The sequence below is a fragment of the Rhinoderma darwinii genome, unplaced genomic scaffold (genome assembly GCF_050947455.1).
Source record: "Rhinoderma darwinii isolate aRhiDar2 unplaced genomic scaffold, aRhiDar2.hap1 Scaffold_240, whole genome shotgun sequence".
In the NCBI taxonomy this organism is placed as follows: Eukaryota; Metazoa; Chordata; class Amphibia; order Anura; family Rhinodermatidae; genus Rhinoderma; species Rhinoderma darwinii.
The window spans coordinates 1-56,639 of NW_027462700.1; the positions used below are offsets into that span (position 1 = coordinate 1).

General features: G+C 41.9%; 1 protein-coding gene across 1 annotated transcript; it reads left to right on the forward strand.

The window, feature by feature from the left end:
* Positions 1-7,082: 7,082 nt before the first annotated feature.
* On the forward strand, positions 7,083-53,750 carry LOC142702663 (LIM homeobox transcription factor 1-alpha-like). The gene is made up of 9 exons (XM_075848193.1): positions 7,083-7,209; positions 10,148-10,235; positions 16,615-16,795; positions 34,467-34,699; positions 37,779-37,930; positions 38,222-38,299; positions 41,299-41,416; positions 42,912-43,064; positions 53,599-53,750. The coding sequence occupies exons 2-9, from the start codon at positions 10,178-10,180 to the stop codon at positions 53,748-53,750; spliced, it is 1,125 nt and encodes a 374-aa protein (XP_075704308.1). The 5' UTR covers positions 7,083-7,209; positions 10,148-10,177.
* The last annotated feature ends 2,889 nt before the right edge of the window (positions 53,751-56,639 follow it).

Consider the following 56,639-nt stretch of genomic DNA (forward strand, 5'->3'; position numbering starts at 1 on the left):
TGTTAGATACACACGGGGAGACTGCATAAAGTAGGAGACCAAATGAACAGGTGGCCATGGTTCTCTCCATTAAAGTCTATGGAAGTTGCACAAACAGTCAAGTTCACTTGGAGCCAAGCCAAGCAGCATGTCTGGGGGTTCTCTGATGAAAACTATAACAAAATAACCTTACAGTTAGGGGGACTGAGAGTGTTCCAGAGGGTGATCTCCCCAACATTCCGGATCATACCCAAAATTAAAAAGGAATGTGAATAATCGACAGACCCGTTAAGACAGCAGAACTGCTCAAGGTCACCAACCTTTAATGGCTATTGTCATAAACCATATTGATAATCATTAATAAGAAAAATAGGATATTACATTTTAATATAATACATTAACCTTTTTTTATTCTGCTAAACAATCAGAAACTTAGCCCAAGAGACATTAAGAATAATGCAATTCTAAGTTTATACATACAGTAGAAAGATGATAGATAGATGATAGATAGATAGATAGATAGATAGATAGATAGATAGATAGATAGATAGATAGATAGATAGATAGATAGATAGATAGATAGATAGATAGATAGATAGACTTCAAAAAATAGGCAGCAGGGTACTTTTATTGCCCCATGTGCAACGTTTCAGCTCTGTCCTCTAGAGCCTTTCTCAAGCTAGAGGACAGAGCTGAAACGTTGCACATGGGGCAATAAAAGTACCCACTTTTTTTCACTAAACTACAGAGTGCTGCTTATTTTTTGAAGTCTGTATAGGTGGAATCTTGGTCTGGTTTCTAGGGCTTGTGTCACGGACACTGGGTTTGTGGACCCACTAGGCCGCTCCGCCGTAGCGGGGAGGCAGCTGACCAAGTCACAGTCTATGTGAAAGTAAGATAGAAGACAGTAATGCTTATGTACCTGAAATAGTCCGGACGGTGACTGTGGCTTCAGCACGGATGGAGGCAGGTGCGGAATGTGGCGAGAGACGTGGCGGGCAGTATCCGATGAGCAGATGGCACTTGACGTGGCAGATGGTACTTGACGTGGCAGATGGCACTTGACGTGGCAGAAGACACTTGACGTGGCAGAAGACACTTGACGTGGCAGATGACACTTGACGTGGCAGATGACACTTGACGTGGCAGATGGCACTTGACGTGGCAGATGGCACTTGATGTGGCAGATGACACTTGACGTGGCAGATGGCACCTGAACACGGGTAGGCACAGGAACAAAGCGGAATACAGGAACGGTAACAGGGCACGGGTAACAGCTGGAACGGGAGACACTAAGGGACCATTTGCGAGACAGACAGGGAAAAACTAACAACGCTCAGGCAAGGATCAGAAGGGCTTGGGCATTCTTATAGAGCAGGGAATCACGTGGGTTAATGATCATAGTTTTCATGTGCGCGCGCTGGCCCTTTAAGAGCGGGCGCGAGCGTGCGCGCGCACCCTACGGGACCCGGACGGATGGACGGAGCGTAAGTGAGCGCTGGCATCTCCTAGGAGGGAGACGGAGGCCAGCGCTCACAGATCCATGGCTGCGGGCGTCGGGAGGTGAGTGAACCCGATGGCCCGCGGCCATGGGCGCTACAGTATCCCCCCTCTTACACCCCCTCCTCTTGGGGCCAGAGTGAGAGAGGAACTTTTTAATAAGAGCAGGAGCACTGAGGTTCTCTTCTGGCTCCCAGGGATTCTGAGGGTAGGGGGCAGCCGCAGCTTATAGGAAACAGGGTTAATTTGTTGCAGGATCTCGAAGGGACCAAGGAACCTGGGAGCAAACTTGTATGAAGGCACCCTCAAGCGAATGTTTCGAGAGGACAGCCAGACTTTAGTCCCAGGAAGATACTGAGGCGGTTCTCTTCTTTTGGTATCTGCCTTACGCTTCATGCGATCTACCGCCTGCAAAATAGAGGACCGGGTCTGTTGATGAAGTCGACACTGGAAGAGGAACTCTGGGATGTTGACTGTACACGATGTGAAACGGAGTGGAGGTGGTGGACTCACTTGTGTGGTTATTATATGAAAACTCTGCCCATGGTAGAAGCTGTACCCAGTTATCGTGCTGTGAAGAGATGAAGTGGCGGAGGTAATTTTCCATGATCTGGTTGATCCTCTCAACTTTCCCATTGGACTGGGGGTGATAGGCAGAGGAAAAGTCCAAACTCACATCCAGGAGTTTACAGAGGGCTCTCCAGAACTTGGAGGTAAACTGAACCCCCCGATCGGACACAATGTGAAGAGGCAATCCATGCAAGCGGAAGATGTGCTGAATGAAGAAGCTTGCCAGTCGAGGAGCAGATGGTAGGCCGGTTAGCGGGATAAAATGTGCCATCTTAGAGAACCGGTCCACCACCACCCAGATGGTGTTGCATCCTGCTGAGAGAGGAAGGTCCGTGACGAAGTCCATAGCGATGTGCTGCCAGGGGGCACTGGGTACAGGCAGGGGTTGAAGCAGGCCGGCAGGCTTGCTGTGAGCCACCTTGTTAGAGGCACACACCGTGCAAGCAGAGACAAAGTCCAGAACATCTTTAGGTAGCGTGGGCCACCAGAAGTGACGAGCGACCAGGTCTTGGGTTTTACGGACACCAGCGTGCCCAGCCAGTTTAGAACTGTGTCCCCAGCGGAGAATTCTTTTTCTGTCAGCCAACCGAACAAAAGTTCTCCCTGGAGGGATATCTCTAAGCTGCAGAGGATTGGCGGTGACAACGCAGTATGGGTCTATGATCATCTGAAGGGACTCCACCGTGTCTTCTGTTTCGAATGATCTGGACAGGGCATCGGCCCTCACGTTCTTGTCCGCGGGACGGTAGTGGAGCAGAAATTGGAAACGGGTGAAGAACAGTGACCACCAGGCTTGACGAGGATTCAGTCTTTGAGCGGACTGAAGGTAAGTGAGATTCTTGTGGTCGGTGAAGATCAGGATGGGGTGAGCAGCGCCCTCCAGAAGATATCTCCACTCCTCCAGGGCCAATTTGATAGCCAGTAGCTCCCGATCTCCAATGGAATAATTGCGCTCAGCAGAGGAAAACAGTCTTGAGTAGTAGCCACACACTACTGCCTTTCCTTTGGAGCTCCTCTGGAACAGAAGTGCGCCTGCACCAACAGAGGAAGCGTCCACTTCCAGTAAGAACTGCCGAGATATGTCAGGGTGATGGAGGATCGAAGCTGAAGTGAAGGCTTTCTTGAGGCTAATGAATGCGGACTCTGCCTCCGGAGTCCACACCTTGGCGTTCACACCCTTCTTGGTAAGGGTAGAGATGGGAGCCGTCAGAGAAGAAAAGTTCGGAATAAACTGCCGGTAGAAATTGGCGAAACCCAGGAACCGCTGTATGGCCCTTAGGCCTTGAGGACGTGGCCATTCCAGGACAGACTTTAACTTCTCAGGGTCCATCTTAAGGCCTTGATCCGAGATGACATAGCCGAGGAAGGGCAGAGACCTCTTTTCAAATGTGCATTTCTCTAATTTGGCATACAAGCGATTCTCTCTTAGTCGCAGAAGAACTTGACGAACGTGCCTCCGATGGGTCATCAGATCTGGGGAGAAGATTAGAATATCATCGAGATAAACTACAACACACGTATAGAGGAGATCTCGGAAGATATCATTAACGAACTCCTGAAATACTGCTGGAGCGTTACACAGTCCGAAGGGCATCACTCGGTATTCGTAGTGCCCATCGCGGGTGTTAAATGCCGGCTTCCATTCATCACCCCGGCGAATCCGTATTAGATTATAGGCCCCCCGCAGATCTAGCTTAGAAAAAATTTTGCCTCCTCGTATGCGATCAAACAGCTCGGAAATGAGTGGCAACGGGTATTTGTTCTTGACCGTGATCTGATTGAGACCACGGTAGTCAATGCAGGGTCGGAGAGATCCATCTTTCTTTTTAACGAAGAAGAATCCTGCCCTGGCCGGGGAGGAAGATTTTCGAATAAAACCCCTCTCCAAGTTCTCCTTGATATAGGCTGACATTGATAACGTCTCTGGCAAGGAGAGAGGATATACTCGTCCACGGGGAAGAGAAGCATTGGGAACCAGTTCAATGGGACAGTCATAACTCCGATGTGGAGGCAACGTCTCAGCCTCTCGTTTGCAGAAGACATCCGCAAAACTGGCATACTGAGAAGGTAGATCGGAGAGTGACTGAGGCAGAGGGGGCACAACAGGACGGACCTGTGACAGGCAATGGCTATGGCATCTGGAGCCCCATTGAAGAACCTCTCCAGAACTCCAGTCGAGTGTCGGGGCGTGTAGACGGAGCCATGGCAGACCCAGCAGGATAGGATTGATAGCCTTGGGTAGTACCAGGAAGGAGATCTGTTCTGAGTGAAGAGCTCCGACCCGTAATGTCACCGGCTCAGTGATGAGCATGATTGGATCAGGCAGCGGTAGACCATTCACAGAGGCAACTGCCAGGGGTCTCTCCAGACGGACTGTGGGTAGTTGAAACCGATCCACTAGATCCTGGTGGATAAAATTAGCAGCTGCTCCAGAGTCAAGATAGGCGGAGGAAGGATGCGATGCCTGTCCGGTGACGATGGCCACAGGTATCGATAATTTTGAAGAGGTTTTAACGTTTGGAGACGTTCCACCTAGAGTTGCCTCTCCGACCAACCCTAGGTACTGGAGTTTCCCGGTTTCTGTGGGCATTGACGCACAAAATGACCCTTGAGGCCGCAATACATGCAAAGTCCAGAGGAGCGTCTGCGCTGCTTCTCCTGTTCAGATAACCGGACTCTGTCTACCTGCATGGGTTCCTCAGGTAGCGCACTAGGAGTGGACAATTGTGGTCTCTGGGCAGGGGGTGCTGGTCTGTGGGCCCGGCTCTCCTGACGAACCTCTTGAGAGCGCTCCCGGATTCTCATATCAACCCGAGTGGCTAACAGGATGAGGGCATCCAAGGTAGAAGGAAAGTCGCGGGCTGCCAGTTCGTCCTTGATGTGAGAGGACAGTCCCTGCCAGAAGGTCGCCACCAGTGCCTCATTGTTCCATGTCAGCTCGGCTGCTAGGGTACGGAAGGAGATCGCATACTCCCCTACTGTGGAGCCTTCTTGCTTGAGGGTCAACAGAGTGGCTGCGGCAGAGGATGTTCGACCCGGCTCCTCGAACACGGCACGAAAGGACTGCAGGAACAAGGCTAGGTCAGCGGATACAGGTCCTTGTTGCTCCAAGATTGGGTTCGCCCATGCGAGGGCCTTGCCAGCGAGGAGGGAGATAATGAATGCTACTTTAGCCTCCTCGGAGGGGAAGAGATGAGGCCGTAGCCTAAAATGCACTGTGCATTGATTAAGAAATCCTCTGCATGCTCTGGGATCACCGTCGTAGCGAGGAGGAAGAGGCAGAGGAACTGAGGATCCGGAACAAACAGGGGGAGCAACAGGCAGTGGCACGGCAACAGCTTCTGGAGGAAGAACCGGGGGTGAAACAGCGAGTAGATCCAGGCGGACCAGAATAGAATTCACCGCCTCAAGGAGTTGATCCTGACGAGTGCGTAGGTCATGCATCTCTGTCTGAATCTTCTGTACTGGGGTCTTGGGCTGGCCAGCGGTTTCCATGGCCTGAGCGTACTGTCACGGACACTGGGTTTGTGGACCCACTAGGCCGCTCCGCCGTAGCAGGGAGGCAGCTGATGTTATGCTTATGTAATGTAATGCTTATGTACCTGAAATAGTCCGGACGGTGACTGTGGCTTCAGCACGGATGGAGGCAGGTGCGGAAAGTGGCGCCAGACGTGGCGGGCAGTATCCGATGAGCAGATGGCACTTGACGTGGCAGAAGACACTTGACGTGGCAGATGGTACTTGATGTGGCAGATGGCACTTGACGTGGCAGAAGACACTTGACGTGGCAGAAGACACTTGACGTGGCAGATGGAACGGGAGACACTAAGGGACCATTTGCGAGACAGACAGGGAAAAACTAACAACGCTCAGGCAAGGATCAGAAGGGCTGGGGCATTCTTATAGAGCAGGGAATCACGTGGATTAATGATCATAGTTTTCATGCGCGCACGCTCGCGCCCGCTCTTAAAGGGCCAGCGCGCGCACATGAAAACTATGATCACCCTATGGCACCCAGCCGGACGGAGCGGAAGTGAGCGCTGGCATCTCCTAGGAGGGAGACGGAGGCCAGCGCTCACAGATCGATGGCTGCGGGCGTCGGGAGGTGAGTGAACCCGACGGCCCGCGGCCATGGGCGCTACAGCTTGCACCCATGCTGTACCGGTGCTGGGTAGGATAGATAGACAGACAGACAGATAGACAGACAGACAGACAGACAGACAGACAGATAGATAGATAGATAGATAGATAGATAGATAGATAGATAGATAGATAGATAGATAGATAGATAGACAGACAGACAGACAGAGACAGAGAGAGAGAGAGAGAGAGAGAGAGAGAGAGAGAGAGAGAGAGAGAGATAGATAGATAGATAGATAGATAGATAGATAGATAGATAGATAGATAGATAGATAGATAGATAGATATGAGATAGATAGATAGATAGATAGATAGATAGATAGATAGATAGATAGATAGATAGATAGATAGATAGATAGATAGATAGATAGATAGATAGATATAGATAGATAGATATGAGATAGATAGATAGATAGATAGATAGATAGATAGATAGATAGATAGATAGATAGATAGATAGATAGATAGATAGATAGATAGATAGATAGATAGATAGATAGATAGATAGGTAGATAGGTAGATAGGTAGATAAGTAGATAGATAGATAGATAGATAGATAGATAGATAGATAGATAGATAGATAGATAGATAGGTAGATAGATAGATAGATAGATAGATAGATAGATAGATAGATAGATAGATAGATAGATAGATAGATAGATAGATAGATAGATAGATAGATAGATAGATAGATAGCTCTTATGGAATGCTAATAAAATACGATTAAGTAATTCCAATAAATGACCATTGATCCCTTAGATGAACCTTCTATAGCCTAGATGGCAAAGAATATGTAGACTTCACTTTTAACCAGCCCTCCTTTCTCCCTCACACCTCCCCTCTGTTCTTCTCCCTCTTATTCAGAAGGTGCAGTCAGATGATGGATGAGCAAGTTCTTATGATGAACTGATGAAGATTTTTGCTTTTGGTAAAGAATAACACACATCTCGGAAGGAGGGACGCACAGGTCTTAAAAGCAAAATACCCAAAAAATTGTCTTGTGATACAAACTAGTGCAAGGTAAGAAATGACGGGTCATTGATCATTGAATATTTATCATTTTATAAATTCCTCAGTAGATTGTACTTTGCGGGTTTTATGCAAGGCAGAATAGTTTAATGTTTAGACTATTTCTGAATTAAGCAAGCAATGGTGTATTTTTCTGGCATTTTTCTTGTTTTTTATATTTGGATTTTTACACTTTGTCTGGTAATTTTTTTTAATTGTTTTAGTATGTTCTAAAAATGCTAAAAAAACAACAAAAAAAACAACAACAACCATTGTGTATTGGGCAAGCAGAGAAAATAAGTCCATGTTAATATTATTGTTCCTTTAATGCTACAGGTATCAGGGGAATACAACGCCATTCAAGCAGGGGATATGGTGGTTAATGTGATCTTAATTTACCCTAGAGCCAATGGGTTTAATAAGTAGAGACACAATACCGTCAAGTTATATTGAAGCAGTTGATCTATAGAAAATTTTGACAGGGCATTTCATTTACGAAAGAATTCTTTAAGCGTGATTAACGGAAAAATGTAATGTTCATTGGAAGGAGATTATATAAGAGTCAACAAACAGATAAAGATCAAGTCAGATTTGTATTAAAAAAAAAATCCAAGTAATTAATTTTATATTACAAAAAAAAATATTCTTATAATATAAATTTGTAATATTTTGTTATATAAAATTAAATATATAAAATTAGATATAAAATATACAAATTTAGATTCATATTACATTAGTGATATCTTGTGCTATCCTTTATTTTTATAGTGCTAACCTATTCCGCAGTCCTTACACAATATATTCACTTCCGTGGGTCCCATGTAGATAATAATATTATTGGTTATTCCTATATTCCTTAAGGTCATTTAATAGGTATCATGGATTACAAAAAATGTATACAGGTAACTGTAATATTATATATTATTAGTATTATTATTCCTGTTAATAAGTGAGCCTACAATAGAATGATTAGTACTTTGGAATTGTTTACATATATATTTATAATTTAATACATAATATTATTAAATAAAACGTAATAATATTAACACAATATAATAAGCATAAAAATACAACAAATGTTAATATATTTTATTTTATTTTAACTCTATTGTGATTATATTTCTAATTCAATGTAAAACATAATTTTTATTAAGTGCATTAGCTATTATATGACACAGCATGTGGTGTAAATCAAATAAATGTTATTAATTCATTTACTATATTAAAATGATAGTATGAATAGAAGTATTATGGATATTTATATTAGTTCTAGTAGTACTCAAACATTTAAAAAAAATATATTGAGTTTTTCAGTACTGAAAAGGCAAATTCACTGGCTAATTTTACAGTTTATGGAAATTATATAATTTTTCTTATTTTTTTCCTTTAAATATAATATTAACTTAAAATGTGTAAATTCAAAAATGTGTAAATAAAAAAATAAAAAAATGTGTAGATAAATGTGTGAATAAAAACATAATAAGCCATATAACCCTACGACCCCTACACTATAATTATGTGTATGTGAATTTAAAATTGACAGTAATTTAACAAATATTAAAACTTACATATGTTTCGAAGTTCATTATATTGGGGTGGATGATAAAATTACAGTAAGAGAATAAGCACATATGTAATATAATTCTATGATAGTAGAAATCTAATATTGTAGTGTTGCTGAAAACAGTTTATATAGATAAATACTTCAAACTATAAATAATAAGTTTACTAAGTTATCTGCTTCTTTTATAGAAATGACTGTTGTAATAATCTACTTAAAAAAAATATTCATTAATTTGTTATTAATAATAGTATATCCAACTAAATGTAAAATGATTAAATAAAAATGTTAAGGTCGATCGTAAGGGCTCAGTTACTTAAGGGCTCAGTTTATTTTAAAGAAAAAACAGAGGATTTTATCCCAGCCCTGTATTACAATATCGGAAATGAAGCCATCAACAGGCTGCTGTCTATGGATCTGCTGTTGTTATATTGACTACACTGTATATTCATTATTTAAAGGGTTTTCTCATGAAGACAACCCTTGTCCATATGCCTTATTAGGTCGTATGGGGTTCATAGACAGGGGGATCCCTGGATCGGGACCACCCACTATAAACCAGAACGGAGAACAAATCTGTAAGAGAAATTCCTGCTCGGGCGAATATCTAACCGGCCGCATTGTAATACTACGTTTCCCCTGCAGTGGCCACTGTGGGTGTGATTGTTTCATTTACACCCTTATACTCCTGCAGTCTGATTTCCCAACACATTAAAACATAAAACAATTGTTATCTATTAATAATGTTAATCAGACTATTTGGAAATGTTAATGTGCACCAGGTATTCATATTTTAATAAGACAAGTCCTAGATATTCATACAGACCATATGTAAAATAAAAACCAAAGCCATAATAATATTAACCTGCTTGTTGACAGTTTTAATGTAAAAAAAAAGAGTTAAAAATATCGCTAGATTTCACATGTTCGGGTTATACAAGTCTAACCGCCTTATTAATGTAAGATGCGGATATTTTGTCCATTTCGTCTTTACGTAAATAAATTGTGAGCCTTGATAATTTCATATTCTTTCATTCTGTTTGATTTTATTCTCCCCCACTGCTGCTTCTTCATCATTTTTTGTACTGAGAATGTCTATAGGTTTTCATGCTCATATCTCTATATCTTCCTTGATGGATGACACAAAGGAATGTATAGGAAGAGCTAACCCATACAGTAAGAGTTTCAGTATTAGGCCAGTGTACGGATATAGAACATAAATATAAAATCAGATAAAAACTTTTATTGGGTTCAGTGAAACAGAATTTCGATCAGGTCTGATAAGCAACAATAAAAGGATATAAAACATATTATTTTACAAAATATGTAAGGTCTTTAACCTATGAAGGAAGGTTCTCCGGTTGACTTTCTTGCATGCGTTCTTCTCAGGTGTTGGATGTAATCACTAAATATTTTACTATGAAGACAGAAAGTACTCCCTCTTCGTGCCAGGAACATTCCCCCTTTCATGGTCTGGGTGAGTAATTACATTGTAAACTTCAATTGTTGCTATAGCTTTCTTATAAAATATCAACTGGTGTTCTCCTGGCTCAAGACTGACACCAATTAGTTCATCATTTCCTCAAAGTGATAATTTTGCAAATATTTTTGGATGAAAATGATTAAATACTAATTATTGTTCAAAACAGGGTCCTACTCAGTGGTGTAGATATAGAGGATGCCGGGACTTTAGTCAGATCTGGGCCCTAGTGCTCGAGGGGCCCAAATGCTCCTCTGCCACATGAGAGTACATCACTACTATAAATGTCATTGAGGACCTACTCAGTGGTGTAGCTATAAAGGGGTGCAGAGATTTAAAGTGCACCTGGGCGCTATTGCTTGAGGGGTCCAAAGTATCTCCTGCCATGTAAGAGGACATCACTACTATAAAGAACACTTGGGGTCCTACTCAGTTTTGTAGTTTTAGAGCATTTCAGAGGCTGCAGTCACACCTGGGCTACAGTGCTTAAGGGTCCAGATGTCTCCCCTGCCACATAAGAGGACATCAGTTGACAGTATCGGGGTGGCGGGTAGTAGACATTTTGCATTTGGGCCCACGAGTTTCAAACTATTTCTCTGGCCCCACTAATATAGTAAAGGTTTTTTAGGCCTCTTTGGTCCACGTGTGTCAATATACATTAGTCTCCATAATTAAATATTGGGGAATTTTCTTTATTCTCATTCGGTAAGCAAACAAAATTGGAGATAAACATTTTTCACTTATTTATATCTTGTATATCGTAGAATACACATTTATACATTTTTTGTCCTAAGCCCTTATTAGGGCTCATTTCCTTCCAAGTAATATTTATACATAGATAGAATCTGTAAAAAGAAAGTTACTTTGTGAAGCAGAACAAAAACACCCTTTTATGGGCCCAAAGTCATTTCTAGGAACAACAACTTAAGTCAAAGACTTTGAGGATCTAGAATCATTTAAATTTGGATCAATTTCAGATGTAACTGATCTTAGTTGTATGTGTAGACACCAAATATGGGTCTACCAAACCAGCCACAGATCCTAAGCCAGAGGTTCCTGAACTGTAGTTGGCAAAGGATTGAGAATAAATTTGGGAATAAGTTTTAGAACTCGTGATTTAGTTCTGAATTTATAATATAGTTCTAGCGGATATGTCATCAGACTATGCTGTCCTACTTATGGGCAGCATAGTGTGGGGACAGGTCCACTCTACTATTAGCCAAATGGCACAAAATATTGTGTCCTGTTTGGCTAATAGGAGCTATGAAAGATTACTGTGGACTCAGCAGCTAGTCATAAATCACTGGTGAGAGGGGTAGGGGGAGGCGGGAAGCGATCGCCCTCATAAATACACTGGACTTATAACTATGTCAAATCAGAATATGGATCCATTATGTGTTCCAGACCCAAGCTGTGAGCCCTGGAACTAGACAAGTAGTATATTTTTTCGCAATATTAAAATAAAGGCATGGGTATCTCAAAGCTTTCCCATGTTAAATTCCCATGTTAAACATAAGTCGTAAGACTTTTCCAATGTATAACTTATGTATAAATTCTGAATTAGCGGTAATTCTTCATTAAGTAGGTGACAGCCACAACGATCAGCGTCAGTGGAGTAGCTATAGGGGTCGCAGTGGTAAAACTTGCGACCTGGCCCCAAAGCCAAGGGGCCCGGAGGGAAGGCCTGGCAGCACCACTTCCGTATAACAACTGCTGTACAAGCAGCAGTATGAATGGAGGAGACCCATGCTTCCTCCAAGCAGGAAAGAGATTTTGCCCACCAGTCAGGCCTGGGAATTACTGGATAACTGCTTCAGTTGTGTAATTTGATCCTGATTACCAGAAGCGAATCCCCATTCCATGGAGACTTCAGAGGGCCATGGCCATTGCTACAATCTCCCAAGTGCTGCCCCATTTCCTTCCCTGCATTTGCTGTTGTAGGGTATAGTATGTTTGTTTAGTTTTTTTACAAATATCACAGCAAAACGGCACAATTTTTGGCATGATTTTCTCAATGGCTGCAAAACCATAATTGCCGTAATTACGAAAATGTATGCAAAAATGCCACAATTTTGCCTCAAATCGCTGTAAACAAATAAAGATACAAAATTGTGAAAAAAAACAAAACAATTCATGCAAATATATACTCTAAGACCATGTTCACACGCTGAGGATTCCATCAGGATTTAGGCGTGGATTCCATTGCTATACCCTCACAGAACCTGCTGACGTTTCAACGGCAATGCATGTGAATAGGATATTTTATACATCATTTACAGGCCCAAAACAGATGTTGCAAAATTGGTGTGTAATACAAGCAGATTTTGCCACAGATTTGTTGCGGATTTACCACTGACTCACAGCAAAATCCGCTGTGGATAAAATCTGCTGTGTCTAAGTCCCCCCGCTGCCTTTATGGATTGAATATGCCAACAAAAGTCTAGTGAGTGCTGCAGATTTTCTTCCTTTGGATATGTTCTAATTGAATTTTCTGGGTATAACATTATTATTTCAGTACTACATGAATATATATTCTGTGCAATGTATAGCAGTGGTCTGGACGGATTTTAATCTGGTAGGACCCGACCTCCTATTTCTAAATGGTTCCTGTCAGATAAAACCTATTACATCTGCCATGGACCGGTACCATATACAGTACACTATATAGTATGGTGGAATTTTTTATATCTAAAGGGTATGGCGGATTATTTATATGTACAGTAAATGGTAGCATTATTTATGGGTACAGTATATGCAAGTACTTGTACCCATGTGCATTTATACAGGGTGAGATTTTGTCATAGATGTAAGGCTTCCCACACACGAGCGCGTTCGGTCTGTGATGTATGGTCAGTATGTCGGCAGTATTTCCCAGACCGAACACAGTGCAGGGAGGAACGCTACTAGCATTATAGTTATGTACGATGCTAAGAGTCCCTGTCTCGTTGCAGAAAAACTGTCCCGTGCTGAAAACATGATTACAGTACAGGACCGTTTTCCCGCAGCGAGGCAGGGACTCCTAGCATCGTACATAACTATGATGCTAGTAGTGTTTCTTCCTGCACTGAGTTTGGTCCGGGAAATACTGCCGAAATACGGTCATGGACCGAACATGCTCGTGTGTACCTTAGGGATAGGAGGGGGGGGGGCTCTAGATATGTTTTGCACCAGGGCCCATGAACTTTTATCTACACCTCTGATCAGCATGAAATGCTTTCCCACTAGTTGCAACTTTTTAACTTCTCTTCACCCGACCATTATGTGAAGGGAATTATGCTGCAGTTGGACAGTGTGCCTGCTTTGTATCATGGGTCCAAACTTATTTGGTTCTGTATGTCTCTCTTTTTACATAGACAGTTGGGTTGAGCAGGACTGGATCAAGGTTGGTGGAGGCCATTGGGCAAAAATTTGGTCTGGTCCCTGTTTTTAAGTAGCAGTGTCATATAAGACATGGCTAAACTTAAAGCAGTTGTACAGAATGAGAGTAACAAAGCGGGTTTCTTCCAAAAACAGTGCCAAATCTGTCTTTGGGGGAACCAAGAATGAATGAGAGTTTGCACAGATCCAGGTGTGTCTGTCAGACACTTTTACTTCTCTCTTGGCGCCAGCAAATTTTCTGCCACCGGATTACTTCTAGTTAATAGTGCAGGCAGATGGGCCAACTGAGCTTCATACAAGTAGAATAAATTCACTAAATCCTCCATAAGAATTTCTTCTGACACGTCTCTGCCAATAATTTATTCTCTTCTAATGAAACATTTATATTTATATTGGAGGTAAACTTTACTACATTTCAAACTATGTCTCGATTCCAGGAGTGTCAGTGAAGTGCTGGAGGGACCTGGGTAGTGAGGGCCCCCCAGGCAATTGTCTCTTTTGCCCTGTCTATAATCCAGCCCTGGGGATAAGGTCCAACAACACCAATCCAATGCTGTGATTGCAAGACAGACAGAGCTAGTCAATCCTTCTATTAGGGGACGCAGTAACTAATAGTTGGGAAAGAGTAGGAAATTTTAAAGGGATATTCCAATCTCAGATATTTATGGCACATCCTCAGGATATGCCATAAGTGTCTGATATGTGCAGGTCCCAACTCTGGGACCCTCACATATCTGGAGAAGGTCGGTGAATGAATGGAGAGGTGGCCGCAAATTTGCGTGCCTCTCTCTTTCACTTCTATGGCAGTTATGGAAACACCGGAACGTAGCCACCATCACTACTGAGGAATCTTAGGGTGTATTCACATGTTGCGGTCATATTGTGGTATCGAATGCGATATGACCACAACATGTAAATACATGGATGGCCATGTAATACTACATTTTACCTGCAGCGCTTTCCCAATGAAAATCATCAATTTCCCAGGGGTGCGGGACCCGGGGCGATTAGCTGATTGTTATAGCAGTCGCATTGTTAAAGGTGTTGTCTCTGATGACAGGAATTTACCTGAAAGTCTAGCACCTGGATGGTCCACAACAGGCTTTTGGCTGCCTGAAGTCCATAGTGAAGCCCCCTAATTGTGTCTGAATTGACGTCTGATGGTTTGGAATAACCAATGATCCGGCATCAGTCCTAGATTATGAATATGTGTTCATATTTGTATAAAAAAAATCAATCTATGACATCCACACAATGCAAGAAGCGATGATTCATAGAGCAGGCACATAAAGGGGTTAACAGCGCTGAGGTCACAAAGTTGAAACTCACTCCACTTGTGTTTGTATTGAAGATTGACTTTATGAAGGTCAAGTTTAGCCCTGTGTACATAGGACGGATATTCTCTCTGCCTCCACATTTCGAATGCTTCATCACTATCTTTGAAGGGATGCCAGAGATGAAGTACCAGATAAAATCAGACACAAACCTACATGCTTTTATTTCCTGCGGTAAACAGATGTATTTCCATTTTACACTTGAATACAGTTAATATGATGGTGGCGGAGAAGTATGGAGAAAATCTTTATTTTTATTAAAAATTTTGTCGGCTCAAGGGTGGCATTTGTGTCCAAAAGTATTGCAAAAAATAGATCTGACAATAAAAACAAAATCCCTAATAAAGAATGAGAGAATTTCCAAAAAGTTCCATAAACATGGCAGTATGGAGATTGTAAGGTGATCATAAAAATAATGATTGGGCCCTGATGAGACGAATGTTCATACATTGTAGTGTTTGTGTCCACACCTCATACATACAAAGATATTTTTCAATGGTCGGAGTGATTTTACCAAAAGTCAATCCAATTTCACATTTACATTATTATAATTAGGAAATTCTCTGCCGATTACTTAGAGGTGGTGTGATTACCAGTACTGACCAATAATAATTTTTGTTTGCGGGTCCAATAAACTTCTTGACAATAAAATATATATGTGTAAGTTTATGGTAATGGTTCGGTTGTGAAAAATAACTATTAGCTAAATTGGCATTTGGCTGACAGCCGTCTCTTGTGTAAGGCCAGATCTAGATCTGGAGGAAGATGGTGTTCCAATCATTGAAGGGGTAAAACCTGTTGCCCTGTAGGTCAAGCAGAAGATAGCTCTGTTCTGCCCAGTAAAATGATTTCAAAAGAAAATGCCTATGGGTAACTAGGTCTAAAGTCGGCTATAGATGAGAGATATTTGTTGGCAAATTTAGGCAATTTTGGTGGGATCTGACAGCAATTTAAATCTTGCAGGAGATAAGCGCTGCCTCCCCGCTCCCTGCTGAAATAAATATGCACACTCGGCTGGTCTGATGTTTACGGGAGTGTTGGAAGAGATGGCTGTCAGACCAACAAACCAACAGGTGTTTCAAGTGTATAGCCATGTCTATGGTCCTCCATACACATTAGAAATTAGATTGCAGATCCCACCAAAATTCCCTGGATTTGCATAAAAAATATCTCATCTCTATGGCCAAGGTTGATCATTTGGGCCATTGAAGGTGCCCCCATCAACCTCATAGTGCCATAATCTGTAACATGTAGAGAGGCTTGAATTTTCCAACTGATCATTCATCTCTGGTGTGACATTATATTTCTTGACAAAGGAACTACACAGCTAAATATTTGAGCTCAATCCAATGTTCAGGCTAATATTTTTTTCCCGTCCAGCCATGGCATGGCCACCTGCTGAGCAAGGAACAGCATTCACTTGAAAGGGGTTGGCTGTAGAACAACAGCCAGGTGGCCAGGAGCGCCGCTGTGGAGTAAAAACTTGGGACTAAATAATCACTATGGCACCCATAATGTTCTGTATCAATGGGAGTGATGACATATTTTAGGGACATGCCATCACTTTATCAGATGGGAATTACCGATAGAATAACATTAGTTTGAATATATTGTGGATGACACGTAAAACTTAACATTAAGAGGTTTTTAATATGTTGTTTCAGATCATAAGATGAATGAACCGTGTGCAGGTTGTGGATGCACTATCTCAGACCGGTTCCTGCTCAGAGTGAACGATAGATCATGGCATGAGTGTTGTGTTAAGTGTGTAGCCTGCCTGCAAATACTCTCTGGGACCTGCTATTATCGCAACCGACAACTGTACTGCAAGGAAGACTATGAAAAGTAAGTGAACCTGCATAATCAGATCTTAGATTTTTTTATTTTCAAACATGTGCGTAAAAGTGTAACTTGGCAAATGGGGCAAAGCTTCTAAAAGGGGGCAGGACTTATTGCAGGTAGATCAATAGGGGAGGGCTCCTGCTGCAGCCAGTTACCTTAGAGTCATTGATGGATCTGATATGAGGTTTGTGAGAGGGTGGGGGATGGATGATCTCCAGGGACACATATAGAAGATGTTTTGATTGCAATATGACAAAGTGTATGGTCAAAGGAGAGGACAATATTCAGGGAGGAATTACTTACTTTCAGGATGAGCTTATGTATGAGCTTATGTATAGCTTATACTGCAAACCAACCAATCTACAGACTTTGAATGAGGTGGATATTAGAGACTTGCACGATAGAAAATCTCATATATCTATGATGAAGTGTAAATTTAAACAAGAGAACTTAAAAAAATAACTCCACCCGAGTGTTCTGCAGTCCTCAAAGTGAAGGTTTGTGGGATGAGGAATAAGGACAGATAAACCAACAGCTGCATCGGGGTCCTCACAAGTAAGATATAATGTGGGGTGATGAAAAGCTTTAATCTCACACGTGGACCCTCTTCCTCTCCCTCTGTCCCAGGTCACAGACTTTCCTTGGCACCTGATTTAAGGCATGAGATCCTTGAGCGCCCAGACTGAGTTTTATCACAGGAGGAGTAGGGGTGGGTTTGACAGAAACCATTTCATCGTCCAACCCTCCTCCACAACCAAGTAATCTGAACGCTTTTCTTTTGCCAGATCAAAAAGTTATATTTAACACATATTAACTAATCCTATTTTCAGTTAACTGTGTGTCATATTTTCAGTGTTTTTACATCGAAAATTCTAGTTTCGAAATATTCTGTACTAATCGTGTTCATTGAAGTGAATAGTTAGGATAAGTGATTCCCTGAGTTCAGCTTTGGTAAAATTTTTGCAATACATGACCAATGAATCTATTTACAGTAGAATCTCCATCAGAATTTAAATCTGACCTGGGGTTTGGATAATATATTAGAGAATTGCATTATTTGTGAGAATCAGTGGTACATAGAAAAGAAGGTGCTCCACAGCAAAGATCAAAATGGGCCCCCATTATGATGCCAGGTTTTGTTTTTCCCCCGTCTTTTACATCTTTTCCATGACCCTTGGGCCAATTCCCAACCACCTTGTTTGCTAACAATGCAATGCCTTTGGAGAGGTGCGTCCTGCACCTGTTCTCGACACAGAGTAACAAAGGGTATGAGACAATGAGTCAGGGCCCCATAGCAGACGCATGATCTTCCTCTATAGTATGTAGACCCTTGAGTAGAATCTCCTTCTGTAACCCAATTTGTAAAAACAATAAAACAATAGTAAAAACTTCATAGGAGCTTACTGAAGATGGATTTATCATTGCGTTCTATGGAAGCTGTATAGATCTGTCTTCAGTAAGCTCTCCCTAGTGGCGGTGCAGGCGTCCAGAATGTCATAATTTAACTTAATTGGCTGTGTGGTGGGAAGTAGGGGATTTCAAGCTCTGTATCAGGCCCTGCCCTATAAAGATACATTATTTAATCAGCACAAAATTAGGACCTAAAAATGAAATGATGTTCAAAGTTAGTGGAACACTTTACAGTGAGTGTTGTGCAGACCTTTATATTTCAAATTGATCTGCTTCTCTTAAAACATAGGCTTTTTTTTGGTAGGGTAATATAGTTAAACAAAATGCTATAGGTGGGGATAGACCACTCCTTGGTTCAGCCTGCTCCATTCCTATAGGAATAGATATCATTCTATGATAGAGATTTTGATTTTCAGCCCTACACTACAAAATTATAGTTGAATTGGCTGCAACTATTTTGATTCAGCTCAATTTTTATAAATGTTACCAATGACCTCTTTTTAATGGAATATTGCACCTCATGATACAGCGGCACTTTAGACAAAGGCATCTATAAAGCGCCAGAGGGGAGTTAGAATAGCGGACACAGGAGTTTGGCATCCTATCAGTCTCCTCCAATCAGTGGCACTGTTATCTATTTTAGCTCCCTTGGGTGTCTTTTAGATGCCTCTATCTACAGTTACAGTGGCACTTTAAAGAGCATTTCCAAATAGCTATGACAATTCTCCTATCTATTCAGATCTATGTTTTGTCCAAAGGGTGCAGTATTAGGGCTGGAGTGGTACAGATATTCAACTTAGGCCCTATTCCCATCATGTTTAGACTTTCTGTCGGAGGTATACGCTGGGAAGACCCCCGACGCATACCTCTGACAAAAAGCCCAAACGAATCCCTGGCAAAGCAACAGCTACTGATCTGCCCCGGGACTCCAGCACTGCTCCTGACGTCACTATCGATATATGGACAGTGACATCAGGAGCAGTGCTGGAGTCCCGGGGTAGAGCGCTAGCTGATGCTCTGCTCGTTGACTCCAGCGATAGGAAACTCTTGACGTCACTGTCTATATATGCACAGTGACATAAGGAGGTTTCCCAGGGCCAAAGTCTACTAGCGCTCTGCCCAAGGACCCCAGTGCTTTGGAGTCTCCTGACGTCATTGTCCATATAAGGACAGTGACATTAGAAGCTTTAATAGTGCTGTAGTCCCGGGCAGAGCAACAGTTAGCGTTCTGCCCCGGGACTCCATCACTGCTTCTAATGATCAGGCTTTTCCTATCGCTGGAATTCCTGAACAGAGCATCAGCTAGCTAGCACTCTGCCCCAGGACTCCAGCACTGCTTCTGGTGTCACTGTCTATATATGGACAGTGGCATCACGAGCTTCCATGGCGCTGGAGTCCCGGGCAGAGCAACAGTTTGCGCTCTGCCCCAGCACTGCTTCTAACATCACTGTCCATATATGGACAGTGGCGTCAGGCGTTTCCTGTTGCTAGAGTCCCCAAGCAGGGCATCAGCTAGCGCTCTGCCCCGGGACTCCAGCACTGCTTCTGGAGTCACTGGCCATATATGTACAGTAGCATCTGACACCCATTAGCTCCCATGTTAAAAAGCGTATGCCGTGTGTTATAAGTTTTTTTTGTGGGATCCTTCAGGATGGAATAGCGTAATCTTCTACTCTATTCCATCCTTCAAAAGAAAAAGGTATATCGATGTATACCAGCCTGAGGGAGGCTAAATGGACACTCTTTTCGTCTCTGTCGGGATAATGGAGCCCTATGAACAAATTTATCTTGTACGTTGGGAGCTTTCCCGACGTACAAGATAAACGTAGGGTAATAACGTGATGTGAATGGGGCCTTAGTTTGTCAATGGCGGAATACACTTAAAAGAGCTCATAAAGAGAACACCTGTCTATATGCCCTATTAGAGCAAATGGAGGACATAGAGAGGGGTCCCCCTCTATGATTCAGAACGGAGAGCCATTCTGTATGAATGGCTGCTACGGCCACTGCAGGGGAAATGCCTGGCTGGCCACGGTTTCCAGCTGCAACATCAGTGATGACTTTCGTAAGCAACCAATATGATCAAATCGGTGGTCATTTCCCTTCCCCCATTTCCTTTGACCATTCATACAAAGTGCATTACTTAGTTGGGAGCAACAAAGAATCCAGCCGTTAATATTAATTGTGACTATTTCGGTTATGTCTTTACTTACAGATGAGTGTAGAAGAAATAGCCACGCAATGCGTTTATCTATGTGTTTGCTTTAAGAATAAAGTGTGACCAATGCCTAATTCCTTTTTATCCTATTTCCCTTCTATGCCTGAGCTTTAAATTTGCATATTGCCTTTGCATTGACTTAATTTTTATTTGACTTCCTGGGTAACCTCTTTCACAGTTTTAATCCCGCATCCTAGAAATGTAATTAAACGCTCCTCATACATGTTTAATATCTTCCCTCTCCCTCTGACTTTATTACAGCTGTAATAAAAGACAATTTTGAGAGCAATCCCATGGGTATTCCTCTTCCCTCATGGTAATAGCCCCTGGCATTTCACCACAATGCACCTTCACAGGATATTGAAGTTGTTCGAGTTTTTTTGTAGAGATGCTAGATAAGAACCCGTGTTTGTACACAGACCTCAAAAACAGTTGTACAGCAGAAGGGTAAAAGGTTGGAACAGAGAATCGGAGATTCCCTTTGTACTATAAACAATGAACCACCTTACGTACTCTGCTCCTTATAGATGTAGAACATTATATAATGTGTAATAATCAAAGATGCAGATCATTCCACCTATAGATCATATGATGCTCTGTCAAATAAGATGGGAGGAGAGAGATCAAGAATCGGTTACCACAGTCCAGGAAAAGTATTTTAGAGTTTACATCGACCGCTCTTTGGTTCTGATCAGGTAGTTTTGTAACCAGAGTGATGTTCCCTCACTACCTTGGTAGGTGGACTAAAGAAGGAGTCACTTCAGGACCATGAAAAATGTAGAGGAGATTACTAAAAGAGTTGTTCAGGGCTATAATACATATAGAAAATGTTTTGTTATGGCAGTGGTTTCCCGACTGTGGCAGAACGACAACTCCTAGCATGCCGGCTATAAGGGTATGCTGGAAGATGTAGTTTGGCCACAGCTTTCAGAGCCATATGTTGGAGATCATGGCTTACTGTAATATACAACTCAATTAAAGAAAGAAAAAATGATACTGTTTATGTACTCTATATAAATTGCTTGTGAGGCAAGCGTTGGACTAACCATTTAAGCAATCGGGTACTGCCTGAGGACCTAGAGCATCAGTGGGGCCCACAGCCCTCAAATCTAGATTCTGCAACATATATATTTATAGGGGTTGCAGCTCCAGTTTTATATATGGTACAACTGTGTGAAGGGAAGCAGAAGATTTTAGTAAGGGCCCAGGCAATAATCAGTTCACCCATGCGTGAGGCCACTTACTGAAAATTGGGTACATTGTTGGGCACCACTCGGTAGTAAGGGTATAAAAGAGCTGGGGTGGGTTTAAAGTCATGTTCCACAGAAGGTAGTAATGGTAAAACAAATGTTAATATCAACAGTTATGGTTATTAAAAATATCGTTTGGAGATAATTCGACCACGAAAATGTATCTACTTAGCTTAGTGGGGTGAAAAATACCGCCCGAATGCTGACAAATGCTAGACCTGATAGAGCTAGATAGATTTTGCTTAGTTTTTTTTACCCATGTGACCAAGGAAATATAAACCCAAAGGGAACTCTAGAGAAGAAGTTTTTCACGTGGGGTCCATGGACCCCAGAGAGATCCATTATCTTAAATAGTTTGATGCCAAATTTATCAAAATGGCGCACGTTGCGTGATACGCTTGGCGAAAATTGCAAGGCATGTTTGACACTTTTCTCTTTCTTACACCACATAATGGCTGGCACACATGTACATCATTAAAGGGGTTGTCTCAGATTTTTTTGAAACTTCAGAACCTGCAGTATATGTTAAAGAATAAAAAAAAGACTACTCACCTTTTAAATCTCCCGCTCCAGGGCCGATGCTCCAGTGGTCCCCGATTCCTGCAATGACATCAAGTTCATCGTTGACGTGACCTGCAGCCAATTACTGGCCTCAGCATTGAGGCCTGCATGTAGGGCATGTGACATCTGAGCCCCGTAATTGGATACAGCAGTCACATAAATGATGAATGTGATGTCATCGCTGCAGGACCGGCGAGGACCACCAGAGCATCGGCACTGGAGCAATGGGGGATTTAAAAGGTGAGTAACTATTTTATTTTATAACATTTACTGCAGGTCCTGAAGTATTTAAAAATCTCGGACAAGCCCTTTAAATTGTGCCATAAAATAATCCACACCGCTGATAATTTGTCCCATTTTACAACTTCACTTAGTCACGCACCTTTTTCTAGATGCTTTCAAAATCCTTGAGGTAGGTGTAAAAAAAAGTCTAAAACACATCATAAATTTGTACACCCAATGGTCTCTATATTTCTGCCACAATTTACAAAAAAAATTCTGGTGCATTTCACTTAATTAGTCTCACTCATTATTTTGAGAAGGGTTCATAGACTTCACTAGACTACCAAAGGGCTCCATACCAAACAAAATGTCATGAAACCCAACTCTAGAAGATCCAGCCTCTAATGTGTTAATGGGAAGTCACCCCTTCCCCCGCCTTCAGTCTTACTTACCTGGTTTCCTTTTAAACAAAGTAAATTACACCCTAGACAAAACCAAGTTTAGGCTTTAATTTCCCATATTGGTCTGTAGTATTTTTGGCCTATCGTTTTGGCTACTTTTATCCTTTAGCATGACATAGTTACATAGTTTGAAAAAACACAGGTCCATCAAATGCAAACTTTCTTAATTCATTACACGTCTTTACGTACTAAATTAGTTCAATGTTATTTGTCAGTAAATAAACACCTAGCCTTTTTTAAAAGATGACGTAGTATCTGCCATCACTACCTTTTGGGGTAGAGCATTCCATAGTTTAACTACTTTAACCGTAAAGAACCCTTTCCTATAGCCTAATATGAGACGTCTTTCTTTCACACACATTTATAGGATGCAGCAGAAGGAGACAATGGAAGGATATTTTATTTTGCACCCATCAGTAGGGAAAAAGAAATTGAATCCAATGTACTGTCCCCCATTTATTCTGTGGATGTATCATCAGGATTATGATATGGCCAAACATGATTGATATGGGAGAGACGGGGATTATATGGTCATCCCATCACTATATCTTGTGTTGTTATTGGGGTTTATGTGAAAAATATGTCCAAATTTTATAGTAATAATAATTGTATCTCTCTTTTATGAAAGAACATATAATTACTGATCCTTTTTAGAGGTTTCAGAAAATCGAGGTAATGAGCGCTCGTACTAGTATAAGCCGAGGATGGTATGTTTTGCTGGTGCAGCCTCCTTCATCTATTGCAAGTCCCAGAGGGAGAGACTTTTATTAGCATCCAGCAGCAATAAGACTAGCCGCTGAGGATTCTGGGAAATTTTAATAAAGAAGACAAGGCTGTGAAATGTAATCAAATGTCTGATCAGATTACCTGATGCCTTAGAGTCACAGATCTCATAAAATCGTAGGGACGTCACTTACTCAAACACTCAGAGAGAGGAAGAAGCTGTGAGGTCTAGTGCTCAGTATGGTAATGCCTACTTCATAGATAGCGCTATTCTTTTTAGGAAACCATCCAGGATCTGAATAAAGGAGGGGGGAATTATTTTAACCCATTACAGCCCAGTGGGACTATTAATGCTTAGCGCCTGCCTTGGCAGACAAGACATAATGGGAATCACTAGAAGGACTCAACATCTTGGTGGCCCATAGTCCACCTAGTCATAGAAAAATAGGGAGAGAGGGGTTTCTTTGACAGTGATCATGCTAAATGAAGCTATCACACCATACAAATGAATGTATTTTATCATTTCTATAGGTTTTATATCCCATCATTATTAGATATGGTGGCATGTAAAGTCATTGGCTGTTTGGTGAAGGACTTTTTTATTTACCACAGCCTAGGACATCCAAATTATGGCTCTGGTTATATGCCCTTGTGGTCTACAAGTCAGAGTGCCCGCAGAAAAACTCTTTGCAAAGTGATGGTCAAATTGCTACTAATTTGCAACAAATGTTAGAGATGCAAATCCCAAGTTGGTAACATATCTCACATTTGGTTGGATTGCCCTTTAATCAAACCCTTCTGGGATATGGTGTCTGATGCTATACAAAAGGTCACATCATTACAGTTCCTCCTTAACGCCCCTCTTATCCTCCTCTGGATCCCAACAGACAATTTCACAGTGGCCAAATTATTGATTCCACTCCATTGGAAGTCAACAGAACCTCCAAACTTCAATGAGTAGTTGGGTAGGATGGACTCCATATGTAGGGTGGAGGAGCTCTGGAGCTGGGAACGCAGGAAAGATGCTGACTATCTTAAAGTGTGGACACCATGGCTAACCTTTCGTGCTGCTACTGCCCCATCCCCCCTAGTACTGCCACATAGACCCACTAGTCGCTAGCTTAGATTGGAAGTTCAAAGACCTCGCTGGCCCACCCCTCCCCATTTTTCGACAGGAAGACCTTTTCATCTCATATGCTCTCATACCATACATTTTCATCTGATTTCTCTTAGATGCCCACTTATATGACTTAACAGTCTCATATTGTGATACGGGTACTCTGTAAATAGTTATCCTTGTTTATGACCCAATGCTCTTCATCCTGTAATCTATATGCTTATCGGGAACTGCGACCTGCGTGCCGCACCCTTCCTCCATGTCCTAATGCTCTTTATAAGGATGTTTTCCTTTTGTTTTCTTTTCTCAATAAAAAAAAGAAAGATTTGATAAAATAAAAAAATTACTACTAATTTGGCATCCATTCAAGATCTTCAGAATTCTAGATTAGTTGGACCCCAAAGAAGCAAATCTCCTATTTGTCATTCTTTTTCAAGGTCCAGATTAAATAGTTTAGGAGTGTTGGGTTATAACAAACTTTGAAAGGTGAACAAAAAGTATTCGGCACACAATGTGGTAGTTTGAAGAAATCTTGATTGTATTGAAACATGCCAATGACTTAGTGCAACGTTTCGGTCATTATGACCTTCATCAGGCACTGAGTCGTTCGGGCATTCAGAATATCCTGTAGTTGGTGCATGTGTTTCTAATTGCGGCTGGCCCAAGCATACTGGATAATCAGAATGGTACTATTTATGTTTAAAACTATATATCTGTTATAGACAGTGAAATTCTTTTAATATTGCATCCAACAATCCAAAAAGTATCTTACAATCCAGCACTTGTTTCCAGCATAGAGAAACCTTTATTTAATTCTTCTGATTAACCCTTGACGCATTTGAACATATATGGACGTCCAAATCAGTGTCTCACTGGGGTACCCTGGGCCCACTAGAGGAAATGATTCTGAGGGCCCACCTACCACCTTTACAGAATATTTTCACATCCGCTTTTTGTGATTGTACACATAGGACATATCATAAGTAAGAACTAATAGGTTATTTGGGAATCACCGGTAAGAAATAGACCCTACTGGATCCCAAGTCATTTCCAAATGGGGTTGTCTTCCGCTATACCTTCTTAAGACCCATTATTGGGTCAGAATCTGGGCCCACCGGAGGATCCTCTGGTTTTCTGGTGAGTCAGTCCGACCCTGGTCCAAATGCACAGCAGGTTAAAGCATTTGAACATACATGAATATCCAAAGGCTCCCGCGTGCACCACTGAGCCGTCAGCAAGATTACTCGCAACTGACAACCACACTCTCGACGTAACAGCCGGCATCAGGGAAAGCTCTGGTACTGGCTGTTTAGCTACTTAGATCCCACAGTCAAATGAACCAGGGCACCTCAGGAGTTTGACAGAGGATGGGGCTCCCTCTGTCAGCCCATTGCTGTCCCCGAGATCACGGTGGGGCCAATGGGTAACCATGGCTGACGGGGCCTAAGAAAGGGGCCTAGGTTTGTGTCTATTAGGCTGTGTCAGAGGCATTATCACCTAATAGACTGCTTGTCGGGCTAAAAAAGGACTTTCTATTATAGTCCAATAATATAGACTATCTGTTAATCCGACACCTATCAGGTCCTGGGAAAATTTTGCTGAAGAAAATATGATAGAAGATATATATAAAAAAAAGCTAAAAAAATATAAATATGTTGAAAACATCAGGAGTTGTTTAGCAGCTTCAGGACCTGCCGACCCACAGTTTATTTGTATATGGATATCAAGGATATTTCAAGGTGGTCACCTGCTTCACATTCATTGAAAACAGTGCAGTAAAATCCATCTGTGCATGGAAGTTGTTCACCAATGCACCAGAAAATGTATAAAATGTATGAAGTAGAAGCAATAAAAGGTTCTCATCACAATCCAGCCTATGACCACCGTGGGGACATCGGCTTTATTGATGGAAACGATGACCTTTGTTTCATAAAAAACTGCTTGGTTTAACCTCACTTGCACTTTACCTTTATTGTGGGAGGAAGAGGACGTTGGATGCCATAGCAATGAAGACACAATGTGATGTTTGGGCCAGTAGAACCGCAATGATCCAGGGGTTATATGTGAAACAAAGATAGTTAAAGGATTACAAAAAAAATGACTGCTTTCTTCCAGAAAAGGCACCACACCTGTCTCATATTGCTTCTCAGCTACGTTGAAGTGCATGGGACTGAGCTGCAATACCACACATAACCTGTGGACTGGTGTGGCACTGTTTTTGAACGAAAGCAGCCATGTTTTTCTAATCTTGGACAAACCTCTGAACGTCATCCCCGTGAGAGAAATCCATGCGGGACAAAGGGATCATGGTGGGTTTCAGGCTCTGACACAATCATGGGCCCATAATAAAACAGGGCCCTAAAACTCCAGCTTAAGAAAACCCCATGAGATAGATAACATAGATACAGTATAAGAGATAGATACATAGACAGATGATAGGTTCTTGGTTATATTTATTTACTTTATTTAATTAAACCTTATTAACTTTCAATATAGATAGTTCTACATATAGAATTTGAAAATATATATAGAAATTAGATAGATAGATAGATAGATAGATAGATAGATAGATAGATAGATAGAGAGAGAGAGAGAGAGAGAGAGAGATAGATAGATAGATAGATAGATAGATAGATAGATAGATAGATAGATAGATAGATAGATAGATAGATAGATAGATAGATGATAGATTGATAGATAGATAGATAGAGAGAGAGAGAGAGAGAGATAGATAGATAGATAGATAGATAGATAGATAGATAGATAGATAGATAGATAGATAGATAGATAGATAGATAGATAGATAGATAGATAGATAGATAGATAGATAGATAGATAGATAGATAGATGATAGATTGATAGATAGATAGATAGATAGATAGATAGATAGATAGATAGATAGATAGATAGATAGATAGAGAGAGAGAGAGAGAGAGAGAGAGAGAGAGAGAGAGAGAGAGAGAGAGAGAGAGATAGATAGATAGATAGATAGATAGATAGATAGATAGATAGATAGATAGATAGATAGATAGACACACACTAAAGATATTGCTGTCAGGTCCCTGTTAGTGATAATCCTGGAATAATTTCATTGTGTCCTCCTGTTGATACAGGGTTACACAGCAGAGATTTATTATGTGCTGGCTCCGGTAATCCAGACATTATTACATCGCCTTAACTGGATTCCAGCTATATTAAAAAAGAGAGGCTATTCAGGCGCTCCTGACGCTAGCAACGATCCAGAGGCCTCATGGCGTAATGTAGGCTGACATGGTGTTTATTAGCTGGGAGCTGCCTGTGCTGTCTAATTACTGCTGGGAAGCACGGATATCTCACGCTACCTTTCCTTCTTTTAACCACTTTACTGCTGGACAAGTCCTAGAAGACCCCGTGATATTGTGCCAAGTGTTAAACCAAAGATGGACTTGACTATAAGTTATAATTTAGTTAATAGCATTACCCTGGGAGGGAGTATACAGTTTTATTCTACTGAGCATGTGCAAAGGACAAATACGGCATCTGACTTTGTGCAAAGACACCCCTAACTATAGACCTGGTGGACAGAAAACCTGAGCTCATCACAGACAACCCCTTTAATACAGCAGAAATTATAAATATACAAATAAGTCCTTGTTTGGTTTAATATACACTCACCAACATTGATATTGCAACGCCAGGAAGGAAAAGCTTTGGAATTGTGGAAATTAGAGGATCGATAAACAGGTTAATGGTATGCAAACGATAAGAAAATGGAAAAAAATATTCCAAACATCTTGATTTATTCAGTATCGAGTATGAGCGCCACTTGCAGAAATACGCGCACTTACACACCTTGGCATGCTATAATGAGGTTATTAATGGTTGTCCGAGGAATGTTATTCCATGTTGAATGCCCTTAGGCACGCAAATCATCAAGATTGGCGGCCAGCAGCTCCCTTTGCAATTGCCGACCAATGACGTTCCTGATGTGCTCTATAGGAGACAAGTCCAGAGACGCTGCAGGACATAGTAGCATGTTTAGGTCATGCAGGCTGCTCACAGCAGTTGTCCTGTTGAAAACGGCTTCTGGGACACTTTGGAGAAATGGGCGTATGACTGGTTCCATGACAAAATCAATGTAATGCTGAGCTGTTAGTGTACTTGAAATGAAGATTAGAGGGGTCCGACTAACGTACATTATGCCACCCCACACCATAATCCTGGGAGTAGGACCGATGTGACATTCCCTTGTGAAGGCCTCTTCATGGTGTTGCTCACGTGGTCCCCAGACCAATCATTGGCTATCATTGTGTCCGAGACCATAGTGGGACTCATCGCTGAAGAGGATAGACCTCCACTCCAGCCTCCATTGCTGTCTTGCAGTGCACCATGATAGCCTTTGAGAGCGGGGGCGTGTGGTCAATGGAACACCTTAGCTGGACGTCTGGCTCTTAGCCCTATGTTGTGCAAAAGCCTTCTGATTGTTTGCGTCAGCACCGGTTGCCGCCCTAGGCTTGGGATATGACGTCCAATTTCACTTGCAGTACACGCTATTCTTCCAATCAGATGATACGTCCGTGAAGAGGTTCACGCCTCTGCGCACCTCTTGCTGTCATTCCCGTTTGTTGTTGTTCTCCCAACCTCCGGGACACGCAACGTTGAACAGTGCTGACATCTCGGCCTAGGCGCGTAATGATCTACTAGGGTTATAAACCAAGTTCTTTCAGTTCAAGTATTCTGTTCCTCTTAGTCTGCGACAAGTGGCGATGACTGGCACGTCGACGAACAGGAGGCATCGCACAATCATCCCACACCAGATAAAAACTGTATTCAATTTATCCCAATGGCACAAGCTGTCCCGAAAATAGGGTTTCAAATATTGGAATCTATACTGGAGATATGAGAGGTCAAGTAATGACATGAGGCAGAGATTTGTCTGGACTTCCTTCCTCTTGTAAGAACAATCCCTACTTGACAGTTTGTTAACTACAAAGTGTCCCCTTCTTCGTTTCAATAATTTTTATTAGTTTTTGCAAGAAAATAGAACAACAGTATTGCATTCAACATTGCAATATCAGCAGTACAATAAATCATCTCTACATATAAAGCACGAGTTAATACAGTCGTGGTTGGAGAGACGTCATTATATCATAACAAAGTAAAAGAGAACAGAAATAAACCGACAAACAAAGAACATATAAGCCACACATATCACCTGAACAGATCGTCGTGCCCCATGTTGGGGAGACAAGACGATATTATGACCGCATGAACAATCATTTTACATGTTATAATATACACTGGATGACCATGGATTCCATATTAGTGAGAATTTGTGAAACGAGGAGTTACCCAAGGATACGATTTTTTCATAGGCATAGGTCATATTGATTAGTGTAATCAGTTCTCCTAAGAGCGGAGCGGCGGTCTCCTTCCAATGGCGGGTCACCACTAGTTTTGCCATGACCAAGATTTTGCGAATCAAACATCTTAAAGGTAAAGGAATTAAGTCCATATCTAGAGACAGGAGGGCTAACTGAGGGGACTGTGTAATATGACATTTGGAGACTGTGGACACAAGGGCAAAAACCTGAGACCAGTACGGGGTAAGTGTAGGACATGCCCATAGCGTATGATAAAGAGTGCCAGTGTGGCCACAGCTTCTCCAACATAGAGGAGATGATTCAGGGAACATTTTGTGTAATCTATCTGGGGTGTAATACCACCTCAGCGAGGTTTTTATAGCAGCTTCTACATGTTGAATACAGGGTAAGGCTTTGTGGATTAATTTAAACGCAGATACCCAGGCCTCTTCAGAAAAAGAGCAGTTCAAGTCTCTCTCCCAGGTCCGCATGGGATGTGTTTTAGAGAAGAATGAGTGTGGGTGCAGTAGGTTATACACAGGTCTCAGACCCTTGCTACGTTTAGAAAGATACCCAAACATTTTAAAAAGACACACCGTGTCAAAATTATTATAAATCTTGACACAATTTCTAATCTGGAGGTATTTAAAGAAATCTGAAGTAGGAATGGAATATTGAGATGTGAGGTGTTCGAAGCTCACCAAGCCATTATCTTTAAACAGATGAGACGCATTAGTAATACCTTTCAGAGACCATGAAGACAGTAATAGATTTGGAACAATCATTGAAAAAATATCAATGGGGATGTATGACTTTAGTAGTGGGAGTCGTTCAGTAGATGCGTGTTGCAAAAAAGACCAACATTGTAATGTCGCCTGAGTTAGAGGGGATAGTGAGTAAATCGACGGAATGTCCCAGAAGGTCAAAAACAAGGCGGTCTTTAAGCTTAACGGAGATATATATGAGGATTCAATTTGGAGCCAATGAATATCTTGGTCATCATGCCACCAATCTGTAATTTGTGCCACTAGGGTGGCAATATAGTAGCTGTGTATGTTTGGGACACTCCGACCACGTTTTGTCACGAGACCGGATATGTCGGGACACTCTGGGTTTACACCCCGACCAAACAAAGCGGGATAGGGTTATTTGCGCTGCTACGAAGAACTTGGAGGGCAGACTGATTGGGAGAGTGCGGAATAGGTACAATAGTCTGGGTAAAAGAAGCATTTTGTATGCCGCTATTCGTCCTATCCACAACGTGTCATGTTGGAGGAGTCTATCCGATTCTACCTGGATAGCTTGAAGTAGAGGTTCGTAATTAACTTTGTATAGTTCACGGAAGGAGGGTGATATGGTAATGCCTAAGTATTGAATACCATCTACTCTCCAATCAAATGGATATTTAGTTTTCAGAAAGTACAGTGTATCGGGGTCTAAATGTAGGGGTAACATCTGGGATTTCTGGGTGTTCAGCTTATAATAAGAGAGTTTACCAAAGGATTTAATAACATCCATAACTGATTCAAGTGAACTAACAGGTTGGGAAAGGGACAAGATAATATCATCCGCATATAATGAGATAGTATGCATCCTGTTACCAATTTTTACACCATGAATTAAGCTATGTCTTTTGATGTGCTGAGCCAGGGGCTCCATAGAGAGGATAAAGATTATTGGGGACAGGGCACATCCTTGGCGGGTGCCGTTAGAAATATAAAAATCTCGGGAAAGGAAGTGTCCCCTTCTTGATACCCACAGCTGCTCCCTGTGGGGAAACCTGCTAGTAAGTGTTCAGTTTCCCTGCAGCACCATCACAGGTGAAACTAAGCATTACACAGTGTCCTAGTAGACCCATAGGTGTCTAACCGCTGGGTCTTTGACTGCAGGTAATGTGAGTGAAAAACTAATAGGGCCCCAGCTAGGGATTCAGCTATTTGTTGTATGCCCAGCAAGGGTAGGGGTTAATAAGTTTCTTACCTCTGGCTGCTGCTCTTAGCCCCCTCCATCCGGGGGGAGGGTTTATGGTCCTTCTCCTTTCTCCCTCCTTCCTAGTGGATTTAAGGAGCTGTCTTGCGGGTCTCTGCCTCTTTTGGCCGTTACATTGCAATCTCCCTCCCTCCCACCCCTTTTGAAAATTAATGTTCGGTGTTATATAAAAAATAAAAAATAAAAATAGAAAAAAAATTAAAAAAATAATAAATAAATTAATACATTTAAAAAATAAAAAAATAAAATAAAAATAAATAAATACAAAATAAAAAACAATTTGTACTAGCACAGGCATTCGTAGGTGCAGGGTAGCTGGTTTGCCTTGCGGTTAGCAATACTTCAAAGTGGCAGATGGCACTGCCTTCAGAGCGGGGGTTTTTCTACAATTGTATTGGGTGGTATTTTGCACTTTTCTTGTGTTTTACTTATTTATGTTTTGTTCATGGGTGAAATGTTGTTTTGTCGCAGCTGGCGGTTTGGTAAGGTGAATTACCTACATGCCCACCTATGTTGGTAGGCTGGCATACGGATGTTTACCTTAAAAAATGTTAAATTATATTTGTTATATTTATAATAAAAGCTGTGGCCGACCCCGAGTCAACCCACGTTAAAGGAACGTTCATGTTGTCCTGTGTCAATTTACTATTAGGATATCCCTAGCTATGTTATCTAAGGGTTATGGTATGCAGTCATACAAATCAATGCGTTGTCTGTGTAATCCAGAACAGCTCCTCCAGAGTGAGAACCATCCTTTATAACCAATCATCACTCTGGCCAAGAGATGAGGATCCTGAACAGAGGATCCCCCTCTATTAACTCCGTAATAGGGTATATAAAAATGGATTATTTTTTTATACTAGACAAATGATCAGGGTAGAGAAAATGAGTAAAAATTTGTTATTTCATTACAGTCATTCAACTTTACCTTTATTATCAACAATAGGGCACTTGTTTTAGTTAAAAAAAAAAAACAAAACAAAAAAACTTTAGCCTCTTAAGAATTTTTTTTTTTGTAATTTCAAATTAGAAAATGGAAAAAAAAATAATTACTAATGTGGTTTCAAATTACTCTTCACAAGAGTCGAGTCCAAAATTCGACTTTTGGTTATTGCGAAATTCCCTGTGTCCTTCCACAATCCCCAATATTTTTTTGTTAAGGGGCTAAAGATTATCTCAAAAGACTTTTGGCTGTATCATAAATTTGGCGCATCTTGCTAGCCATGTTAGACATTTTTCTCTTTCTGACACCGATCTTGACTGGCGTACTTTATATTAATATTTTGCACAAAAAATTGGCGCACACCGTTAATAAATCTGGTGCATTTCTTAGCCACGTCCTTTTTTCTAGACACTTTTCAAAAATGTTTAGGAAGTTGCAAGGAGTGTCTAAAAGGCACAATAAATTTGGTGTATGTCATGTACGCCACTTTTTTGGCACAATTTTTGCCACAACCATGCCACATTTTGAGAAGTAAATCTCTATATTACCCATCGATTTTTTCCCCCTGTATGCCCCGCCCATTTATATAGGACACACCCCCACACTACAGTATTTAAATCACAAAACTGCATATGACTCTTCATCACAACCCAAAATAAATAGAGAACCCATAAATAAATACAGACAGCAGACCAGATGTGCTAAATACAGACCCCAGACTCCCTAAATACAGATACAATAGCCCAGACCAGACCCCCTAAATAAAAAGAGACCCCAGACTAGACGTGCAGATATTGACCTCTTCTCATTCATGCAGTCCTCTACACTGCTATAGACAACGACCTGACGCCGATCCCGACAGGGAGCACCCGGGGGATTTGCCTGTTCTTCCGGGAGTCCAGATCATCCCCTCTTTTTGGAATGTTCCTGGACATTCCGAGAGAGTTGGCAAATATGAGCTTTGGGATTATCCTAAAACCCACATTATTTATTCAAACCCAAGTAGGTATTTAGGCATATTGGTGTTTTTTTTTTATTTTTCACATGCAGGATTGGACGAAGCCATTGTCAAAAAATACCTTGAGCGGGACAATTTTTAGTCATGTCTTCTTGATGTTTCTTAGAAAGGTTGCCTCTGAATTGTACTACACAACATGGTCCTCATGTTGCCACAGTAAGGTCACATATTGTTAACATGGAGGTGCCATGTTATAGAATTTTCCCCTATAGAGGAGCTCAAATAACTGTGGAGGCCAAACAGTAGTTTGAGCTATCTAGTAGACTGCTGGCAACATAGTATGGCAGCCACATAATAGTGCCCATACAATAGTACCCCCCTTATAGTAGCAGTGATGTGACAATATCAATATCTCAATTCTATGGCTGGCTAAATTTCCAGATATTTTGCTTTCTTCACCTAAATTTTCATATCTTATAGGCTTTTTGCTACCAAATGCAACAGCTGCCTGAAAACGGTCATGCCATCTGAGCTCATCATGCGTGTTCTCAACCATGTGTATCATGTGGCCTGTTTTTACTGCTGCGAGTGTGAGCGAAGACTGGAGCGAGGAGATGAGTTTGTGTTAAAGGAAGGACAGCTGCTGTGTCGCAGCGACTATGAAAGGGAGAGAGAGATGCTTAGCGCCTTCAGCCTGACACCAGCTGGATCCGGTAGGTGGCAGTCCACCAGCATTCAGAACAGTACAGTAAGATGGTCCTGTCACTTACACACAGTGGAGCTGTATGCCAAGTATACTGAGAAATTAAACCTTATTACCGTTCAATAGAGATAGTTCTACATATAGATGTGAAATAGATAGATATGCAATAAAGAAATATATAGACATGAGAGAGATAGAAGATAGATAGATAGATAGATAGATAGATAGATAGATAGATAGATAGATAGATAGATAGATAGATAGATAGATAGATAGATAGATAGATAGATAGATAGATAGATAGATAGATAGATAGATACAGGGGCGTAACTAGGAAAGACTGGGCCCCATAGCAAACTTTTGACTGGGGCCCCCCCTCTGCTGGGTATCACACAACCCCCCCCCCCTTGTAGATAGTGCCTCCCTATAGATTCCACCACACAGCGCCCCCTATAGATAGCACCATACACAGCCCCCTGTAGATAACGCCATACAAACCCCCTGTAGATAACACCATACAGCCCCCTCTGTAGATAACACCATATAAGCCCCCCCCCCCAAAAAAAAACGGCCTATAGTTTGTCCTACAAAAGACATGCATCCCCTATCCACAGGATAGGGGATACATGTGCGATCGCTGGCATTGATAAGGAGAACGGGGGACCGAAAGTCCCCCGAAGTTCTCCATGACTAACCTCGGACTTCCGGCGTCTGCGCAGTTCAATAAAAATGAAAGGAGCGCTGGTCACGCATGCGCACAAGCGCGACCGGCGCTCCATTCATTTCTACGGAGCTGCCGACACAGACCCCGGAAGTCCGAGGTTTGTCATGGAGAACTTAGGGGGGACTTTCGGTCCCCCGTTCTCCTCATCGCTGGGCGTCCCAGCGATCCCACATGTATCCCCTATCCTGTGGATAGGGGATGCATGTCTTTTGTAGGAACAACCCCTTCAGTGGCGTCGCGCTGTAGCAGCCATAGCGGCTGCTAGCGGAGCCTGCGACCATGGGAGGGGGCCGTGCCGGCGGGTGCCACGGGCCCCCTCATGCTGCAGGCCCCGTAGAAGTCGCTACGGCTGCTATAGCGGTAGTTACGCCACTGCGTATAGGTTTGTACGGTGTAAAACTACAGCTCCCAGCATGGCCGGAACAATGCTAAGGATATGCTGGGAGATGCGGTTTCACAAAAAAAAATCATACCACCATCATCTCGCTGCAGATCATACAGTGACTACAATACTGATTAGAGGCAGAATAAACATTTACATTATGTGACTCACCGGTGACGTCTCAGATTCTAGTTCTTTTCTTCTCCCTCCGGTTCAGACATCTATGATGGATTTCTCCCGGCCATGACCCATTTCTGCAGTTTTCCGTTTAGATGTCTTCAGCTTCTCAGTTTTAAAACATTTCTGCACCTGTAAACAAAGTTAAAATTCTCAACACATCTAAATATAACTGTCACACACACACACACACACACACACACCGTGCCCCCTGTAGATAGTGCCCACATATGGACTCCAGAGCTGCAAGGCAATAGCGCTAACCACTGAGCCACCATGCTGCCCTACATATAGCTTCCCCTATAGTTAGTGCTCCACGTATAGCCCACCTCTGTAGATAGTGTCTCACATATAGCTCCCCCTCTATATAGTGTCCCACATATAGCCCACCCCTGTAGACTGTGCACTACATATAGCCACCCTGTTGTTAGTGCCCCACAGGTATCCCACCCCTGTATATAGTGTCCCCCACATAGCCCACCCCTATAGAAAGTACCCTAAAAAATAGCTCCCCTATAGATAGTGCTCTACATATAGCCCACCCTTGTATAGTGTCTCACATATACTGCCCCACATATAGACCCCCCTGTAGATAGTGGCCCACATCCCCACATACAGACCTCCCCTGTAGCTAGTGCCCCACATATAGAGCCCCCCCCTGTATATAGTGGCCCACATATAGACCCCCGCTGTATATAATGGCCCCCATATAGAGCCCCCAGTATATAATGGCCCACATATAGAGCCCCCTGTATATAGTGGCCCACACCCCCACATATAGACCCCCCTGTAGCTACTGCCCCACATATAGACCCCCCTATATATAATAGCCCACATAAAGACGACCCCCCCCATTATAGATAATGCCATTCACATTTTTGAAGAAAAAAATAAATAAATTGCCATACTCACATGATCCCGTTCCCACGCTGTTCACTGGCGATGCAGACATGCTCTCTTCTGAGCATGTCTGCAGGAGCTGAACGAGCGTCCTCCAATGACGCTGATTGGCGGGGCAGAATGACTTGCCCCGCCAATCAGCACCTTCCAAGCATGGAAGCGGCGCGATGATGTCATCGCGCCGCTAGCCAATCAGTGTCATTGTAAGGCACTGGATGGTCAGGCACGGAACATGCCCGGCCATTCAGTGCTAACACATGTATTTGGCTGCCGCTAGCACTGGGGCCCCCTCCGGTGCTAGCGACACCTACAGGCATGATGAGAGGGCCTGTGTAAGGCTCGGCGGCGCGGGCCCCACAGTAGCGGCGCTACCGCTGTAGCAGCCATAACGGCTGCTAGCGGCGCCACCGGGCATTTGGGTGGGCGTGTCGGCTGGCGGCACGGGCCCCCTCAAGCCCCGGGCCCCGTAGCAGCCGCTACTGCTGCTACCGCGGTAGTTACGCCACTGGATAGATAGATAGATAGATAGATAGATAGATAGATAGATAGATAGATAGATAGATAGATAGATAGATAGATAGATAGATAGATAGATAGATAGATAGATAGATAATAGGTAGATAGATAGATAGATAGATAGATAGATAGATAGATAGACAGACAGACAGACAGACAGACAGACAGACAGATAGATAGATAGATAGATAGATAGATAGATAGATAGATAGATAGATAGATAGATAGATAGATAGATAGATAGATAGATAGATATGTACAAATAAAAATCCCCAGTATTAATGAACACTGTTGAAAATCGTCCAGTTACAAAAGATCAGAAAGTAAAACTTGGTATCACCCATTAATATTATGGTTTGTTTTATGAAGTAAAATACTTTCTGCTTTCAGTCAAAAGTGAAGATGAGGATGGAAGTCATGTTAAAGGAAGCGATGAAGCAAAAGACCTTAAACGATCAAAAAGGCCGAGAACAATTCTCACCACACAGCAGCGCAGAGCATTTAAGGCATCATTTGAGGTGTCTTCCAAGCCTTGCAGAAAGGTACTGACCATGAATTCTGTCATATAGTTACAGCAGTCTATTTATTTGGGCTACGTGCTGTCCTTCTGCTGAATCCCTGCGTGACCTGCTAGTCTCCTAGACAGAAACAGCTGAGACTTGTAGTTCAATCACTGAACATTATGGGTGGATTACGCCTTATCCAGCTGCTGTGGAACTACTCCCCCCAGCATCTCTTATTATTCTGTCTATACCAGTCAGGGTATTCTCCAGGGTAACAGTCCTAATCCTCCTTGTACGTGACACCAGCTTGCTTCTTGTTTTCTTCGGCAGGTGAGGGAGACACTGGCAGCAGAGACAGGTCTGACCGTGCGCGTTGTTCAGGTTTGGTTCCAGAACCAGAGAGCTAAGGTACAAACTCTTCTATATCATTAACGGAGCCTCACCTACTGCCAGAAGAAATGGCAGCTTAATCTTCTTGACCAGTCCCAAATGTGCCAATCTTTACAGATTACGTGCAAAGTCTTCCTTCGTGACGACGCGACTCTTCGTCATGTGACCGGCCCCGCTGTACTCTATGTACAAGCAGTAGCGCATAGATTACATAGCGGGGCCGGTCACATGACGAAGAGTCGTGTCGTCATCAAGGAAGACTGTGCCACTAGACTTCCGGTCCCCCGTCGGCGCTATAAAAATCTATTAAAATCTCACAATCAGCGCGACGCGGTACCGGAATGTATATTAGCGCGTGTGCTCACATACGGCAGTGACTACACTGATAATACTTTTCGGTCCCCACATAACCCCTTTAATGTGACAGCTGTATATGGAATAGCCAACCTGCAGGTGGTAGAATGACACTGAGAACCGGTTATTCATGTTCATTTCCATTCTTAACCATATACAAGTAACTATAGGATGCCCGTACATGTAACGGCCATGTGCCAGTAGTGAGCTGCACGGCAAAGTACTTGTTGCGGTTTTGCCATGTGGTTTTTGGACATGTGTTTTTTGAGTGTTATTGTGTGTTTTGGTTATTGGCCATGTTTTCAACGTGCTTCACCTGTACAAGACGCATCGCCAAAAACTGCATGACAAACCGTGGCAAGTTCTTGGTCATGCGGCACACTACCGGCACACAACTGCTACATGTATGGGCACCCGATAAGGAGAAGTCAATACTATCAACCTTATGTGTTTATAAAGATACATTCCAGGTTCTAATTTTGCTTTGGCCACTGTTATATTTTACCATAATGGTCAGATATTATGTTATAGTGTACGGTTTAAATCTCATTCACACAATGCAGCTTCAAAATGCAGATTTTGACGCATGCTGAGTTTTTTTAAACCGACGCATCGCCTATTCCTCATGGTAATACTGTTTTAGCTATGTTTTTCCTTATTGACCTTTATGAGTAAGAAATACTCATGCGCTTCTAGGAGTAACAAGTCGGTTAATTTTCCATAGAAGCAGTTATGGAAATATTTCTTGGAACTGCTTAACTGGTTGCCGACACAGGACGAGTATGCTCGTCCTGAGCGGCGAGCACTTCGCGCATTAGGACGAGCATACTCATCCTGTGTGACAGCCGTCCCTGCACGCGTCTGTGCGCGCGATCGAGAGCGGGGCAACGGCTGTAATACACAGCCACGGCCCCGCTCTGACAGCGGAGAGGAGAGAAACATCTTCTCTCCGCCGTTAACCCTTTGAACGCTGCGATGACAGCTGATCGCGGCGTTCAAGGAGAGGGGACTGCACATTGATCGCGTCACAGTAAATAACTGTGACGCGATCAAAGCCCATAACTCATATGGCCAGACAGCCCAGGGTCCAGTGAAGGACCCCAGGGCTGTCTGAACATATTTCCTGTTGTTAGGGCATACTGAGGTATGCCCATATAGATCTATGCCAGTACATTGCAGTTACAAGATCAAAATCAAAATTATAAATCCCTTTATGGGATTAAAAAAAAAAGTTAAATGAATGTAAAAAAAAAATAATGGTAAATAAATAAATAAAAAGTTAATAAAATACACAGAAATACGAATTTTTTATAATAAATCAACTTTTTAAAATATAAGTCCCAAAACATGAAATAATATAGACATATTTGGTATCGCCACGACCGTAACAACCTGTACTACAAATGTATACCATTCTTTATGATGATCGGTGTATGGTGTAAAAAAAAAAATATTAAAACTGCTGCACAACTGCTTTTTCTCTGCATTTTAATCTAATTAAAAATTTATAGAAATTAAACGATAATGTATTTGTACGAAAAAATGGTACGTACATAAAGTACAACTCGTCCCGCAAAAAACAAAGTCTCATACAACTACGTCGTACAAAAAATAAAAGCGTTATGAGCGTCAGGATGCAAAGAGGGAAATGTAAAAAAAATTGCTCTGTCCTCAAGGCCAAAATTGGCCGTGTCCTTAAGGGGTTAAAGGGGTTGTCCCGGAATTAATGGAAAACAAGTTAAACATACATATGCATGGCAAACTCTTTCCAACAAAGCGAGAACTAGTCCTGTATTTTACATGGATCAAGAGATATACCCATTCATTGCTCCAATTGCTCTGCTAGATTTTCTTCAGGTTGGTGGTTCAGGGGGCGTGTCTTTTCTGCTACAGCTCCTCCCCCTTCCTGTGATAGATCGCATAGGCAGATCGTTCACTGCCTTTGCATCCTCTATAGGAAAAGCTTTACAAATGCCCCCCATTACATGTTTTTCTAGAGGGAGAGCCCAGCCGTATATAACTAAAGAAGAGGGAGAGCCTCTAGTTTACACACAGTGAGGGGAGAGCCCCACACTGTATGTAAGTGGTGCTGTGTGCAGGGTCTCTCCTCATCTAAGCAAACTGCGGCTCTCTTGTTTCTTACTGTTTAAGTCCCTATCCACACTACAAGCTGTTTCTGAATAAAAGCTACTTCTACGCTTCTTTACTGACAAGCGGAAAATACATTTTGTATAGGCTGGTGGCAGCTGAAGACTGGAACTGAGCATGTTCGTCCTCCCTCATTCAAGTCAGTAGGAGGACGTGCACATTTCTATACAGACTGAACACCAGGGGGAGCCATTATAATGAAGTAAAGGGAGTATCTCGCAACTGGAGTATATTTGTAACTTAAGGTAAATGACAGAATAGTGCAATAATAATACTGGGACAACCCTCTTTAAGTGAAAGCTGCTGCAAAATCGTGCAAACCTCAAGTATTTAACACTTTATTACGACTCCGTACTACTCGGAGGGCTGAAATAAGGACAAGTGCATGAAACCTTAGTGAACTATTCCAGCTCTGAAAGTGCAGTGGTTTCCTGTTGCAGCAAAACCGGTACAGTCATACCCTAATAGTCCATAGCTTCTTCTCCTAGCAATCCTAACAGTCCTATATTATCTAGATGAAGAAAATAGCCCGGAGGCAACAGCAGCAAGACCACGAGCAGTTGGCAACACAGCGTCTTGGCTCTGTCTGTGGGAACCGTGGAAGTAGTAGACAGAGTAATGATGACAGTGAAGGTGAGTGGACTACTGATGATCACATATTAAGTCCCTACACAGTCAGCGCTGACTGAACGGTGCCAGACTATGTGGTTACACACCCCATTAAAAGGAAATTAAACCTTCAAAAAACTTCTGACATGTCATAGATTAATTGGTGGGGGTCTGAGCACTGAGATCCCCAACGATCACTAAAACGAAGAGGCAGAAGCGCACTGGTGGGCGCTGAGCTGCTTAGTTTCTGAACAGCTTTTCTCAGAAAGGCGAGCAATTGGTGTGCTGACTCAATAGACAGTCTATGAGCCCGTACATCAATTGCTCGGCTTTCCGAGAAAAGCCGATCAGAAACAAAGCGGCTCAACGCTCCCCCCTGAGCACTTCTGGCACTTTGTTTTAACCATCGGTAGGAGACTCAGTGCTCAGACACCCATCAATCAATCAATCTATGACATGTCAGAAGTTTTTTGAAAGTTTTAACAAGGGTCAGCTGTCAAATAATTCATACATTTCCAAGAGGAATAACAGAGGAACAGCACAATGTAGAGTTGTTTCTGAATAATTTTATGGGGACGTGTAAAGAGAGCGGCTCTGTCACCAGTTTAATACTTCCCTATCTTCTACTTAATCTAATAAACGTTTTGATGCTGATAACTACTGTGTTGTTGTATTATTTTTTTTAAAATGTTTATTATTTATTATTTATATATTATTTATTTAAATGTTTATTATTTATTATTTACAAAGTTCTGTTTCCCGTTTCACCATGTGGTCGTTGTAAAGAAAAGTGTATGACGCTGACCAATCAGCGTCATACACTTTCTCTTCATTCATGCCCAGCTTTATTCACAGCACAGCGTGATCTCGCGAGATCACACTGTGACGTCACTTACTCCCGCAGTTCCCTCACCGGAGCGGCAGAAGAATGATCAGACATCGCCTCCAGCCGTGCCAGGACGATTACCCTTCTCAGCAGGAGTCCTGGCACGGCTGGAGGAGATGTCTGGTCATGAATTTGCATAAATCAAAAATTGATCAGAAATTTGTCAATAATAAAAGTTGTTTTTTAAAAAACAGTAGTTCGCTACAAAAAAGCGTTTATTAGATTAGGTAGGAGATAGAGAAGTATTAAACTGGTGACAGCATTCAGTGCCAGGCACTGGTCAGAGCATATCCCTCCTTAAAGGGTAATCCCATCTAAGAAATTGATGGCATATCCACGGGATAGGTTGTTTTCGTAACTCCTATAGGAACCAATAGAGAGACCCCCACTTTGGAGTTAGGTAAGGGGCTCAGAGCTGGGACCCGCATCTATCAGACATTTATGGCATATCCCATGAATATGTTAGCATATCCAGCATGTAAGGGTTGGTCCCCATAGATCTACTATGCCAGGTGAACAACATGTGCGATCTCAAGTGAGGCCCTTATAAAGGATCATGTATCAAAGGACAGGGGGTGTTGCCCATACCAACCAGATTCCAACTTTCATTTTGTATTGTGTTGAATCCTTTAGATGGCAGCAGTGGCATAGAAGGTGTTATGGTGCCCTATTCCAGGATACAACATCAGCCGCTCCTCCCATTGGATCAGCGCGTCTACAACACCGATCTCTACCGGCAGAGTCTTACTCCTCCACAATTGCCTGGTGACCATTTACATCCATATGGTAACTATTGCTTCAGATGCTTTTGAATGTAGTAGAAAATTTGTCACATTGTATATAAAGTTATTTTTATATGCAACATTCACTGAGAGTCCCATATTTTGAGCTACTCAAAGTGGAGAGAGAAGTCGGCAAGAATTACGCACACCTCTTAATAAATTTGGCACATTTAGACCTCTCAGACAGGCAGAAATAAATCTTTCTCCATTTACATCATAAATTTGCACCATTTCCCGTATTTTAATGAATGAATTTCTCCTAAATTATGTCTCCAAATCCACTTTTCTAGTCAAATTTGATGAATGAAGAGAAAAATCACAATAAAATGTAATTAATTTAGCTCAATTTCCGATGTGACTTTTAAACAGTCGCATTTTACGTCTTTTAAGTGAATATAGCTGAGCTGAAATACTACACACAACCTGTAGACAGGTGTGGCAGTTTTTTGAGGAAAGCAGCCATGTTTTATTACAGCCATTTTTTATGCATTTCCATCGTGTTTTTTGACGCGTTTCGTGCATGATTTCTGCATGTTTTTTTGTGTGTAATTAGGACTCCCATATTGACTATGGGAAGTAAGCGCGTTTTCAGGGCATTTTACATGTCAAAGAATTGACCTGACGTGTCTTCTTTTATGCGATGGGTTTTTTAAACATGCACACCTAAAAAAACGTGTTGTATGCACTAACAACACGCTTTCCCATTGATGTCAATGGAAAGCTAAAATCATGCGTTTTTGGTGCGTTTTTCGGGCCATAAAGTGCATCAAATACACGCAGTGTGAACAGGGCCTTATCCTCCGGAACATACATGTAAGTCATGGTGATCTCAAGGTCACAGTTCCTGCTGTAATGGCCGGGATCAAAGAAACTGATACTGGCTGTTAACTCCTTAAATACCGCGGTCATTAGCGACCACAGCATATAAAGACCTTAACAGGGATGGAACTTCTTTTGTCTGCCCATCGGCCCCCGCGACACCTAACAAAGGCCCCTAGGTCTACCATAGCTATTACTTTATACTCCTGTTTATCACGTATAATCCTATTGGCGAGCCTTGTGACCCTTTGTTTTTATTACGCAACCCCATACAACACCCTTGGGATGAAGTAGAACGGAGATTGTGATCCAGACCTTCTCCTCCAACACCAGTGTCTGACCTCACAAATTTTCATCTGGATAAATGAGCAAAAATTCCCACAGACACTCCAAAATCTTGTAGAAAGTCTTCACTGAAGAGTGGAAGCTGTTTTACTGCAAAGGGCGGAACAACTCCATATTAATGTCTATGGATTTATAATGGGATGTCATAAAAGCTGCTATAGGTGTAATGTATAGGTGTCCCAATACTTTTGTCCATATAGTGTATATGCCAATTAGGCCATGTCTCTGATTGCCTGTCAGTAATACTCTGGCAAGTAATAATGCTTTGGAATACTATATATTCCAAAGAATAATACAAGCGATCAAACAATAGCAGCTTCAAGTCCCTTAGTGGGACAAAATAAAAGTTAAGGAAAGTTTAACCCCTTGATGCTGCAGCCAGTTTTTATTTTTATTCTTTCATCTTAATTTTCCCTACCCATCTTCTAAGAGCCATAACTTTTTATTTTTTAGTTGACATAGCCACTTAAGTGCTTGTTCTTTGCGGGGCGGGTTGTATTTTTAATGGCACCGTTTAATGTACCATATAATGTACTGAAAAATATTGTTTTGTTAGGTGGAATGGAAAAAATATAGCAATTCCGGCATAGTTTTTTTACGTTTTTACTTTATGGCGTTCACTGTGCAGAAAAAATTAGATGTTATCTATATTCTGCGGGTGCTTTTTTATGTTTTACTGCTTTTACATAATAAAGAAAATGGTCGAAGCCTTCGATTTAGAATGTTCATCTGTTTTCCCTTAGTCTCGACAGCAGCACAATGATGGGGATTCCTCCACTCTGCGGGCTGATAGGACAGAAGGAACTTTTAACCGCTTCCCGACATTTGACGTATCCATACGCCAAAGTCGGGTAGGGGAAGTATGGAACGGGCTCACGGAGTGAACCCGCTCCATACGATGCGGGTGTCGGCTGTTTGTTACAGCCGACACTTCAGAGTAACGAGCGGCATGGACTTAATAGATGCCTGTCAGAATCGCGATATACTGCAATACATTAGTATTGCAGTATATCGTGCAAGCGATCTAACGATCGTTGGTTGAAGTCCCCTAGGGGGACTAATGAAAAAGGAAAAATTAGTTAAATAAAGTTTTTTTTTTGTGTAAAAAAAATGTTTAAAAATTAAAAGTTAAAAAAAACCCCCTTTTCCCATTTTTGCCCTAGAGCATATATATATATATATATATATATATATATATATATACAAAAAAAATAAAATAAACATAATTGGTATTGCCGCGTCCGTAAAAGTCTGAACTGTTACAATATATCATTATTTAACCCGCATCGTGAACGCCGTAAAAAAAAAATATCTAAACGCCAATATCTCTATTTTTGGTCACCTAATCGCCCACAAAAAATGAAATAAAAAGTGATATAAATGGTATTATTAAAAACTACAGCTTATTCCGCAAAAAATAAGCCCTCATACCACTTAATCCACAGAAAAAAAAAAAAGTTATGGCTCTCGGAATTTGGCGACACAAAATAAATTTTCTTTTTTACACTTAGGTATTTACTTGTAAAAGTAGTAAAATATAGAAAAAACTATATATATTTGGTATCGACGTAATCGTATTGACCCACAGAATAAAGTTAACATGTTGTTTTAATTGCACAGTGAATTCCGTAAAAACGGCGCGCAAGAAACCATGGAGGAATCGCTGTTTTTTTCATTTTCTACCCCACAAATAATTTTTTTCCTGTTTCCTAGTACATTATATGGCAAAATAAATGATGCTACAAAAAACTACAACTCATCCCACAAAAATCAAGCCCTCATAGTATGATATCGACGGAAAAATAAAGGCGTTATGGCTTTTGGAAGGTGGGGAGGAAAAAACGAAAATGAAAATCTGAAAAAGGGCTGCGGCGGGAAGGGGTTAATAGGAGATAACCTATAAAATGGACCCCTAAACTTGTGTATTATATTTTATTCAAAGACAGTCTAAGGAATAGGTAGGAAGCCTTGTGCTGCTTACGGGACAAATAAATAAAACAGACTTACATTCTAAATCGAAGGCTTCCCTTACGTCTCTTACAGCAGCACAATGATGAGGATGTAGCATGTCAAATACAACCCTTCTGCTGAGTAGACTTTACAGTGAACCGGTCACCAGCATTTCACCTATTGAACAATACTCACCCCTCACTGGTCGCTGCTGTCAAAAGCTCATTGGCGTTATCCCCTCTCCTCGATACAATGTCTTGGCGGCCTTGCAGCCCTTGTTGGGGTCTTTCCTAATTGAGGCTGTTCTGTCCAGGTAAATTCGGATCCCCAGTAGATCTTTTCATAATCAGAACTGTCCTAAGATAGGACTGGAAGAGAGACCACCTGATGGATGTTAGCAAAAGAAGGAACTTTGAGCCTAAAGGATGGAAGGAATCTTAGCAAGAGCTTATCATGTAGAAATACAACTTATGGATCTGAAGAGCCAATGTCTTGAAGCTCGCTCATTCTTTTTGCAGATGTAACTGCTAGGAGGAAGAATACCTTGCGAGAGATGGGCAACCGAACAGTCCTCCAAAGGCTCAATCAGGAGCTCACTTAACTTCTTAAGGACCAAAGGAAAGTCTGAAACTGGTCATAGAACTCGAGGTCTAAGCTTTGAGACTGCTTTGTAAACCTTTTAAGAAGGTGGACCTGGGCATACCCAAATCCCAAAGAAGGTAGACAATACGGCAACCTGGAACTTTAAGGGTTTATGGACTCAAACCCTTTTCAAATCCAAGCTGAAGGAATTCTAAGACTGAAGCAGCAGAAGGAGAATTGGGGGGTAAACTTTGAGCTGTAGATCAATTTAGGAAAATAGATCTAATCCTAGAATAGATCCTATTGGTAGCAGATCCTCTGGACTGTCTCAGTGTGTTTATAAGAGCCTCAGATAATTCCTGGGATCTCAAAAGGGACCTGTCAACCTCCATGCTGTCAATCTCATGCTGTGGAGACTGTGGCCCTTCTGTCTGCCCTGAGACACCAGTTCGTGCCTGAGGGGGCGTACCTAAAGCTGGTCATGGCTCATGGGCATCATCTGAGAGAACCAAACTCTCTTGGGCCAGAAAGGGAATCTTGCAATAAAAGAGGCCTAATCCTGTTGTGCTTTGGACAGCACTCTCTGGATCATCGCTACTGGTGGAAATATGGATGACAGGGGGAAGTCCCATAGAATTGACATGGCATTGACTGCTAAAGGACTATCCTCCCTGTAGAGGAAACAGAAGTTTGGGAGTTTGGCATCCCCACAAGTTTCCATGAGATCCACTACAGCTACTCCCCACTTCAATGTTATCTACTGAAAAATCTCAGAATTCTGAGGCTATTCGCCTGGAACTTTTTAGCCTGTGATTAAACTGTCAGCCAGGACATTGAGGTTTCTTGGCATGTAGATTACAGTCAGGTTCTTGAGGGGACATTCCACCAAATGAAGAATCAACTCAGCCTCTTCCGTTAAGGGGAAATATCTTGTGCCGTCTGCCTATTTGTATACCGCTGTGTTGTTGCCTGTGAGAATCCTTATAGAATTCCCCTCTATCTGAGGGAGAAAAAGAAGAAGAGCCAACCTGACTGCTCTGAACTCCATGAGATTCGATGGCTTTAAACTCTTCAGGAGAGACCCGGAACCTTGGAACCTTGCACCAGTGTCCAGATGGGCTCCCCAGCCTAGCTGGCAAGCATCTGTGATTACGTACCTCCAGGGTATCAGGCAAAGTATCTCCCGTTGGGTGGGTCTTTACACAAGGTTATGGCATGAAGAGTCTGACGGAGAGGTGACAAGTTTTGTCTAGCCCCATGGCAGTTCTTACCCATAGAGTCAGAAATTCCCACTGTAGAGGGCTCATATGGGGGCAAGATCAAGGAAACACCTCTATGGAGGCACTCATTAATCCTAGAATCCTACATACTGACTTCAGAGACACCTCTCTGGGTGAATGGAGGTAGGTAACCCCTTGTAGGATCATCTGAATATAAGTGATAGGAAGAGAAATAATCGAGTCCTCTGAGTCTATTATAGAGCACAGAAATTGAATGTTTGTGGACGAAGCTGTTCTGGACTTCTCCCAGTTTATTATCCTTCGAGATCCCTCAAAAGGATCAGAGTCAGATGTATATGACTCTAAAGGATATATTTTGACCTGGCTAAGAGAAGCCAGTCATCCAAATATGTGACTATAGTGAACCCTCTTAATCTTACGGCTGCCATCACAGATGTAACTAATTTTGTGAACACGATAGGGGCTGATGAGATGCCAAAAGGAAGAGCGGTGAACTGGTAATTTCTTACTGCTACCTGAGCAAACACGGCCACTCACAGGTATTTCTAATGACGGGTACATGAAAGTAAGTGTCTTTGAGGTTTAATGAGATCATCACATCCCCTACCAGCAATAGGGAAAGAGCGGAAAGGATGGACTACATTCTGAAATGCTTTTTTACCAGGGAATTGTTTAAATACCTCAGATCTATAATCATGCGCCTGTCCCCAGGGAGTTTTGGGACTCTAAATACTTTAGAATATAGTCCAAAACCTGTCTTGAGGGGAAACCTCTACCAGCACTTTCTTTTGTACCAGCTGGATAATGGAGGACAGAATGGACTGATTGTTTGTGGGTAACTTTCTGGTTACCACATAGTGACCTAAAGGAAGACGTGTAAACAGTATAGAGTAACCCTCTTTCATTATGTTTAACACCAACACGTCCAAAATGTTCCCAAGCGGGGAGAAAATGAAGTAAGCTTCCTCCAACAGGAATACTTGTGGCGTCAGATATCTGGTCTTTTCCCCCGGTTAGAATCACAAACTCTTCTGGTAACCCTCTGGAACTGCTGAGGAAACTCTCCTCAGGACTGGCGAGAGGATGACCCAGCTGGTGAGCGCCTATGAAAAGAGCTACACCCCTTCCTCTGCTAGTTTGTGGTAAAGACTTGCCCTTCCTGTCTGACAAGTCTTCCATTAGCTCATCTAGCTCTAGTCTAAATAACCTTCCAGGTTTATACTCAAGGTTACAAAGGCTGTTCTTTGACTTGATATCAGCTTGCCAGGGCTTAATTCAAATGGCCCCTTTGCCAGCTGTAGAAAGGGCCATACTTTTAGCTGTTAGCTTGGACTGGGTAACAGATGAGTCAAACAGGACGTCCATCGCAAGGTTAACTTACTTAAAGGACGTGAGAATGTCATCTCTCGAACGCCCCGAGCCATTGTCATCTTTCGTATGTTGGCTCTACTTTCCCTAAGATCTTTTAAGTGGGAACCATTCTCAGAAAGCACAATGGTTATTTTGGACAGTTTGGCTATCATCCACTTTGGGGGGCATGAACCATTCTAGCTCTTGTTCTTATTCAAGAGGAAACATTAATTTCAACTAGGTCTTGGTGGCTTATTCTCCAAGAACAAATTGCTGAGAGGGAGACGTCCACTTTGAAAGCCCTAGGCGGAATTGGTATTATCCATACGGGCGGTCTCCTGGCCTACTCACCAGATTGGCCGAATGAGCTTAGACATTTTCTCAAAATCTAGAAGGCTCAATGTACGACTATCTTCATCTTTAGAAAAGAAGGAATGATCATCATGAATGATTCTGAGATCCCTGATCGAGATGAAACTAGCTGAAGCAGAGCTTTTTGCATAAGTAGGACTTCTGGCGTTGCATTTAAGAGAGAATTTTAATTAATCTCTCATCTCATATAGAAAGGAGCTCATAAAGTCCTTAACCAAGACTACTACTTATTTTGTAGAAGGACTAGACAGAGGGGGCTTGAGGGGCACAATCGAGCCAATATGGATAATCATAGCCGTCAGGTAAGGGAATCTCACATTCCTTGCAGGCTAGGTGCCTTCACTTGGAGGAGAACTTCCTAAGACCGCAATCCGAATGAGACATCTGAAAACAAAGCAAAAAAAGAAAAACAACTAAATTGTATATAGAAAAAATAGAGACAAATCTTCCCCGTACTTACAGTTGTAGTCAGATGGCTGTGTAAACTGTAGAAAGGCATTACAGCATACTTCTTACCAAAATTTTGAGGCAGATTTTGAACTGCCTGCACTTTTTTCCCACTGCTTTTTTCGCTGCATTTTTTGCCCATGGCCTTTGAAGCTAATGAAAGGACTGCAGGCAAAAAAACTTCATGAAAAACGCTCAGAAACGAGCGACGCAGGTTTTTTCTGCTTCCCATTGAGGCGAAAACCGCAGCAAGAAAGGACATGCCGCCAGAGGCATGGCCTAGCAGATGCCTGTTCGTTTTACTCAGAAGTATTGCAGTGTATTATAACAGCGATCAGGTGATCGCATAGTGAAGTCCCCTAGTGGGACTAACAAAAAAGTTGAAAAAAAGTTTAATAAAAGTTTATAATAAATAAAGATAAATCCAAAGTAAAAAAAATTAAAAAAACACACTTTTTCCCCTTACAAAATGCTTTATTATGAAAAAAAAGTTAGACATATTTGTATCGCCACATTGTAATGACGCTAAATATAAAGCTATTCCATTATTTAACCCGCTCAACTAATGCCATAAAAAATAAAATCAAAAAATGCAAGAATTGCTGTTTTATGTGCATCCTGCCTTTAAAAAATGTGCTAAAAAGTGATCAAAAAGTCGCATGTACTCCAAAATGGTACCAATAAAAATGACAAGTCGGCCCTTATACAACTGTATCCGTGAAAAAATAAAAAACGTTACGGCTCTTCAAATATGGAGACACAAAAACAAGTAATTTTGAAAAAATGGGTTTTTACTGTGCAAAAGTAGTAAAATATAAGAAAACTATATAAATTTGGTATCGTTGCAATCATAACAGCCCACTGAATAAAGTTATTGTGTTATTTATACCCGTCGGTAAACTGCGTAAATTTAGGAAGCAAAAAAGTGTGCGAAATTGGGGTTTTTCTCCATTCCCCCCCAAAAAAAGTTTAAAAAGTTAATCAATAAATTATATGTACCCCAAAATTGTGCTATTAACAAATACAACTTGTCCCGCAAAAAACAAGACCTTATACAGCTATGTCTAGGCAAAAATAAAAAAAGTCATAACTCTTTGTATGAGGGGAAAACTTAAAAAAATAGCTTGGTCATTAAGGCTTAAAATAGGCTGGTCACTAAGGGGTTAAGATACAGCTGCTCTGTATTCTCTATACAGAGCAGCTGTACCTAGCGCTATTCACTGAATCCGTCAGTCCCGCGGACATCGAAGGTCAAACATTTAAAGCCTTTAAGAGGTTAAAAGTTCATGCATTCATAAATGTGTACAATCTCCCATGTATGAAAGTTTATCATTCTGCTCGTTTTATATACACAGAAATCTGTTTTAGTAACTACTTGCATTCCCTTTCATATAACAACTCTGGAACATCTTTTCTTAGAACTCTGCATTGTGCCATTCCTCTGTTATTCCTCCTAGAAATGTATAAATGAATTGACCAGTTGGGGGCGTGTCCCTACACAGTCTAAAAATATCCAATCAATGCTGACAGTGCTAGACTGTGTAGGTACATGCCCCTTTTAAACGGGGAACGGTAACAACTAGTTGCCAAATTATTCAGGAGGAATAGCACAATGCAAAGTTCAAAGAAAAGGTGTTATTTAATGGGGAATACAAGTATTTTCCTACAATAGACATGTCAGGAGAGCTGACGGGTTCTTTTTAAAGTATACTTCTGGTTATGCCAAATTTTTTACACATCATAGAGACATATCAGAAAATGTTCACCTTGGAGCCCCCACTTACTCCTAGAATTAATAGAGCCCAAACTGAGTGCCCTTTTGGCTTCTCGCGTGGAGATCACTGCATCAAACTAAATGTTGATGGTGCTTTGTGATACTTGAATGAGACTGTAATTCGTATGTGATGTCATTCAAGACCACCCTTAGTTGTAGTGATTATAAGGTCATCTCTGATGTGTCAAACTTCACACACAGCAACACTGCTACTTCTACATATAAAACAACTTAAAGGGGTTGTCCACATTGGACAATCATTCTTGTTAGTAGGGTCCCCTGACAAAAAGCTGATCACAGGATGGCTCGAGTTTGGGACCCACAGCGATCAGCTGTTAATATTTTGGAGCATCTGGAATGAAGTGCCACCACAAAGAAAATAAGCTTTAGGCCTCATGCACACTTCCATCACCGTTTTCACGGCCGTTTCTCATGGATCCGTGTGTCTGTTATGGTTTCCGTGTGGTTTCCGTGTGTACTCCGTGTCCGTTCTGTGTTTCCGTTTCAAACGGACGTTGTGCTTCCGTTTTGCTTCCGTGTTTCTGTTAAAAAAACGGAAGGTATTGAACTTCATTTGAACTTGACACATGTCCCAGTCTGTGAACTTTGGCATGCCCTGCCATTGCTAGGGCAACGGATCAGTCAAAAACGGATGGCACACGGAAGCCTTCCGTGTGTCGTCCGTTTTTTTTCACTGACCCATTGACTTCTATGGGCCCCACGGTCACGGAATCACTGACAAAAGTAGGACATGCTCTACTTTTGACAGAAGAGAACAACGGATCAGTGCAAATAACGGAAGCGTGCATGGGCCCATTGAAATTAATGGGTCAGGGTGCTATCCGTGAAAAAAACGGATAGCACCCTGAAGGAAAAAACTGAAGTGGGCATGAGGCCTTATTACACAGTTCTCTTTGAAATCCTACTGAATGAGAGACCATCTTTGTATCCATTCTCCACTGGCTAATAGATGAAGGTCCTGGACATGGTGATCCCCTCCCCATTTAGAAAGAATTTCCTGATAGGGTATATGTAAATGGGTTTTCTAAACCAGACACCCCCTTTGGGAGCTAATGTAGAACATGAAGGGCCTGTTCACATCACCGTTCATTTCCGTTCCGGGGTTCCGTCTGAGGTTTCCGTTGGGTGAACCCCGCAACGGAAAGTGAAAGTGAAAGCATAGCTTCCGTTTCAGTCACCATTGATCTCAATGGTGACGGAAACATCGCTAATGGTTTCCGTCCGTCACCATTCCGGCAGGTTTCTGGTTTTCCGACGGAATCAATAGCGGAGTCAACTGCGCTATTGATTCCATTAGAAAACCGGAAACCTGCCAGAATGGTGACGAACGGAAACCATTACTGATGTTTCCGTGACCATTGAGATCAATGGTGACTGAAACGAAAGCTGTGCTTTCACTTTCCGTTGCGGGGTTCATCCGACGAAAACCTCCGACGGGACCCCGTAATGGAAAGCGAACGGTGATGTGAACAGGCCCTAATTTTTAATTAAGGATGGAATACTTTTGGGATGCTACCCATACATCATCAACCCTGACAGCTGATTGGACAATCAGCTGGATTATTTCTCCATCATTTGTATACTACACACACGATAGGGATCACTTTGATCAAACTGACAGATTTTCTTCCTAACAGATGCCGATAACGTTTTTCATGACATGGACAGTGAAAGCCTCAATTATCTTGGTGGGTCTTTACTGACGTCCTCCGAAGCAAACAGCCTTCAAGCGCGAGCTGGACCCATTGATCGCCTGTATTCCATGCAGAACTCTTACTTTGCCTCCTGACCATCGCAGGTGACATGTAACTGTCATGGTCAGTTCACCTAGAATGATAATCATCCCATCTACAACCAAAATATCAGGACAAAAACTATCTCACCTATGAACTATTTATGAAATATGAGATCCAAATCATCCAGAAGGTTATAAAAGCCGGTTGTCCTCGTTATTATTTATATGTCATTTACATGTTTATCTATTTGTGCAATTTAAAAGAACACGTTCCCTCTTCTGACAGTTTTATATGGTTATTCTATGGTTATTCTAAGGTCCTTGTGTAAATCTGTAAGGCAGTGAATAAAAAAAATCTCATGTTGAATATGGCCGATTATTGGATTTAATAAATTAAAGGGTTTGCCAGTACTGTGGATGTTTGGACTTTTATTCATCCTAAGGCCTTATTCAGACAGCCGTGTTCAGTCTGTAATATATACGGACCATGTGTTGTCCATATTTCCCGGACTAACCACAGTTCAGGGAGCGGGACTCCTAGCATCATAGTTATCTCTGTTTCTCTGCGGGAATACTGTACTGTACTGTCATCATGTTTTCAGTATGGGACAGTATTCCCGTGGGCAGGTAGGGACTGCTAGCATCATAGATAACTATGATGCTAGGAGCCCGACTCCCTGAACTGTGGTCGATCCAGGAAATATGGCCGACACAACGTCCATATATCACGGACCGAACACAGCTGTCTGAATAAGGCCTAAGTGACTGTAAACAAAATAATCAGGGCGGTACCCCTGAAGTACCTGATTGCCATGGCAAGCGGCTCGCTCTGCTGACGTTGGGGCCCAGCGGTCTATTTAAAGAGGCTCTGTCACCTGTTTATAACTGCCCTATCTTCGATCTAATCTAATAGACGCTTTTATGTAGATAAGTAAGGTGTTATTTTTTTATAAAAACGTTTATTTTTGACAAAGTTCTGAGCATTTTAAGATTTATGCAAATTTGTTCTTAACGACCAAGTGGGCGCTTTTTTACTTTTCACCAAGTGGGCATTGTAAGAGAAGTGTATGACGCTGACCAATCAGCGTCATACACTTTACACTTCTCTTCATTCGTGGATTAAGCTGAACATGAATGAAGAGAAGTGTATGACGCTGATGACCGAGAAAACGATGTTTAATTCTCCCGGCGCTGAGATCACAATGCCACTAAGGCAGGCACTTGATGTGCACGTGCTCCTGCACTCCACACTGCCAGCGCCGCCACTAGGCTTTGAGTGACGGCTCTAGCGGTATTCAGATTGGCCGCTAAAGCCATTACACAGAGCGGAGAGTGGCATTTGCTCCCGCCGTGCTAGGGGGAATCAAAGGTCGGTTTCTCATTCATGCAACTTGCATTACCGAGATATTAGATATGTTCACAATGCCCATCTCCTCCCCTATATCGGTCTTCAAAACTTATAACTGCTGAAAGATTCACTTTAAGGGGGAAGAATGGGGAGATTCCATACCTCAGTTTAATCAGCGCCAAACGGCCAAGGATCCAATTTGTCCAGTAAGAATTATAACAGGTTTTATGCCAACCTATGATGGGGACCTTTTCTAGTTTTTGCAAGGACTATACAGTCCTCATATGGACTGTTAATATAGAGGCATGGATACAATTTATGTAGATCATGCACTGATTTATTTTACTTATATACGATAGTACATCATTAAAGCTTATGCTATTTCAGAGATTATCAGAGAGAAGCATGATCAATGAGCACAGAAAATGCAGGAAAAATCTACAACTAAATTGAAGGAAATCCTGTCATTTGAGGGCAAAACTTTGGGAAAAGGGCTAAAGAGGTCATGACAAAAACAGCAAAGGTAGAATTTCTGTGCTTGCTGATCTAGGCTCTAATGTGTTAAAGGTGTTAGCCAGGATTTGAAGTAGTACAAGGCAAGTAGTACAAGGCAATGGCGCATCTGAGAAAGTTGTATTAGCCAGGGGTATGTCAATCAAACATGGAAAGGTGGGTTTGGAGGCAGGACTATGTGACTCTTCAGGAAAGCAAAAGATCCAGATGCAAACAAATTTAAGTTTTATTGCAACAAAAGATGGTAAAGTTGAGGTAGAAAGCGACTTGGTAAAGACGTTTCGGCCGAACCTCGGCCTTTGTCACGGTCGCTGTAAGACGATATCACTGGTATGGGATGTCCACCGGATATTCCTTGTGTGCTGGGGTTATATATTTCCAATATTGTGGGATTCTCGTCCCTACCTTACTAGCACCACGCCAATAGATTGAGGAGTGCATCCCAATATCTATTTTTGACTCTTCAGGAAAGCGGCACCGCCCCATGACCCTCTAATGAGTAATTAGCATATAGTGTGCGCCATTTTAAAAGTTGATTTTATATATTTTACTGCATCTGAAAAAAACATACATTTGGAAATATTGTCAGGTCATGTATTACCGCATCGTGGCGGTTCAAGCGGTTAAAACTACCAGACAGGTTCCCATTAAATGTACAACGAATTGGAAACAACTCCATCTGCCCTGCAATTTTGTTATTATAAATATATCCTATATAATAACAGCATCAGAACCAAGCTCTGACATATACGGCTCCAGAACCAAGCTCAGTACATAAATACAATACAAATACAGCTCAATTTAGTGCAACTTTTGCCATATAGGTTTGTACAGCTTGAAACTACAACTCCCAGCATGACCCGAACAATTGTAAGGATACGCTGGGAGATGCTGTTTCACCCAAAAAAATCATATCATAATCAAACCACCCATCATCTCGCTGCAGATCATACAGGGACTACAGTACTGATTGGAGGCAGAATAAACATTAGGTGACTCACCGGTGACATCTCAGATGTTAATTATTTTTCTCTTTTCTTCTCCATCCGACCTAGAACCTCTATGATGACTTCTCCCAGCCA

What these genes read in the sequence shown, in the direction of transcription:
- LOC142702663 (XM_075848193.1), top strand. Translation starts at nt 10,178, where the DNA reads ATGAAGACAGAAAGTACTCCCTCTTCGTGCCAGGAACATTCCCCCTTT. An exon ending in TGCAAGGAAGACTATGAAAA is followed by an intron (nt 16,796 to 34,466) that starts GTAAGTGAACCT and finishes CATATCTTATAG; the next exon opens with GCTTTTTGCTACCAAATGCA. An exon ending in TCCAGAACCAGAGAGCTAAG is followed by an intron (nt 38,300 to 41,298) that starts GTACAAACTCTT and finishes TATATTATCTAG; the next exon opens with ATGAAGAAAATAGCCCGGAG.